The sequence below is a fragment of the Gossypium hirsutum genome, chromosome D07, assembly GCF_007990345.1.
Source record: "Gossypium hirsutum isolate 1008001.06 chromosome D07, Gossypium_hirsutum_v2.1, whole genome shotgun sequence".
NCBI lineage: Eukaryota > Viridiplantae > Streptophyta > Magnoliopsida > Malvales > Malvaceae > Gossypium > Gossypium hirsutum.
Genome location: NC_053443.1, coordinates 28554974 through 28627062, shown reverse-complemented (window position 1 = coordinate 28627062; position 72089 = coordinate 28554974). Strand labels below are relative to the sequence as shown.

At 32.8% G+C, this 72089-nt stretch overlaps 5 protein-coding genes across 7 annotated transcripts in view; 4 read left to right on the top strand and 1 right to left on the bottom strand.

The window, feature by feature from the left end:
* The first annotated feature begins 19776 nt into the window (after nucleotides 1-19776).
* Nucleotides 19777-29210, top strand: LOC107952739 (ABC transporter C family member 5). 2 transcript variants are annotated; one of them, XM_016887901.2, is made up of 12 exons: nucleotides 19777-20221; nucleotides 20542-22794; nucleotides 22886-23206; nucleotides 23289-23375; nucleotides 24433-25125; nucleotides 25257-25421; nucleotides 25612-25906; nucleotides 26451-26665; nucleotides 27132-27437; nucleotides 27933-27996; nucleotides 28141-28380; nucleotides 28486-29210. In XM_016887901.2, the coding sequence occupies exons 2-12, from the start codon at nucleotides 20671-20673 to the stop codon at nucleotides 28596-28598; spliced, it is 4623 nt and encodes a 1540-aa protein (XP_016743390.2). In that variant the 5' UTR covers nucleotides 19777-20221; nucleotides 20542-20670; the 3' UTR covers nucleotides 28599-29210. The 2 variants fall into 2 exon arrangements, 1 of the variants encoding a protein (XP_016743390.2); XR_001698898.2 differs by lacking the exons at nucleotides 27132-27437; nucleotides 27933-27996; nucleotides 28141-28380; nucleotides 28486-29210 and adding an exon at nucleotides 26147-26232 and having other exon boundaries at nucleotides 26451-26640.
* Nucleotides 29211-40026: 10816 nt separating this feature from the next.
* On the top strand, nucleotides 40027-42795 carry LOC121219038 (xyloglucan galactosyltransferase MUR3-like). Its single transcript, XM_041096468.1, has one exon. The coding sequence runs from the start codon at nucleotides 40686-40688 to the stop codon at nucleotides 42423-42425; it is 1740 nt and encodes a 579-aa protein (XP_040952402.1). The 5' UTR covers nucleotides 40027-40685; the 3' UTR covers nucleotides 42426-42795.
* A 2210-nt stretch (nucleotides 42796-45005) lies between these two features.
* LOC107952736 (subtilisin-like protease SBT1.2) lies at nucleotides 45006-48115 on the top strand. Its single transcript, XM_016887898.2, has one exon. The coding sequence runs from the start codon at nucleotides 45539-45541 to the stop codon at nucleotides 47915-47917; it is 2379 nt and encodes a 792-aa protein (XP_016743387.2). The 5' UTR covers nucleotides 45006-45538; the 3' UTR covers nucleotides 47918-48115.
* Nucleotides 48116-48207: 92 nt separating this feature from the next.
* Nucleotides 48208-49737, bottom strand: LOC107952737 (photosystem II reaction center PSB28 protein, chloroplastic). Its single transcript, XM_016887899.2, has 2 exons — nucleotides 49373-49737; nucleotides 48208-48904 (listed from the first exon to the last, which is right to left on the bottom strand). The coding sequence occupies exons 1-2, from the start codon at nucleotides 49446-49448 to the stop codon at nucleotides 48435-48437; spliced, it is 546 nt and encodes a 181-aa protein (XP_016743388.2). The 5' UTR covers nucleotides 49449-49737; the 3' UTR covers nucleotides 48208-48434.
* Nucleotides 49738-69073: 19336 nt separating this feature from the next.
* The window catches only part of LOC107952735 (bifunctional TH2 protein, mitochondrial), a 3872-nt gene continuing 856 nt past the window's right edge, over nucleotides 69074-72089 (top strand). The window contains exons 1-5 of one of the 2 annotated variants that reach the window (XM_016887897.2): nucleotides 69074-69684; nucleotides 69804-69912; nucleotides 70727-71017; nucleotides 71112-71529; nucleotides 71669-71935. In XM_016887897.2, coding sequence (XP_016743386.2) covers nucleotides 69503-69684; nucleotides 69804-69912; nucleotides 70727-71017; nucleotides 71112-71529; nucleotides 71669-71935 — 1267 coding nt within the window. In that variant the 5' untranslated portion in view covers nucleotides 69074-69502. The remainder of the gene's footprint in view (nucleotides 69685-69803; nucleotides 69913-70726; nucleotides 71018-71111; nucleotides 71530-71668; nucleotides 71936-72089) is intronic. The other variant, XM_016887896.2, reaches the window with a different exon arrangement.

Here is a 72089-nt window from a genome sequence, read left to right as displayed (position 1 = left end):
TGGAAAATCATAAAAAATTGTACAAAAATTATTATGAGTTATAATTTATATGGTTATAATTCTTAATGATCCTATTTTCAGAATAAACAAATGGAAACATAATTCGAATTCTGTACAATGAGATAATTAATTTTTAGTGAAGAGAGGTCGGAACTGTCGAATAGTGAAACAGGGGAAACTTTAAAGAATAAACTGTACTTATTGGCTAAACCAAAAATTCTGAAAATTTTATGGTAATAATATATATGAGCCTAGTTTTTGGGAAAATTAGCAGATCTTAATTTGGAGTTCTGTAGCTCAAGATATAAATAATTTAGTGATTATGACTTAGTGAGACAGCTTTGAATGCACTATAAATAATAATGGAATTATAGAGAATGTTACATATGAACATGAAATGTATTAGATTAATGATTAAATTTATTTATTTAGATTTAGAAAATTCAAATACGAAGCTAGATTGAGAAAAAGAAAAAGTTCGGGATTAGTAGATTTTTGTTTACGAACAAGTGTCGAGGTAAGTTCGTGTAACTTGAATTATATTTCTTAGATGCTTGAAATATATTTTTCTTGATGTGAATATGATTTAGATGTTTATTGTATGATAATTGATGAAGTATTGATATTTTTGATGAAAAGAGAAAATAAATCTCAGTTGAATGAAAGGAAAATTCGATGGATCTCTGAAAAGGAATTGACGGTAAAAAGGATCTAACCCGGACGGGTGATCCTATCCTGATATAGCCCTCCCGAAGAATATGTGGAAAATGGATTTAGCCCGGACGGGTAATCCGAATTAGGGTCTGAATTTAGCCTGGACTGGTAATTCAGATCCAAGCTCATTAGAGTAATTGTCGTTGGAGGGGATTTAGCCTGGACTGGTAATCCCGACAATACTCTATGAGTTTATATTACAGGGGATTTAGCCTGGACTGGTAATCCCGCTGTAAGGATGAGGTTCGCGGGAGTGTACTCTCTGAAATGGAAATGTGCACACATGAATATGAATTGACAGACCCGGATTTGTACACTAAAGTGTACCTCTGAAAATCCATCGAAATTCCGAGAAATTCAACGGGATAAATATGGAAAAATAACAAGGAAATGGAAATCATGTAATTGATGAGCTCATCAATCATTGTATAAATTATTGATACATGGAAATTATTGTACTAATTTGAATGTTGAGTTTGTGCATGATAGGGGAATAATGTATTGAATGGATGTATGAATGTTTATTGTATTGTATTGTATTGAAAATATTAGGTAAGTATAATTCTTGTTACATGAGCTTACTAAGCACAAAGTGCTTACCCTGTTTCCTTTTCCCTTATTTTGTAGTGTTAAGAGCTCAGAGGTCGGATTTGGTCGGAGACGCATCACACTATCAACCTCAAGATCTCGGTATATAAAGAAACTTTATTTTCGAAATCAATGACATGTATAAGCTAGTAAAGTAGATGTTAATGTGAAATGAATGTATAGTTAGCCATTGGTATGGCTAACAAATTTTAGTTTTGGTATGTGATGAGATTATCTTATGAATATGATAAATCTATCTTGAAAATATATTGAAATGGATTGGTTGTGTTGGATTGGTCTCGGTTTAAAATTTGCAGGGAAGATTAGAGATTTATAAAGGGGTTATATTGAATTTAAAGTAAAAAAAATTATATATTTATTCGATAAAATCTGGTAATGCCTCATACTCTATTTCGGCGACGAATACGGGTAAGGGGTATTACAGTAGGTAGTAGTGTTGGGATTGGAATTTAACTTTTGTAGGTGGATAAATGTCAAGAGGAGGAGTTAGTTAGTTAGAGATTTGTATTTGATTTGAATTTTTTTAGTTTTAGTTTACTTTTGACCCTAAAAATCTGCTACTCTTCTCCCATGTTCTTTCCTTTTTTCTTCTCCTCCCACTTCATGCCATTTTTGTTTCTATCTTGTTGCCTCTTGCTTTGGTTTTTCTTGGTTTTTTTCAAATCAAATCTTGTTTTTGCTAGGGCCATTGAGTCATTTTGGGAGTGTTGTTCATAGTGTCGTATTCAAGAGACTGTGGTAAGTTCAGTATTGTTTCATTACCGGTTATGTTAGGTTGGGGATATTAGTTTGGTGATTTGGGGTTTTCTTGAATATTGAGGCATTGGTATGCATTTTGTAGGTGGAGATTCTAATCCGTTTGGGCCCTTGACTAATTATATTGTTGTTGGTTGTTGTTTCCTTAAAGGTAAGTCGTTAATCGAGCAGTCGATGCCTTAATTTTGTTAATTTTGAGCGGAAACGTTCTTGAATTTTTATGAATCAAGTTTGGTAAATCGTGTTAATGGATGTGTATTTGACGTGGTTAGGTTCTGGAATACTTGTGAGTGATTTCGCATCGAAAACAGTCAAGCTGTGTATTAAAAACACGAAAAAAAATAGTAATCAGCGAAAGCCGAAAAAGTAGTCTGTCGACATTACACAGCCATGTGCTAGGTCGAGTGTGACACATGGTCGTGTGCCTGACTGTGTGTCACACATGGTCTCGGCCATTTTGGGCCGTGTGGGCCACACGAGCGTGTAGGCCCATAATTCATAAATTTTTCCTAGGATCGGGTACGTCGTTTCAATCAACCGTAAGCCTTCCGTGGGGTCGATATGTACTTAAGTAGACTGTAAGATATGAAATCTAGTCATTTGTTTGCATGAATTTCGATATATGTTTTGTATCTGAAACATTTTATGATGAGTAAATTATGCAATGGGCTATAGGAACAACCAAAAATACTATACATGCTCTGTATAAATTATGTTATGTGTATATTTGATGAGTATGTTTGATTACTGTTATGTTCTGTAACTGTTTCTGGGATGGGTTTTGCTATGTAGAGGAAGTATACACCAAGTTTCAAAAACTCATATTCTGTTTGATTGATATTTTCAGATAATCCTCAGGCTTAGGCGGGTCTATGCAACGAGAGTTCAGGTATAAAACTAGTTTGTTTAATTATTTTTATTTTCATTATTATTTTATACTGGGGTTAAAGTGATTTTATAATTTTAGACTTTTTGGGACTATTTTGGTTTTTGAACTTATTTTCGATTTACGCATGAAAGTTGTTTAAATGTATTTTCTAAAAATATCAATTTTTCTATAAATCAATTGATTTTGAAACAACAAATCGGGTTTTCCAAAAGAACGACAACCTAAGAATTTTCGCTACAAAGTAACTGATTTTAGAAAACATAATTGTACATTGTTTCAACTAAAAAGCTAAATTAAAAATAATTTCTATTAAACTGGAGTTTTTAAGTAACAGAAATTGCGTTGTTTTTCAACATTTTAGAAAAGCTAAATTTTCAACCTTTTTACGTAACCACTCCAGGTTTGGCTATAAAGTCTAGGCTGGGTTTGGGGTGTTACAGTAGGGAGTTGATAATGGCCTGGACTTGAAAAAATGTCACTTAAAATGGGGATATCGCAATACTGAAGCATGGAAGTTGTGATACCCTTGACAACCCTGAAGTGAAGAGATTTGAGGCCAACACTAGTGGTATCACAATACCAAGTATGGGTATCGTGATACTGAGACTCCCCAAGAAGCCCAAGTTTGAAACTGTTGTGGGTATTGTGATATCGCTACCTGACGAGTGAAAAACTGTAGAGGCAATTTTATGTCCAAACAAGCTTAATTTTATTTTTCATTTAAGGGCATAATGGTCAATGTTAGGTTAAATATTAGTAGGCTATAAATACTACTTTATATGCCTTTGAATTCAGATTTTGTTGGCAGAAAAACATTTTCCTTAGTTTCATAGCTCTTAGTTTAGGTTTTAGTTTAGGTTTTCTTTTCTTTTTGTTTTTGTTGTAGTATTTTTATTTCTTCATTTTTGTTAGAACATTGTGGATGCAGATGTATTAGACACTCGCGCTTTATTAGATGTTTATCTATTAATGATCATTTTCTCAACCCTTATCTTTTTTATTTTATGCTTACTATGTGTTTTCTTAAAATGCTTGTATGGAATTTAAGTTTAATCATGTGTTGAATTGTTTTATTAGTTAATTGATGAGTGGGTTACTTAGTTAAGTTATTATCTATGCTTTGATTGGTTGTTTGTTCAAGTGTATTAAATTGCATATTATAATTGTTAGAGTATGCCCAAAGATCAATTATGAGATGGTTGTAATAACATACTCGATTTATCATGTTTATTAATATAAGGCGTTACCATTATTATTTTAGTTTCTTTTCTGTGTGTATAAATAAACTGTTTTATAATAATGTCCTGAGAGTAATATGATTATTCTTAAAAAGTCCTTAGTCAAGTATTATTGTTGGATAGGACAACAATAATGCATTAAGACTAACATGTAGTTGATTGATGATAAAGAGTTGTCATTGATATGGAATGTCAAAATCGATGTATGAATATGTGTGTTAGAGAACAACATATTGGACTGACCCGTTATGAGTATGTTTCTTGGATTATTATGTAATTGTCACAACATTACTCATAGTGATTAATATGTATATGATCCTCAGACTTGAGATCATCATAATCCCAACATCGTGAGTTGTATATTTTGATACAGTCAAACGTACACTGTAACTGGTTGTTCTATAAAGGCTGATGTTGGATATACCACAATCTATGTAGAGGGATATGGTTGATCGATATAGGATAAGTCCCTCCTACATAATGGGAGTAATATCTTAGGCCACTTGATTGAGTGAGACTAGAAATGCATGGCCATGCTCAAATAAGCTGATATGAGATGTCATACTTATTTGTATATCATAGTCTACTTAAGATATCAAGGAACATGGAATGAACCATGTAAGTGTGACTATTCCATGACTTGTGTCCAATTCAAAGATAAAGGACTTAAGGATTATTGCGTAAAAGGTTAATCATAAAAAGGTTATGTCGAATCATGATTTCTTGTGACTTAGGTAGCAATGATGCATTGCTAGGTGCCACTCATTGTTTGTAACATTAGAATCGTTCTAGTATTACTGCTAACGTTACAAGAACCTATAGGGTCACACCCTATAGTTGAAATGAACGGAATAAAACATAGTTGGTATTGTGTTTGGTTGTCGCTTGAATTAAATTAATTATAGAATTAATTTAATTGGATAATCAAATATCGAACACATTATGTACAAGGTTGTTGTACGCATAATGAGAACATGAATTTGGTTAGTATATAAATTCAAATAAATATATAGTTTACTGAAATCATTATTATAATTAATGTAATTATAATTTTCAGTTTAAAAACACTGTTATATTTATTTAATTTCTAGAAACCCTAAAAATAGAAATAAAAATCTCATTTTTCTTTGCTTGGGGTCTAGTAGCCATCATAGCAAAGTCTTTTCAAAAACAGTTTTGGGGATTCCTTCCATTCATTGTCAACTGGGTGGATTACGTAGAGGATGGAGTCACGATAGATTGTGGCTTGGTTCGATAGTAGATCAGATTACTCATTGTTGAGGCATTGCTGTCTATTCAGAATAAAGATTCAGTAATTTCGAAACTTTTATTTCACCCCGATTCGTTTCTCACACATGGATCCATGGTTAAGATCGTCGAATGTTTTAATTTTCTGCTACGCCGTAGAGGTGCCGACGTTCCAACAATAATAGAATTGACGCCTCTAGTGGAAGATTTAGATAGATGAGACTGAGAGGAGACTATATCGTGTAGGACTTTCATACACTTGTGTCGAATAGTGAGATCAAGAGGAGATCTATATGTCCAGGTGAGATCGAGAGAGAACCTAGTAAGCATCTTTTAGTCTAGGATGAGATCGAAAGGAGATTATTAGCTAAAAGTGACAACCATTATAATCATTCAAGTGTATTAAATTGCATATTATACTAGAATTGACGCTTTTAATGGAAGATTTAGATAGATGAGACTAAGAGGAGACTCTATCGTATAGGAATTTGATACACTTGTGTCGAATAGTGAAACCAAGAGAAGATCTATATGCCTAGGTGAGACCGAGAGGAGAACCTAGGTGGCATCTTTTAGTCTAGGATGAGACTGAAAGGAGATTCTTAGCTAAAAGTGACAAACATTATAATCATTCAAGTGTATTAAATTGCATATTATACTAGAATTGACGCCTCTAATGGAAGATTTAGATAGATGAGACTAAGAGGAGACTCTATCGTATAGGAATTTGATACACTTGTGTCGAATAGTGAAACCAAGAGAAGATTTATATGCCTAGGTGAGACCGAGAGGAGAACCTAGGTGGCATCTTTTAGTCTAGGATGAGACTGAAAGGAGATTCTTAGCTAGGAGTGGCAAATATTATAATCATCATAGGTTTATTAGCTTAGTTACTAATCCATGATTCATTCAACCATCATTTCAATCCATTTGCATAGTTTCTAGTGAAAAGAAAGAAAGTTAGTTTGGTGCTTTTATTTGTTAATTTAAATTTATTTTATAAATAATTTGTATTTGAATTTGCACTAATAATTTTTGGCTCAATTAGATTAGTAATTGTTTAACTTGTAATTAACTTGATAACACATTTACCAATTTGATAATCCTTTGGGTTCAATCCTTGGAATGCTTTAGTGTTCCATTGACATAGGCTCTAGCGGACACCCCTGAGTTAGGCTTTGTGTAATTTTTCTTTGGAGTCCCTTGAACTGACCCTGATTTCACAGCTAATCCGAACCTGTCTCCTGATGTGAATTTGTGCCTACGCACAGACTGTTCTGAGACGAAATCAATTTTGAGGGGCAATATCTAAGCTAATGATTCAAATATCCACATGCATAATAAGATCTCGTCTGCCTCTAGAATTTTTCTCGGTGATTCCTCCTATAATGCTGCCACCTGTACTCGCTATTGAGATAGCTTGTCGTCCACCTCCTTCTCGTTGAAATCTCATAGGCTGAAAGTCTTTCATTGGTGCAAAAAAGCTTCTATCCTTCAGTTTCTTAAAATTTTTTGAAAGTGGTAGACTAGAGAATCTGCGCTTCAATCTTTCATTATCCTTCCCTCTCTTTTTATCTTGAACAATCGTTTCCATATTCTGAGCCTTAGTTGTCATGGCTGCTAGACTCTAAACTTCTAATGCTGACACCAGGGAACGAATTTCATCCCTTAAGCCCCACTCAAACTTCTCACACAAGGCTTTTTCTGTTTGGAACATATCTCGCACATAACGATTGAGTCTGACGAATTCTCATTCGTACTCCATTACTGACATTCGTTCGTGTATGAGATATAGAAACTATTTCTTCATCTGTTCGACATAAATCAGATTAACATACTTTTCTCTAAATTTCATTAAAAAGGACTCGCAATGAATCTGCTATTCAGGGGTCACACTTATCAGCATCTCCCACCATTGATATGCCTCTCCCTCCAACAAGGATACAACTCATAAGAGGTTATATGTTGGCGTGCATTTCAATTCTGTAGTCACTCTACATGCACGAGATAACCACTATGTTACTACTGCGGGGTCATCGCCCTTATCCCCCAGAAATACTTTAGCACCACCCTTACGAATCTCTCTCACGGGATCTCCTTTAAACAAATTTGCAGTCAGTACCAGAGATGTAGGAGGTACTAGTGCAGAAGGTACCGGCTGTGTTGGAAAAAAAAGGGTATAGAAAACGTAGCGAAAAATAAATTTAGGGAAAACATAATTCTTGCAGAAATTCTCTAAGGCACCAAAGCAAAAGCAGAAGAAAACTCAAAACAAAATAGCAACGAGAGAATAGAAAAACCATAGATAAATAGCGCACACCAAGTGTTTGAGTAAATACTCTTAAAAGTATTCTATTACTTTGAAGGTTTACAACTGAATGGTTACAAATGAAGGGAATACCTCTATTTATAGTTGAGCTCTCCCAGATCCAACGATACAAATCGAATTACATCGACAACTGAGATAAATGTCTATCTACAAAATGAGAGTACTAAGGGATCTAAAATCTATACATCTTTATTCCTTAGGATTTACATAAATTACTTTGGTAACTCTAGTTTTACTAGAGTGTTTTACTAGGCCACCTAGGCTTCAAATAAATGGGCTTCTCCATATGTTCCATGATTTTGGGTAATTCAAATGGATTAAAAGAGCCCCATTTGATCAGTTAACCTCCATGGAACGTGTTGGATCTGGTGTGCTAAGTGTAGTATATTCATTTGTACACTTGTAATTTTTTCGAACAAATTGGTTAATAATTTTTTTTGAATTACATTAATACCTTTTTTATATTGTCCTCACGTGGTTTTTGCATGTAAAAGAATAGAAGAAAATATTAGCTCACTAGTTGTCTAATGTTTAACTTATACTAAGTGATATTACATGGTCGGATTGTAATATGGAAAGACAACTTATATTAGTAGATGAACCTAAACATGTCCTTAGTCTAATTAGAAATGAGCAAACTGATTGAAAGATTAATATGTCGGGTATCAATTCCAACTGGGGAGATGTTTTGTCTTGGGCATCGGAGTGGTTGACTTCCAAAAGATAGAGATAGGATGTGACTGACTGGACTAACAGTACATCGGACAAGATTTAAGCAGAATAGATCCGAATCTGTAAATGGGTTTATTCACTTGTGAAGTTCATAGTGTGGCATACCTTAATCCTAAGCATACATTAATCCTAAGTGGATGATTGATTATGTATGTGTGACTCGTATATTTTGGTGTAAGTAAAAGCCTGAGTTTAAATAGATAAGGAACTGCAAGCTGGTGCGTTGAGTATACTACTTTTGCAGTATGTAGCATCATTTACAATAGTGAAATTCATAACCCAAGGCATGGGTAAATGATATCCTCTCATTGGCATTATATGATAAATGAAAAATAAACGTGGTCACGGTCGTTCGTCTTTGTGATGAATGACTTAATTACTATTTGAAAGTAATTGACTTTTCATGAAGGAAAATGTAATGGTTACAATGAGATAGAATAGGATAATATTGGGAGAATGAATTTATCCTAAAGAGATTAAGGATATCCTATGAGGATAACACACTTATGACAAAGTCATTGGACGAGCATTGATCGAGTAACTTTCATAATGGTATATAATTGGGGAAAGCTCAGTCACAATACCATAGTGGAATGACTTCGTGACTAAATGAGTTTATAATTAATAGACGAAAAGTTGGAACTTAATTATAAATCATTTGATCCCTAATCACATATGCTCAATTGGTTCCTCTGCTAGCTCGTTGAAACCAGAAATGAATTGCATGTTAAATCAATTTAACATAAATGGATAGAAATGATAAAGTTAGAGAAATAGGAAAGATTCATAAATGAATGTGGTTTTCTCACTAAGTACGGAAATGACCTGAGAATTAATTTATGATTTTTCAATTTTTTTAATTAATTAAATAATTGAAGTTCAAAAATGGAATTAAATTAATTGGTTATTATGAATTCGTTGAATGTAAAAAAGTTAAATATATTTTTCATAGATTCTTTTACGCTAACAAAATTAGAATTGAGTTGAGAAAATTATTTAATTAAAAAATTAATTAATTAAATTTAATTTAATAAATAATGTCTATTTTGAGAAATATAAAAAAAGCATGTATTGGATTGAATTAAATTATAAAGTGTTAGGTTAAAAGTTTAGGAAGCACATATAGTTGAAACTAATATAGGAGAGGCCTGAATCTCTATGATAATACATATGAGGGGAAGCACACCCTATTAGCCCCTCTCTTTCCTAGTTCAACTAGAAGATTGTTTTTATATTAAATAGGCATTAAATGCATTCTATTAATTTAACCAGGGTTTCACTTCCTCTCCCTGGGGCTAAAAAGATAATAAGTAATAGACAATTTTGAGATATTGTTATTCTGCCCAAAAATAATAAGAATTTATTTCTAAGTATAAATTCTATTTTTCGGGAATAACAATTCTGTCGGTTTCTATTAGAGAGAGTTTTACTTTCCCACTGAATGTAAAGTAAATAATTTTTGGTTTTGTATTTGATTCGAATTCGTTTGACCTGTCAATCGAAGTAGTTCATGGTACGGGAATAGCGAAGAAGGTCGTTCGATTGAAAGCTGGAAACAACAATGATCTGTCTAGCCTAAAGGCAAAGCACAGGTGTGATTTCGAGAAAAAGTTTATTGCTATAAATATCATAAACCGAATCAGTTGTCAAAATTTTATTTTTTTCGTTGTACAAGAAAATCCTTTCAAACCAGATTTTTTCTAACAGGACGTTCTGTGCGCAATGATCACAAGCTTTAATCTGCGGCCCGTGATACATGCTTATACCAAATAAGTAATTGAAAATTAAACAAGCAATCTACCATTGAAGCTTTAGTACAATTGGGAAATGTGAAGTTTCTCAATTTTGAATATTTAAATTCATGATTTATGTGTAGGTTTTCTAATTTTACCTAATTAATGAATCAAAATTTGAATTGTTCTAGTAACTTTGTTTGTGTTGTAATTATTTAATTATATAATTTATTTTTTATTTGCGTACATATTATATTTATTTGTACTAACTGTAGAAAAAATAAAACAAAAATAAACAACCTGTCTTGATGAAAAAGAAACTAAACAACCAGCAAGTTGATTGAAATGGTCAATAACTACCAATACCACATGCCTTAGACCGTTGAATTAATGAGCAGAAAGTCAAACTTAATCTAAAAATGTCCAATTCCACATCACCCCACTTGACTGAATTTCAACTTTATTTCAAAACAAATTTGGTATTATTTTTGTTAGGTTAAAATCAGATTCGGGCCTCTACTTTTTAATTTTAAAAATGTGAGTACAATTGTTAACACTGTTAAAATCAACATTATTTTTTTTGTTACACGATTACTAAAGTGAGTATTTGTTTATTTCAAACTATCAAACCAGTAAATTTAACAATATCAACTATTGGTTAAGGTAACTTGTTGATGGTCTAATAGATTTTTAAAAAAAACTTCCATTCAAATTTAAGTACCAAAAACTTATCATCTTCCACTAAGTTGTGAACCACATAAAATAGTTAATTAAGTTATTTAAAACTTCAACACCGATGCTTAGGCAGATTGCGATTGATCGATATTGTAATGCAACCTAACGAGATTGCCTAACCTCATGTTTTCAACCCCACGAGTACAAAGATTGTTAGGCAGGCGTTTAACATTTTGTAAACGGTGGGTACAAAGTTGAATCTTTTTGTTTGACTTGTACAATATTTAGTAACTTTTATAACTTCCAATTTCATATCTAATGTTATATAAGAATATCCATATATGATATAATAATCGTAAATATTTTTAAGCTTTTGTTAATAAATAAATATATTAAAGTTTTTATATATAAATTATTAATATGTTGATTTTTGAAGTTTGCACATATAAATATAATTACAAATAATATATATAACTTTTTTTAGTAATCTCATTCTATGTTCTGGTCATATCTGTTTTTTTTTTTACACAATGTCTAAAATTATTCATAGTCTCTACCCAACCCATAAATAGGAGGATAATGCGCTTCAACACACTCGAACTCACATCTTGCATTGACAACAATGCCCATATTAATCAAGCTAAGAACAGAATCAACTCAGAATATATTCGAATATAAATTAAAACACCTAGCCAAACTAAATTATAAAATAAATCATATATATTTAAAAGGATATGTTATTAATTTGATTTTTTTTACTTAAATAAAATGATTTATATTATTGAGAGGATTTTACTTGAATACCATCATCGACCAGAACAAAATTATACTTAAACCGTAAAACGGATAAAGACACCTATGGTTATACCAAGAAAAGTACACAAACCATTTATCTAAAAAACATACCACGCGTACACTTTTCAAATTTTGTATAGAGAAGTGGTTAAAGCTCCTCATTGGTGTCCATATAATACGTGTTCAAATTTTATTATCTTTTTTGCCCAACATTGTAATGACTAAAAATACCATTTATATAAAAATACTTTTATCCATATAAATAAATAACTATTTATTTAAAAGAATAGTCCTTGTCAATTTTAATTATTTTTAAAATAATAAAATTTATTATTTAAAAAATATTAATTTTAAAATCCATATTAATATTAAATCTTTGACACGAGTGAGTTAAAAACACTAAAAGATCTCATTCATAGTAATATGAAGTATTTTAATAAAGGGTAAACTACTAAAATAATCATTTTTGTTTATCTCAGGTTACATTTTAGTCACTTACGTTATCGTGTTGTAACATTTTAGTCATTGAGTTGTTAATTTCTATTAACAGTATAACGGTAAGATGATGTGGCATGTTAAATCGTCATTTTAAATGAAAATTTTAGGTTAAATTATACAACTGGTCCCTATATTTTAAATTAACTTTTTTTCTTTATTTTCCATTCTCTTTTGTTTCTCCCTCTATTTTCCTCTCTTCTTCATTTCTTTTAACATAGTTTTTTTATGTTTTCCATTTGTTAAAACTAATCCCTATACTTTTATTTTTGTATTAAATATTTCTTGTACATTTTGTTTTATCTTACTTTTGATTAGTTTTTAATATGTTTTTAGTTTAGGGTAACAATTTTGTATTGATCTTCAATGAAAATCTAGAATAAAGATTTTTTTATTCTTTTTTTTTTTTGCTTATTATAGACAATTGTGAATTGGGGTTTTTGATATTTTATAGTTATTGCTGAAGCTATATAAAGGATCCAAAATGGATTATTGTGTTGATTTTATAGAATTGCTTGAACCTGATATTTCAATGAAGATTCGCATGATACTGGTTAACCTTTCTGATCCCATTAGGGTTAGCTTGGTTTCTAGTTCTTGGCACAAATCTAGTAAGCAAATCGATGTCTTTGGTAGAATTTAACTTGGTGTTTTATTATATATCGAAGAAGAATCAGTATTGATTAATTTAATAGGATTGATTTATTCATCTTGCAGTGATCAAAAACAGTCTTTGAGTTTATACACAGAGTATGTAATCAAGGATATTTGGCTTTAACAAATAAAGAAATAAAAAGAAAAAAATTAAATTGTTCAAAAAAAAGCATAGGGAATATTTTTAACAAATGAAAAACATAAAAAAAAACTACCTTAAAAGAAATGGAGAAGGGAGGAAAACATAGGGAGAAGCAGAAGAGAATGAAAAAAAAAGTTAAAAGAACATAAAAGAAAATAATTAAATTGCTCAAAACGAAAAAAAAATACAGGGATCAATTGTATAATTTAACCTAAAATTTTCGTTTGCAATGATGATTTAACGTGCCATGTCAGCTTATCGTCACATTGTTAACGGCTCAGTAACTAAAATGTTACAACAAGATAATTTAAGTGACTAAAACGTAACATTTCAAACATAAGTAACTAAAATGTAACTTGAGGCAAACAAAAGTGACTATTTTGATAATTTACTCTTTAATAAATGCAAGGTAGGGTTGAACTACCACTTATGAAGTCAATCACATGTCATAAACCTGACTCTTACATGGATAAAGAATAAAAGCCCTTTTTAAGCAAAAATGTGTGGAAGATTAGATAATATTTAACCCTTTGCAAGCAATCTCCTTATTCAACAAACCATACATTTTAGTACCTTACTTTAATGGTTGAAATTCATTAAGTTTTCTCTAAACTTAGACAAAACATTTAAGAAGAAGAAAAAAAAGGGACGAATTTGAGTGTTTTTGAAAAATTCGTGGCCCAAAAATAAAAGAATCTATATTTTTTGAAAACTAATTTTCACTTGAAGTGCTCTTCCAAGTGACCCAACTTTTGTTCATTTATTCTAATGTATTTCTATTCAATATATAATGAATTCCAAACAAATTGATGCATAATGCGTTTGATTCACGAAATATAATATTATTTTTATAATAAAATTATTAGAATGTAAAATTATTTAGGGTATATTTGATTTATAAAATCTTACATTTTCGATGGTAATGTAAAATTTTGAAATTATATTCACTTGTTTGGATTCCGAAAATTACCTTGTACAATTATCTTATTTGATAATATAAAGATAATCTCAATACCATTTTTTCTTTAGGTAATATAAGATTTCCCTAGTTATTGGGGGGAGGGATTACATCAACAAGGTGCCAACAATAGACCTTAACCATTACTCCCTTATGTTATTGGCAACTAGTTTGGCTAGATTGTTTTTTATCACAATGAATCGACTTCTATTATTATAATAATATTTATATCTTTAGATTGCATCGACTTCAACTATACAAAACTTTACTCAAGATTTCACCTTTTAAAAGATCTAGGTTGAGAGCTATGTGCTACTATATTACTAATTTTATTGTAAATTCTAATATTTTACTAGAGAGAGAACAATTTAGTAATTTGTGCTTTTAGGTAACCTTATATTCTATCAACCATGCAATAAAATCTTATATCCCAACTAAATAAACTAAAGATAATAATGTAACATACCCGATAATATGCTAACTAATTTTTACATTTTGATAATCTTATTACTAGAGGTAATCTTACATTTCGTAACCAAATGCCCCTTTAAAAAATCAAAATTTTCTTCGGAGTCTAAGATTACTTAAAAAAGGCATTAAAATTACTCTTTATATTTCAAAATCTTGACACTATTGGAAATATAATGCTATCTGCTTAAGGTAATCTTAAGAATCTAAACATAGAAATGTTATTCTAAAATCTCACATTCCCTCAAAAATCTCTCATTACTTCAATCAAACACCTTGAAGTGTGTGCATCTATAAATCATGTAGATATATAAACACAAGCCTTGAGAATATGTATAAAAAGAAAATTAAACACACACTACACCAAAACAGGCTTTTAGCGGTACTTTTAGCGGCGTTTGAACAAAAAACACCGCTAAAAATCGAGCATTAGCGGCGTATTACGTAAAACGCCGCTAAAGATCGAGTAGCGGTGCTTTAAAAACATTTATATTATAAATATAATATAATAAAACATTTAATTGAGTTAGTGTTATTAGCTTAAAAGCTACATAATTAAAAAAAAAATTATCTACCCTCCTAATTACAGAGGGGTGTTTATGGGCTTGATTGGGGTCTGGCCTAATTCAAAATATGAATATTAAATTTTGTCCAAATCATTTATATTTATAAATGAATAACCCTAAGCTCGTTTAAACCGGTTTATATTATTTTTTAAAAATATAATCAATTTAATTTAACAATTTTTAATTATATTCTTTTACCACCATTATATATTCTTTTTCATTGAATTTCTAAACATAAACAATAATTTTTTATTGAAAATATAAACAACTTAATATATATTTTTAATATTTACATTATATAAATTATATAATATATAAGCTAAACAAAAAGATATTTATTATAAACTTGAAAATAAGTCAAATTGGATTAGGCTTAGGCTTTTGAATAGTGAAGCCCAAACACGTTTGTCATATGTGTTATCCTCATAGAATATTTGTGATCCTTTAAAGTTAAATCCATTCATCTAGTTTGATTACTTTTATCTCATTATTCTTCATTGTATCTTCCTCAATGGAAATGGTTATGACTTATACCAATAATGATAAAATGATTTATCCCCGGACAAACGACCCATGCTATGTTCCGATTTCACAATCCACATAATGCTAATGAGGGAATGCCTTTTTATCAAACTATGATTTTACTATTGTGAGTGAAACCATGTCATGCATAAGTTATGTAATTAACATACCAACTTCAGCCCAATACCTTGAGAGCATAAGTTTTCAATATATCAAAGTAAATGTGTTGTGCATATATGGCCATTCACTTAAGATTTAGGTAAGTCATACTATAAAAGGCACAAGTGAATGAATTCATAAATGAATCTAAAACTAATTCAACTTGGGTCTAGTTCAATAAAATGTCAATCCAAACAATCACATTTATGTCTTTTTTTTAGAGTCAATCATGCTCCAATAGCCAAGGTAAATTATCTCCCCAATTGGACTTATAGATGATATGATAGTCTTAACACGAGTCTTTTGCACTAGTTAACTCAAGGAATACAGACCATTTAGATTACCTGCTAAATACAAGTTGTCTTCTCACATTACAATCCAACCATGTAATTCAACTTACTATTAATTAAAGATTAGGTAATCAATGAACTAATATTTACTTATTCGTTCTGTTTTGCATGTAAAAGTCGTTGAAAACATCCATATAAAGAATATTAATTTAATCATGAGAAAATATTATTTATTCAATCATTTCAAAAATTACAAGTAATGATGAAATAATTACACTAATGATATAAATTCTAACAAAAAGTGATGATTTTTACTCATGGGGTCTTCACTAAATGAACTATAACTTGTGTTTTGGTATTCAAATTGACGTGTTTCAAAATGTGTTAGAAAGCAAAGAGATAGCTTTCGAACCATAAAAAAAGACAATTCAACCTAGAAGATGTCTAAATCCCATAAAAAATGGGTTGCAAGTTAGCTAATACTCCATACTTGAATAACAACAATTTTGGCTAATTTAATTTAGGGTATGTTTGGATAGCATAGAGTAATTGAATGAAATCATTCTATTATAATTACAAAGAATTATAATTCTCTAGACGTGTTTGGATGATAGAGTGTAATTACATTATAATTCCTTGTGTCATGTTTGGTAGTACAGATTGTAATTACACATTTATATAATTTACATTTTTAAAAGATATTAATTACTATAAAAATAACTAGTGTAATAAAAAATAATTTCTAAACAAGTAACAAAAAAATAAAATCAAATAACCATATGTATTGTGTCAGTCCGAAAAAGTAGTTGATATAATACGATTACTAACAAAAATAACAGTCATATACAAATTTATCTAATTATTCTAGTGCATATTCGTTGGATTATTCCCTCTTTAATATTTAACATATGCTCCTTATCGTCACTTGTTGGTCGTTGACCAATTTCATCATCATCATCTGAATTTGAATATGCATTATTAAGATTATCAAGATCTTCTTCTTCCATGCATTCTTTGAAGTATAAATCATCTCAATTTCACCTATGATTCAAGCATGATCCAACCTTATTTATTATGTTATACTAAGTAATGTTGTTAATATGTGAAATATTAAATAATAATAAAAAACAAATGTCTTCTCAACCACATTTCGAAGCCTTGAATGTCTCAAATTAAAGAGTTCGTGAGCTGTCTATGGTGTTTGTGTGTGGCACCATTCTCTCAAATGGTATCACACCCCATGATATCGTGAAAGAAAATCTTTTCTATCTGCATAATTAACATCGACCTTACAATATTTGGGTTCATAATCCAGGTAGTCTATAGTTTTAATTATAAAAACTTATATAAACTTAATTAAGGGAAAGACTTAAAAGTTATATCCATTTTTATAATACGTAAATTATGTAAAAAATAATATAAAATTTATAATATATATAAGAAAAAGTTTTATAATTTGTTTACATTCATAATACTTCTTATAAATAATATATTTTTTGCCATAACTTAAAAAAGTTTACATTTTATAAATAAGTTATGGTTAAAAACTATAACATTCCTTTTTTTTTATGAATAAGTATATTATTTTTATAATATATAACATGGACAAATAAATAAATTGCCTTAATTTTTTTTATAAATAAATATATTATTTTAGACCCTAACTTTAGAATTTTTTAAGCTACAGAAATTATTTTTATAATATAATTTTTTAGGATTTATAATATAAGAAATTTTTTTATCATAACCATCCCAAACATCTATAAATGTTCATATTTATAATATAATTTTTTTATAACTTGTATAAAAATAAATTTTTTAAATTAAATTTGTTACGTAATTACTCCAATTCTCACCCACTCTTAAGAATTAAAAAGTGTAATTGGAGTATTCCAATTACACTCAATTTGGTGGGACTCGTTAATTACAATGGTTATCCAAACATACTATCATTGTGTAATGACAATGGTACATTGCCATTGAACTTTTTAGACTCCTCAAATAAGACCAAGGGTTGACAAGTGCTCTATAAGAATATAGTTTAATATTAAAAAATATTTAAAAAAGAAGAAGATATATAATAATTCTTTAAGACTGCTTATAGAATAAAAAATACATTACCAGTATACTTGGAATTAATTGTGTTTAAAGTATTATATATATTAAATATTCATATTTTTGCTTTATATTTAAAATAATTAAAATTTAAAAATAAATTTCAAAACCAAAGCTTATTTATGCCAAAATCATTAAATTAAAGAGTAATGACATTTACTTTTTTTGGTTTAGAGTAAACTAAAACTATGTGCTAACTTTTAGCAAAATGAGAAAGAGAAAATAATTTATTTATTTATTTATTTTAAATTCTTAACCTACCCTTTAATTAGGTTTAAAAAGAAAATGTGATGAAATGAAGGGTGAAGACAAGCCCTTCCAGAATCCACCACATGTACTATTTTCCTGAGAAACAAACAAAAACTTTTGTTCATCATTTTCAAACTGCCAAAGGAAATGCGAAAAGTGGTGTGTGGCAGAAAAAAGGACGCTAAGGTTTACAGTTTGGTCCCATGTACCCGACTCGACTGCTTAAGTGGGGTAATTTGGAAGTTTAAAGCATCATTACCCCCAAAAGCCTCCTTTTCTTGCTCGTTAATCCTGGGAAAGCCCTTTGATTCTAAGCCAAAGCTGATGATCAATCCCATTCTAATCAAATAATTTAGTCCTAAACTCCTGATTTTAAGAATTATTTTATTAATAATAATTTAAGGCACGATAATTGTAGGGGATAGACCCGATTAAACACTGAACAAAGTGAATAAAATAAGAATCGAAAAGATCAAATATGTAAATTTTACGTGAGAATCAAAAACAACAAGCAAAAGGAGAGTACAAAAGATGGAGAGAATTAAAAGAAAAATCCGAATCACCACAAGAAAAAACCTTCGAAACAAATAACAAAGTACTCTCAATCTAAATCATTTTTGTGGTGTAAAATTTATAGTAACTAAGGCCTATTTATAGACGGCAGATATAACTATAACAACTCTTTTAAAAAAAAGATTAATAGCCAATTTTAATTTTTTTAAAAAAAGATTTGATGGCCAAATTTAACTCAAAAAAATAAAAAATAAAAATTGTTATAAAAATTAAAAAGATAAATCTCAAAATTATACATGAATTTTAATTTAATATGCAATTTGATACATGAATTTTAATTTGGAATAATTATACACATGAAACTTTGAATCTGGTTCAAGTATAGATAAAACTTTAATTTGATTCAGTCATACAGATTTAAAGAAATATATCACATTTTGGCAATAAATAAGTATAAGATGATGTTATACCAATAATTATATTTTGTAAGAATTGTATTAAATTAAAATTTTATATGTAAAATTATATATTAAACTAAAATGATATATAACTTTAAAATTTATCTCAAAACAAAATAAATAAAAATAAAAATGAGATTTAAAATAATGGGATCACACTCGTATTGTCATCCCCAAGACAAAAATGAAATCAGCCCCACCGCCATTGCCATCACATCACCACCTCAAACACAAATGAAAAAGTAGAAACAAACAAAAACCCCTTTATTTTTTATGTTAATTTCTCACAAACACTCAATAAGGGTGAAAAGAAAAAGATGATCTAATGCGTAATGTTTTCTTTATTAAGACATTATAGGAGAAGAAACTTTTCATGATCTCATCAACACATCAAAATGTGGGCATTTTTTTATAATTAATTAATTATTATATATTATATATTAATTTGTAAAAACAACAAAACTAGAAATTAGAAGCCTTAATAACTAAAACAGATCCTTCATTTTTGTAGAAAGAGACCTCCCATACTTCCACACACGGCAATTACAACTTTTTTGCAGAGCTTAAAGATAAAAAAACACAACATTTTCTCTTTAAAAAAGAGGGAGACACTGGAACCATTTCTCTCTCTCTCTTTCTCTTCATATATTATATATTAACACACACATTTCATATAGGTTTTATATTTCTTTTTCTTTGCTTGTTTACGTTCTACATGCTTATAGGCTTATTGGGTTTAGGCTGCTCAGCATCTAATTCAATTCAAGGACGATTCGTCTGGATTTTGGAATGCTGGTGTAGGAGTGGTACTCCTTTTGTATATCACAAAAAAAAGGGTTTGTTTCTTTTTTGGGAATAAAAAGAGAAGAGAGTCGGGACAGCTTGTTCAGGTTGATCAGAGGACAAAAACCCAGGTTCAGTTTTATTTAATATTTTTGTTTCAGATATGGGTTTTTTTCATTCATTTCATTTCTTTTTTTGCTTTTGATTTTTGGTCCCTTTGTTTGTCTCCTTCGGGTCTCTCCACCAGATATATCATATAGAGAGACACGAAAGAGAGAGAGTGCGTGTCTATGAGTTTGTGGAAATAAAAGGAATCATTTCTGTTTGTGTTTTCAGTCTTCGTTATCCGTGTTATAAAAAATCTATTTGTTTACATGTGTACGTCTGTAGATTCTATCTCTAAATAACCCTTTTGTTGTTGTTGTGGTTTTGCCTCTTTCATTGCTTTCAGATGGTGAGATGCCCTTCTTCACACGATTTGATCTCACTTCTTACTTGATTCATCGACATCCTCGAGAAAGCCGCCTACTCAGCTTGTTTTTCGGGTCTCTCTTTCACACGAAACTCACCGTTTTCAAAAATGGGATTCACTCATTTGCTCAATAGCATTGCAACTCATTCTTCTTCTTCACCAGCATCCGCCGGACAACAACCTCATTTTTCCCTTGTGGGGACGACGCAAGGTTTGCCCATTTTGGAACTATCCTCCATTTGCATCGATCTCACACTTCTCCTGGTGTTCCTTTTCACAATATCTGCAAGGAAAATACTTGTCTGTGTCGGTCGAACTCGATTTCTTAAGGATGATTCTGTTGGGAATTCAAGCCCAATTAGGAGAAGCATTAGTGGTGATGGTGAAGTTGGAGATGTTGTTGTCGGCACTGGGTTTAAAATTTCTGTATGTTGTTGTTTCTATGTGCTGCTTGTGCAAGTTGTGGTGCTGGGATTTGATGGATTTGGTTTGATAAGAGAGGCTGTTGATGGAAAGGTTGTGGTTTGGTCTGTTATTGCCTTGGCTGCTGCTCAAGGTTTAGCTTGGTTTGTATTGAGTTTTTTAGCTCTTCATTGTAAGTTTAAGGTGCTCGAGAAATTCCCATTGTTGTTGAGGGTATGGTGGTTTATTTCTTTTGTGATTTGCATCTGTACCTTGTATGTCGATGGGAAATCACTTTTAGTGTATGGTTCTAACCACTTGACTTCTCATGTTGTTGCCAATTTTGTTGTAACACCGGCTCTTGCATTTCTTTGCTTTGTTGCAATTAGAGGAGCAACCGGTATAGAATTGTATAGAAACTCCAACCTTCAGGAGCCATTGCTTGAAGAAGAGGCAGGATGTCTTAAGGTAACTCCTTATACTGATGCTGGGCTCTTTAGTTTGGCTATACTTTCTTGGCTAAATCCACTTCTTTCAATTGGCGCCAAGAGACCACTTGAGCTTAAAGACATTCCCCTTCTTGCACCGAAAGACCGTTCCAAGACAAATTACAAGGTTTTAAATTCAAATTGGGAAAAAATGAAGGCTGAAAACCTATCAAAGCAACCTTCTTTGGCTTGGGCGATTTTGAGGTCATTCTGGAAGGAAGCAGCTGGTAATGCTGTCTTTGCTTTGTTGAACACACTCGTTTCTTATGTGGGTCCGTACATGATAAGTTACTTTGTTGATTATCTGGGAGGGAAAGAGACCTTTCCTCATGAAGGTTATGTGCTTGCTGGAATATTTTTTGTATCAAAGCTCTTAGAGACATTAACAACCAGGCAGTGGTATCTTGGGGTTGACATTTTGGGTATGCATGTTAGATCAGCTCTAACAGCAATGGTGTATCGGAAGGGGCTGAAGCTCTCAAGCTTGGCTAAACAAAGTCATACTAGTGGAGAAATTGTTAATTACATGGCAGTTGATGTTCAAAGAGTGGGGGACTATTCTTGGTATCTCCATGACATTTGGATGCTTCCTTTGCAAATAATTCTTGCTCTTGCGATATTGTATAAAAATGTCGGTATTGCTTCTGTTGCCACATTGGTTGCTACCATTATATCCATCATTGTTACTGTTCCTTTGGCTAAGGTTCAAGAGGATTATCAAGACAAGTTAATGGCTGCCAAGGATGAAAGAATGAGGAAGACTTCTGAATGTCTAAGGAACATGAGGATTCTGAAATTACAAGCTTGGGAGGAGAGGTACCGAGTTAAATTGGAGGAGATGCGGGATGTAGAATTCAAGTGGCTACGAAAAGCCCTCTATTCACAGGCCTTTATTACTTTCATTTTCTGGAGTTCCCCAATATTTGTTGCGGCTGTTACATTTGCAACATCTATATTGTTGGGAGCTGAACTCACCGCTGGAAGTGTTCTTTCCGCACTGGCCACTTTCAGAATACTTCAAGAACCACTCAGGAATTTTCCTGACCTGGTGTCTATGATGGCACAAACAAAGGTCTCTCTTGATCGGCTTTCTGGATTCCTGCAGGAGGAAGAACTGCAGGAAGATGCCACCATTGTTCTGCCCCGGGGAATGTCAAAGGTGGCTATAGAGATTAAGGATGGTGTGTTTTGCTGGGATCCCTCTTCTTCAAGGCCCACCTTATCTGGAATACAAATGAAAGTAGAAAGTGGGATGCGTGTGGCAGTTTGTGGCATGGTTGGCTCTGGGAAGTCAAGCTTTCTCTCTTGCATCCTTGGGGAGATTCCTAAAATCTCTGGCGAGGTAAGTCTGACTCATAATACTTTTAAACTATTTCTACCTCTAATGGAAAGGGTTTTAGATTTGCCATGTGTTTACTGTGATGTTTGAACAGGTTCGAGTGTGTGGTACTGCTGCCTATGTCTCTCAGTCTGCTTGGATACAGTCTGGAAATATTGAAGAGAACATTCTTTTTGGTAGTCCAATGGATAAAGCTAAATACAAGAAAGTTGTCCATGCTTGTTCGTTGAAGAAAGATTTTGAACTTTTTTCACATGGAGATCAGACCATAATTGGAGATAGGGGTATAAACCTGAGTGGTGGACAGAAACAACGAGTGCAGCTTGCAAGGGCGCTTTATCAAGATGCTGATATTTATTTACTCGATGACCCCTTCAGTGCTGTTGATGCTCACACTGGCTCAGAACTATTCAAGGTCTGACCTCAGTTGATATACCACACATATAGGTGTTCATAACTATTGAATTTGGCTGACAATCATGTTCTTGGAACTGCAGGAATACATAATGACAGCACTGGCGAATAAGACTGTTGTTTTTGTGACCCATCAAGTTGAATTTCTACCTACTGCTGATTTGATACTGGTATGGAATAGTTTCAGAGTTATTTCTGCTAGCACTACAGCATGCAATGATGCATGCTTTTAGTGCACTCTTTATCATGGGATGAATGTCTGGTGCTTGCTAAAATTCATAGCCTAGCTATTGTGTGCATAAGTTTCCACTATGATCTGAAGAAGAATTTGTAGCAAAACATTTTAGATAGTGCAATTGGTAAGGTGTTAGTTTTTATTGTTAGGAACTGGCTTTTATGCCTAAATTTGAACAAGTCCAATAGGAAGTTAGCTGAGAGTTAAGCGCTTGTCTGAAATGATAAAACTTTTACATCAAGTAATCCAAAAAATTAGAAAGTGGACTCTTTATGAATGTTTTATATTTTAGTTTTCCTTATGTCATTTTGTTGGATTTATTTCTTGAAGGTTCTTCTTAAATGACATTGGTGGCTGTCTAATTTTCTATTGTTATAGTTTTTGCCATGCAGACATTTTTTTTGGTTGACTTCATGGCTTTGCTTGTGCATTGCCTTTCCTTTTATTGAGAAAAGATATAGTGTTTTACTGGACTAATCCTTGTTTAAGGCGATGTCCCCCTTTCACCTCTGAAGCCAATGCCCCTCTTTATCCAATTCATATCCTGTATTAAGAAGTTATAGAGTATTATTGATTAATGCAAAAGCAGATGGGTTGAACCAATATCTAAGTAATAAATTAGATAGTAATGTCATGCTACAAGAGACATCATGGGAGATAACAGCACACTGAAAGTACTAGGGCAAAGTCAGTAATGATAGAATGCCTAGATCAATGATGCAACTTACTGGATGTATAGTGGAAAACACAATGGACTGAAATTAGTTGTACCTTTACAGGGAGGCCAAATATAAAGCTTGTGGAGATGAAGTGTTGTCTGACTGAACAATCAACTAATTTTCACATAATAATGAGTTTTCTTTGGAGTAATTATGCCGTATAAAGCCCAATGTATTTTCTGCTTCCCGCCCCCCCTTTTTTTTTTCTGAGACTGGTTTTTTGTATGGTGTTCTGAATATTATATTCTCAAATGTCATCATTCATATTTTCAGGTTCTTAAGGAAGGTCACATCATACAAGCTGGAAAATATGATGAGCTTTTACAAGCAGGCACTGATTTCAACGCTCTGGTCTCAGCTCACCATGAAGCAATTGAAGCAATGGATATTCCGAGTTTCTCATCAGAAGAATCTGATGAAAATTTGCTTCTTGACGGGCCAGCCATACTGAATAAAAAATGTGATTCAGCTGGAAATAATATTGACAGTTTGGCTAAGGAAGTGGAAGATGGTGCATCAGCTTCAGACCAGAAAGCAATTAAAGAGAAAAAGAAAGCAAAGCGGAGGAAAAAACAGCTTGTTCAAGAAGAGGAAAGGGTAAAAGGAAGAGTCAGCATGAAGGTGTACTTGTCATATATGGCAGCTGCATATAAAGGCTTACTGATACCCCTCATTGTTCTTGCACAAACATTATTTCAATTCCTTCAAATAGCTAGTAATTGGTGGATGGCATGGGCTAACCCCCAGACTGAAGGAGACGAAGCAAAAGTCAGTCCTATGGTCCTACTTGTTGTTTATATGGCCCTTGCTTTTGGGAGCTCTTGGTTTATATTTGTCAGGGCTGTTCTAGTAGCCACATTTGGTCTAGCAGCTGCACAAAAATTGTTTCTCAATATGCTTAGAAGTGTTTTTCGAGCTCCGATGTCTTTTTTTGATTCAACTCCAGCTGGGCGTATCCTGAATCGAGTAATTTTTTAATTATATATTTCCAGCTGAAATTTACACACAAAAGTTGCTGCCTTACGGAATCTTGTTTTTTGTTTTTGTCAGATTTCTTTATTCAGATTATCTGATGTCAGTCATTTGTAAACACGCAGGTATCTATTGATCAAAGTGTTGTGGATCTTGATATACCGTTTAGACTTGGTGGTTTTGCTTCAACAACAATACAGCTTCTTGGGATTGTTGGGGTGATGACGGAAGTTACTTGGCAAGTTCTGCTTCTTGTTATCCCGATGGCTGCTGCTTGCTTGTGGATGCAGGTAGTTATTTCTATTTTGCCTCAAATGTCTGTTGTTGGGTTCCATTGGCTTTCATAGATTGAGAGAAAGGGAAGCACCTTATTACTAGTTTCTTCCTTTAAGCCTATTCTTTTTTTTCTCATTATTTAATTCTATTCTGCTTTTATCGTTCTTTAAGTCTGGTGAATTCCTCACTTATTGCTTGTTGCAGAAATACTACATGGCTTCTTCAAGGGAACTAGTCCGCATTGTTAGCATCCAGAAATCTCCAGTTATTCATCTTTTTGGTGAATCAATTGCTGGAGCAGCCACAATAAGGGGTTTTGGACAAGAGAAAAGGTTCATGAAGAGAAACCTTTATCTTCTTGATTGTTTTGCTCGCCCGTTCTTTTGCAGTATTGCAGCCATTGAATGGCTTTGCCTGCGGATGGAGTTACTTTCAACCTTTGTATTTGCTTTTTGCATGATTTTGCTCGTGAGTTTTCCACATGGAAGTATTGATCCAAGTAAGCAAATCTTTTGCATTATTACGCTCTATTTATCTGCTTGTTTTTGTAAGAAATTTCGAGTCATCTGGAGTGATTTGTGCTACAACTTTAAAGTAAAATTGATATCTCACTTGCCAAGACAAGTAAATCATTGGTGTGTTTTGAAGATTCTTCATTTCACCTTGTTAAAATCTTGTTCTGCAGAGTGCAGAGCCAATCCTAAAATCCTGGCCTTATCCTTTTTTTCATTTTCACTAGGGTCGAGGGATATGGTATTCTGAAGTGATCCTTCAGAAGAGATTGCTTTGCACTGTGTCTTTTATGAGGACCCTTGGAAATCTCGGGTACTTTTAGTTACATTGTTATGCATTCCTTTTTCTACTACGCTTTAGGATATGTAAGAGAATTTTTCACTTTGATCCTTCAAGAGGCGCAGCGGCTAGACAAACTTCTGACACAGTTTCATTAGTATAAGACTATCAGTTGTATGACAAAAATGAAAAATTGGTGTTGTTTAGGATTATAAATATTGATGTCAATGGTTCCTGATTGTTCTAAACAGGCATGGCAGGCCTTGCTGTGACATATGGTCTTAACTTAAATGCACGGCTATCACGGTGGATACTTAGCTTTTGCAAGCTTGAGAATAAAATTATTTCCATTGAGAGGATCTATCAGTACAGCCAAATTCCAAGTGAAGCTCCTTCCATTATTGAAAACTTGCGCCCTCCATCCTCATGGCCTGAAAATGGAACAATTGAACTGGTCGATTTAAAGGTATCCAGTTGTTTTTCATGATATTGTGAAGTACTTCTTTTTTCCTTGCAACAGACAAGACTCATTGCATCATTCTTTTTCTACATTTAATGTTTCCCACTAATAGTTCATGAGGAGGGTTTGCAGGGTATGAGTGTTTTGTGGCACGAAAATGAACATTCTAATAGCATTGTAGAATTCCTCTTTGCTAGAACCCAAATATCATTTTTATAATCTTTCTACTCTTTTCTTCTGTGCTTGATGAAGTCCTACTTGATTGGGAAATTTGGACTATGTTTTATGATTTTTTTCCTCATGCCAAATAAAAAGAAGAGTCAAAAATTATATGGGGCTGTGTGATCAATAGATGATGCTTGGTTTTATTTCTTAATGATCTTGGAGAATTAAAAGGATAAAACATTCTCTGTTTAAATTACAGGCACCACATGCTGACTTTTCATTTTGTTTTTATATTTCCCGTTTGAAGGTTCGATATGGGGAAAATCTTCCAGTGGTGCTTCATGGGGTATCATGTGCATTTCCTGGTGGCATGAAGATTGGAATTGTTGGGCGTACTGGCAGCGGTAAATCTACATTGATCCAAGCATTGTTCCGATTGATTGAGCCAGCTGGTGGCAGAATCATTATAGACAATATTGACATTTCAACAATTGGGCTCCATGACCTTCGTAGCCGTCTTAGTATCATACCCCAGGATCCTACTTTATTTGAAGGAACTATTAGAGGCAATCTTGATCCTCTTGAAGAGCATTCAGATCATGATATCTGGGAGGTACAAGTTTCACTTGCGTACTAACATATCACCTCTCTCCCCCTCAATGAGTTTTCTATACTTAAGCTTAGAATTTTGTTGAGTTTATGAGTTTCTTCATACAAGTTCGTGCATTTATTTCCTTATAAACATTCTCATTGTTCTTCACTTCTGAAGTAATTAGTAATTCTATAGATTTTAAATAATTCCTAAGTTTGCATTTCTCTTATTGAAGAATTCAGAGTTTTTTCACCGAGATTATTAGTTCCTTGGAACATTGTCACCACTTAATTATACTATTGGTTTAGCTGTTACTTGTTTGAGCACTTTCTGAACATTATGGTAAAAAATTAAACAAGTTCCACTTAATCACTTGATTCACATTCTTTTTTTATCTTTCTTTATCATCTTTTCCCAAGTAAATTTTGCCTTGCCAAAATATGATGTGTTGAATCTTGTAATATGATCATGTCGAATGCCATGCACCGAGTCAGTACTGATATTTTTCTGTCTCAGGCACTTGAGAAATCTCAACTTGGAGACATTGTTCGTGATAAAGACCTAAAGCTTGATACACCAGGTCTGTACCATCCCTCCTGGACACCATTAATGTTGTCTGGCCGAAAAAGAAAAAGAAAAAGAAATCATAATGTCAGGAGAGGATAAAGCCCTTTGAAGTTGCATGTTGATAGATGGTTTTTTTCTTCAATGTAAAATTGTGCAGTTTTAGAAAATGGAGATAACTGGAGTGTGGGGCAGCGGCAACTTGTTTCCTTGGGCCGGGCTTTGCTCAAACAAGCGAGAATACTTGTGCTGGATGAGGCAACAGCATCAGTTGATACTGCCACTGACAATCTCATACAGAAGATCATCCGAACGGAGTTCAAGAACTGCACAGTTTGCACTATTGCACATCGTATTCCAACTGTGATCGACAGTGATCTTGTTTTGGTGCTAAGTGACGGTATGTATATCTTTTAATGTGCCATCTTAAGTTCAATATGTTTCAATGATGTGAAGTTATTGAAAGTCTTGACTTTTTCCCAATGATTTGGAAACTTATTTGCAGGGCGAGTTGCCGATTTTGATACTCCACAACGTCTCCTAGAGGATAAATCATCTATGTTTCTAAAGTTGGTAACCGAGTACTCATCAAGATCAAGTGGCATTCCAGAATTTTGAAACAGATTGCCTGCCCAAAAGTTCTTCTACTCGGGCATTGGAAGCTGAAGCACTATTCAAGAGTGAACAGGCTACTGCTGCTTCTTTTTCACAGCACTCGGCAAACTCGACTACAGATAGCAACGACAGATGTGCATGTCAAGCCATTAAACCAAAACCTCAAAGTAGAGGAAAGTAGTTTCTACGTCAAGGTAATTTCAAGTTAACTCATCCCCTTGAGTGAATTTGGGGTATTCATGCACGGTTAGCGCTTAGCTACTCGGCATACCTTGTAACGGAAAATAAGTCAGATGGGTAGAGTTCGTTAATAATACACTGAAGGGAGTAAAAGGGTGGAGAATCATATTTGTTCAAAAATGTGCAATAAAGAAGTGCTTAGAACAAATGTTCCACTGTAGTTAGGACAATTTGTAGAGTTGAACTTAGTTCAGGTCCACTCTTTCTTCTACTGGCAAAAGTTTTCAGTTGTAGTCTGAAGAATATAAATTTTGTTTAATTTTGGTTTATCTCCGTAGTTGCAATTTAAGTTATAGGCTTTGATGGCCTTTGAATTTTGCTTCAAACTGTCTGTTTGCTCTCTCATTCTATAATAATATCCAATATACTGCTGCATGTCTGTTTGCTCTCTCATTCTATAATAATATCCAATATACTGCCGCAGCTAACCCATGGCTTAAATCAGTTGATGCATGAAGCTACCCTGAAGAGGTGGCATGAAGCAGGCAGTATTTTTCCCTATTGCCACCACTTATATACATATATATACATGTATGTATGTATGTATGTATGTAAGTATGTATGTATGTATGTAGGTAGGTAGGTATACTGCTGCAGCTGTCTGACTGATATTGTGGACTTTTTTACCATGTTGTTTTGATTCTTTGTTTCTATTGAACTATTTATGTTTGACATCCATATATGAGGCATATCTGTACTTGGGTATGAGGATGTGATCTTTCAAGAATGCTTTCAAGTATATGGAAATCTTGTTTTTGCTCTCAAGTTTTGAGTAATATGGTTAGTTGATGTCAGCAACTTAGATTCCATAACATACAATTTGAATAAAGTGGCACAACATTACATTGAAGGAGTAGTGTTATATGTAATGGTCAGGTGGTTACCCTCTGGTTTCTATTTGAAAGACGTGAGTAAAGCAAATGTGGGCCTCAGTCTGGAATCTGACAAGCAAGCAACTCTGGTTTTGGTTGATAAATGATGATGAGCGGCTTTTCTAATTGGTCATTTTATGACTTAAACTAGGTTTACTCGAATTTAGTTTGTAGGGTTCGAATGTACCAGAAGCAACCACATATCATCAAAGGAGTCATCCCAGTTTTAGTGGGGGGTTTGGAGGGCATTTTCCTTGTTTGGTTCTTCTAGCCGCCCAATCCATAGCTTGGAACACTGTTAAGACGACACTTAGTAGTACATGAGAGATTGCATCTATATTCCATGGAAACCTCTTGTTCCCTGAAGCTATTGGATAAGACATGGCACAAGCTGTTTCAAGAATAATTCTGCTCCAGGCTGTTTTACAAGTAAGCCTCAAAGCATAGGTTTGAGCTGCCAATGTGGATGTCGGAGGTCACTAGTGCTTTTGATATGACGCCTCCAAAGAACCATTGCAATTAATCTTCCTCCTCTATGGCAAAGTTGCAGAAGAGATGCTTTTTGTTGTTTCCTGTGAATCATTAAGCCCCTCTGAAGATTTCATACACGTTTTGATTGGATCGTTCAAACGAGGTCTTTGGTGTAAAGGTGTCTTCCTTTTCTCCTTTGATGACAACATAGGAGTGAGTGGTGGTGAAGCTCATTTTGCTCATCAGTATCTGCAAGAAGCTCATTATGGACTGAAATGAGATAGCGGAGCTGCTTAGGCACCAACACTAGATCGTCTCCACAAACCAACCATGCCACAGATATTAAAACAGGATTGATTCCTGAGAAACCATCGCCAGCAGGAGTTGTTTCTTTGATTACTTCATTCGTGACCTCCTTAACCTAGTTCCTCATTGTTCTTATCAGTCACGTCCAGTACCTTTCCAAGTTGATTTGGGTTCATAAGACTTTAATGAAGTATCATCTTACTGACTTGTCTATAATCAAAAACCTGGTTGTCACATCCTTCAACCTATTGCATCTTCGATTTTGTATGGTTTTGGCATGCAAAAATCCAAGTTTCTCAAACCAAGGATTCACAATGTAACAACACCGCATACTCATTCAACAAGTTTATTGTCACTTTTATGGTTCAACTTACTCAACTCATATCTAACCTCTTTTACCATTTTCATGACAGTCAAACATGCAAAGTCCATGGTAGGGAGGAATTCAAGAGAGCACTTATTTTCTTCTCTTTAATCTAATACTTTCTCTTTCCCTTTACTACCCCCACCTTTTTCAACGGATTTCTCTGCAACATAAAAAGGTAAATAATAAATAATACAAATCAACCACATTTCTCAAAGTAAACATCAAGCAATATAACATCAAATCCTTTAACTTAGATATCAACGCGTTCGACGCCTCATTTCTCACTCTTCACGATTAGAACCCTTCCAACTTGGAACTTGGCCTTAGCTTCACCATCTCTGCAATCCTATTCTCCTTTTAAGGGAAAAGAACACTAGATGAGGCAAGTGGTAAATTTTTGACTAAGGATTTGGTGAATTTCAAAGGAATAGGTGAGGATGAAGGACAGCAAAATGATAACTCTAGGATAGAGAGTTATTTTATTACTTTTTAAGTTTATATTTCATTAAAGTTAAGAGTGTTTGAAAGTGTTTTAGTAGTTATTTTATTTATATTTTATTAAATTGTTAATTTTTGAAACTTTTATTTTAAAATGTATTACTATCAATTTAGATACTGAAAATGTAAATTTTTATCCTTGAAAGTGGTAGAACATTAGAAATGTGGAGAAAAACATATGCTGAATTTCATCATCTGAGCCTTAATGCTGCAGCAACGAATTTAATGGGAACAAATTAGAAACTCCATACTTAAAAGTGCCACATCGCTTGACGCAATCAAGTGTTGCTAATAATCAAGCACTAGAAAGAATAAGTTAGGCAAAAATGTAAAAGCCCAAAACACTTCCAAAAGAATAAAAATAGAATAGGAATGGGGGTTGACCTAGTCTATCTTCTTTGGGGATATAAATATCATATTTTGAGAAAAGAGGGGCAATCGTCTGGTTTGAACAAATAGAATAGGAACTTTCAGAGCAAGAGCGCGGGAAAAGAAGTAGAGAAGAGGAGAAAGAACCAGACGTGAACGACTTGCGGTATCGACATTCGGCTCACATCTCTTTGCCTTTCTCTTTCCCTGTTATTTCGTTTTTTTTTTTGTTGTTGTTTGAAACCATGGCTGAAATTTGTTTGAGTGTTTTTACTTTAATGATTATAGGCTAAAAGTTTATTAACTAGAATGATTATGAAACCCTAATATAGGATTATTGGTACTTTGCTAAGGATGCTGGATTCAATTTGATGTTTATCCATTCAAGTGATTTTCATGTTTAATGCTTGTTATTGCTTGATCAACATTAGTGAGTAGTTGAGTTAATTGCTTAATTTGAAAGGTTTGTGATTAATGGACATAAAATTTGAATGATGCATGTTTAATTTTTTTATGTTAAATTTGTAACGGTATAGACATATATTTTGTAGGAATGATGCTTGCAAGTGTAATCTTATATTAACTTGGCATAGACATATGTTAAATCGATTAAAAGATTGAGTGTAATGACTTCAAGAGAAGCCTATAACTTGTTGATTCCTAATTAATAAACTGTCGTATTGCCGAAACTTTGCTATAGTATCGCTACAAATACATCTTTGATATTAATTTATGTTACTGTTTTTAAATTGCCTCGTATAATTCCTTGCATTCACTCAAAATTCCATTTATTTTTCAAGTTATCGTTGTTAATTTTGCAATCTATGTTTTAAAACCAGTCCCTGTGGAAACAATAAATAAATAAATTCCTTGCACGTTATTATATTACTATAATGTAACAAATTATAAATAAATTCGAGATAATATTAATATCATTATTATATTACTTGCGAACGACTGTGTACACTTGCACATTATAAATAAATCCGGGACAATTTTTCTCTTAGTTTAGAAATTCCTCCGCCTTTCCTTTAACTAGTATTTGGAACATAAATTTTGATTTGAAAATCATGAATTACAAATTCTTGGTTTGGAGATTACAATATTTGAAATCCAACAATTTCTTCAAATTTGGTGTTTGGATAACTCAAATTTAAATTTCGATTTCAATTAATTTTAATCTTCAAAAACATTTTCTTTACAAATATTATAAATTCTGTATCAATATTTTATTATTGTGGAGTGGATGTCGAATAAGATAAGAAATTTGATCTAGTTTAGGTGTACAATTGTATATCATTTATAATTCTTATGTTTATAACTATAGATTTTGAAGAAACATTGTAAATATTCTATTTGACGAAAAAAATACATCTTTCTATTTTTATTCTCCTATTTCTTATTCCTTTGGTTTAATTTTGCTATTAGTTCCTATACTTTGCAAAAGTTTTGATTTAGTCCTTATACTTTAATTTGAACAATTATAGTTTTTCTTCTTTTCGAATTGGTCAATTTTAGTCTATATATGTACTTTTAAATTTTGGTTTTAGTCCTATCCCAAACAATAGCAACTAAATTTGTTCAGTTAAATTTAATTACTACTCTTGTAGTATGTGTACAATTATAGATTTACTTCATATTCTTCAATTGGACCATTCTAGTTCCCTATACTTTTCGAATTTTGGAATTTTAATCTTGACGTAAGTGGCAATCATTAATCCATTAACTGAATTTTTATTGAGTAGTATATCGAAATAACAAGCTGATATGGTATTACACATATGATAATTTGTCACATCATTTTGAGAATAGCGGAATTTAACTAAATGAATTTAATTGTTATCATTCGATAAGGATTTGAAATTTATTTTTTTTAAAATACAAGGACTAAAAATGATCAAATTAAAATAGATGGACTAAATCCATAATTTTCACAAAGTATGGAGACTAATAGTAGAATTTAACCTATTCCTTTTACTTTCTTTGTTAACTATTTTATAACATTTCTTTTTATATCGAAGATCTTATTCATTTATCTCAGAATGGAAGAACAGGTTTATCCATTCGAAGCCTTAAACGATAAAATACAAATAATTATTGAAAGTTTTTATTTATTTATTTAATAATTTATATCTAATTAATTTGTGATTAATAATGATGATTTTGATTATCTTAATTTATTTAATGTTTGGTATGTAGATAAATTAAAGTTGTTGAATATGAATTCCAAAGCATGTATGTGAAGGGATTTTATGCACTTGGTATCCTGTTATTGGCTCATGAAGGAGTATTTTCGTCATTTCACAATATATTATTTATTCTACTAACATATATAATGGAGGGAGAGGTAAGCGGGTGGCGGGTATCGAATTCACTAAAAATAAATTCATAGTATAGGTTGCAGAATTGATCCCACATGGATTGATCTATCTAAATTTTTAGTTCGTTATAACCAAGACATATCATACACGATTTTCGCACCCACGACTTGTGCTAACTTATATGAAACACAAAAAGGATTTAATTTGAAAATATAAAAAGTTTGTTTACTGTTCATATAAAGTTTAAGGTTACTCTATTAAGAGGATTATTTCTTATAGCTTAAATTTTTACTAATAAATTCCCTTGTTTCTCTCATCAGGTGTTAGAACTGATTGAGTTGATAAGGGTAAAGTCATGTTTCTCGATGTAAATCCTACGTGACATGATCAATGTTTCTTTTTTGAACTCGTACAATGAGACGACACATAGGAACAACCAACATCCCTTTGATTTGGAGAAGCCCAACAGTTTGACAGATTTAGATATTGGTTTTAAGTTTGTTTGTTTCAACATTAGTATTTTGATTTTCACTTCTTATATGATCCATTTTATGTATTTCTACTCATTTCGTTCCTTTATTTACATACGACTGTTAGGATGTGTTTGGAACACAACAGAGTAATTACATAAATATCTAATTATACATGTTTCACTAATAGAGTATAATTACATTGTAATTTTTTATGTCATGTTTGGTAGTATAAATTATAATTCCACAATTACATTATTTTAAATTCTAAAAAAATATTAATTATTATAAAATTATCAATAATACTTGAGAAAAAAATTTCTCCAAACAAGTAACAAAATCTAAAATCAAATCATCTTATATAATATGTTAGTCCAAAAATTATTACGCAATACTATTGCCAATAAAATTATATGAAATTATCTCTTGTCAATAAAATTTCCAGATTATTTGAATGATTTCAGTAAAATAATATGTAATTATATTTTAAAACTAATATATATATATTCTAAAATTAAAATATTATTATTACATAAAAATAATTTTAAAACTTAAATAATGTTTGAACATGTTTAAAAAACCATAAAGTGATTAGATTTGAGTTAAATTACTTGCATAATTACTTTAATTCCCACCCTCCTCCCTAGAATTGACTTCCTTGATCTCTTAATGATGGTATTAGCATGATTTTGGACCAATTCTTGTGTATAGGCTTTTATATATATATATATGTATATATATAACTTTGATTTAAACCTAGGCTATTCTTGAAAAAGTTGAATATCCCACTAATAGGCCACAACTTAAAGAGTTCTATGTGTTGGCTCAATGATACATTTAGACTTTTATTGGATAATGGTGTGAAGGTGTGGGAAGTTCCAAGTAGAAGGAAATGTCTTACATTATATAGTACCTTTGCTGCCCTATAAGGAAAGGAGTATCGTATTAGTTGGTTCATCTTTGGATTTGAATGAACATTTCAAAAAGTTGTGGAGGGCCAAGACCCCTTAGCTCCCATGGCAGTCTATGTCGTCGGCATGTAGTTGTGAATGAGTTTTATAAGATTATTTAAGTGTCTGCTATAGTTGCTTATATCATTTCACATAAATTGCAGCTGAAATGCTCCTACTTTAACATGTGACCTCCATGGAACGATGCATAAGACATATGTAGTGCAATCATAAGAATATATAACTTTAAGTACGTAACACCATCACACAAGCACCTATTGTTCCTGATGAGCTTGAACGTAAGGTAAGTGAGAATAACAGTAATAAACTGGCTAAACTCATCAGTTGAAGAGTGACTAGCTCATCAGCAATGCTTCTTGGTGTAATTAAACCCAAAGTTCCCTGCAGGCTGTGCTTATATGTATGACATGATCCCTGAATGGCCTTAATGTGTTATAGATTAATGTGTATGACATTGTCCATGAAAAAGTCAAATCCAGAATCTTAGTCTTAATTGTATTTGACCTTCATTCGGTTTCCTTAAGGACAAGAAAGACCAAGAGTTTGCACAATTCTAATTTCGACAAAAAAAAGTGATTTTGGAGTTGCAAGATTTAATGAACTTTAGATGGTTGATTGATCAAAATTGATGACAAGTCTTGACTTTTTAGGTGGCTGCCATATAAGGAATAAGTGGCATCATAGGTTTGCAGGGAGGCCAGAAACAAGAAAAGAATAATAATATGCAGAAGCAATGAGTTAATACGTAGTTTGCCCTTTCAATTTGTCGAAGTATTTAGTTAGTATTTAAATTTTTTTTATTTAGTTGATATGTGAATTTGTATTTTGTTATTCAGGTTAGCACCTCCATACTAACACCGTTAATTTGTGCTAACATGGCAGTGATGACCAATCCTAGAATGACATGTAGCAGCCTCTCAATACAAGTTCAAATATCAACTAAGTACTTTTGGACAAATTCAAAGGAAAGACTACATATTAACTTGTTTGAGTATTATTGGAGGAATATATGATTGTGACAAATATTCATTGATTTTCCCTTTAAAAGATGATCCTTGGTGTTAAAGGAAATCATCTTTTAATTGTTTGAGTGGCAAGTCTTGTCTTGTTAAAAAGAATCCATCTTGGGGTTGATTTCCTCTAAAATGATCCAATCCATGAAATTGTGGCGCCCAAATGGTTCTTAGATCCCTTTCTTTTAAATTTTTGTGTCGACATTCGTTGGTTTTTCTCATCCCGATGCAAGCATGGAACATTATCTTTATCTTGTAGTTGCCAAAAAGTGAAAAAACACAATTCATAGCGCAAGCAAAGCAAAAGCATTGAAAACCAACTCTGAATCTCTTATTATTATCAATCCACAAACAAAGCTATCAGCCAAAACACAATCAAACAATGTCAACAACAAGAAGCGGGACTAGTCCAGGAATCAGCTTAGGGTCAATGAATCGCATTAACTTGGATGGAAGCAATGTGGGGGCAACATGTTTCATCCGTCGCGGCATCTTGAGTGACCCACCGGAACGTTGTTGCTGCATCAACATGTATAGCAACAGCAACGTTCAAGGGAGCAACAGTAGTGTACTGCTGGGGAGTAACGTAAGGATCAAGAATTCAGGGGTTCATCTGTATTTCGGGGACTTGAAGTTAGGGGAAGAACCACGATCAACGAGCAGGAGAGCAGCCGAGTTTGGTACCATTGTGTTGCTTCCACTCCTCTTATTTTTGTGCCTATTATCTTCATTGCTAATGCGGTGGTAGCAATCCGCAATTTGGGACTGTCTCCTTACTGCTATGTTTTTCAAATTGTATCATAACATATATGATATTTGAAATCTTCATATCTAAATATGTAATAATTGAAATAAATAAATGTTAAAATAACCTTATTTAACTTTCCCAAATTTTCTGCAATCAAGGTAAATTTTTTTTAAGGGGCAGACTTAAATTTTATACGATAATAAAAATATAATTTTATTATTCTAATAGCTTATATATTTATAATTTTTAAAACGTTAAATTAATTTTTTACCATTTTAAGCGCTAAAATATAATTTTGCCGTTATTAATTTAAACTTTTATAAATTATAAAAAAAAAACTAAATGAAAAAATTTCGATCTTAAAAGAAAGTCGACCCAATACCATGTAACTTCCATAGTTATGTTTCAAAGCAAACCAGAAACCTTGGCTTCCCCACTTTCCCTGCCTCTACCTCTCTTCCATCAATGTTGTATTGTAACTAGACACCACCAGGATTGCATTTATGTATACATACATATATTCTACCTATATTATTATTTAAGTCCCTAATTGAATACGTGCCCGATCAATGAAATTACGAAAATATTTTTTAATAATTAAAATAAATTATATTATCCGTCAATAAAATATTAACTTTAAGGCTAAACCAAAACATTATTTTAATATAATATTTACATTTTAATTGTATTATGTATACTTTATTATCTCCATTAATTGTTAATTGAGTTGGTGTCACAAGTCAACTCGACACTAACTTACAGTTTATTACTACACCATGATAAACAAATTGTAATACATTTAATATTTTTATTCGATGTATTTATGCGTTTAAATTTTATTTTACTTACAATTTAATCTATTTTTTATTTTAGTATCGTATATATTTAACGTAATAATATTAATAATTAGTTTCAAACCATACATTTCATAATTTATTGTATTTATTTTTAAACATACATCTATTTTCTAAATACATAATTTCCATATACATACATGTGTGGTCGGATTTGTAGTAATATATAGTGAAAGAATCGTTCTCATGTGTATTTGTTCAACTTTTGTTCCCAACCAGATTATATTATATAATTTGAATGTCATCGGAAAACATTCAAAAAGAGAGAGTATAAATATGTATAAAAAATATATTATAATATTGATTTATTTTGTTATATTTAGAGTTTATATGCATGAAGATGTCAAAGTACTTGAAATTTGTTTAAGAAGTAAACTTATGATTTATTATTTAATGCTACCCACCACCTAACAATAAATCTAAAACTAACCCAAATTCATGAATGCCAATATACCTTTGATGGAACACAACACACACTAATAGAATGCAATATATTTGCTTCCATGTTTGCACTTTAACATGTTATTTGTTTCTCTTACCTTAACCAGTGTTCGAGGATTCGATTTCTGCTTTGGGTATGAGGTAGCTTTAAAACTCGTGGTCAACATTTACCCCTTAATGGACCTATGAAATGCGGAGGATTAGTTGCTAAGTTTACTCCGGGAGATACTTTGAGAAATTAAAAAAAAAAGAAAAAAGAAAAAAAGATGAATGTTTTAATTAAAAGAAGGCTTAATACCATTTTTGACCCTATACTATAATGAAATTTTTACTTTGGTCATTTTATTATTATTTCAATCACTTTGCTCTTTCTACTTTCATTCCGTCACTCAAGTTAGCTCTTTTAATAGTTTTCATTTAAAAAAAATTAAATAAACCAATGACATGCTACCATGTGTAAAAAATGAAAAATTTTACTTAAAAATTAAAAAAAAACATTAAAAATCCAAAAAAAAATCATGAAAAATTTCAAAAAATCATAATCTATTTTTGAAAATTATAAAAAAAATTATCCAACCTATGTACCCAACTTAGATCTATTTTTATTTAAATGAGGTTTGCTATGTTTTGTCAAACTCATGGCATGAGTGAAAGGACAAAAAAGTAATTTTATATTTATAAAAAAACTAGTGAATAGTTAAATCATAGGTAGAGTGATAAGATATTTATAAATAAGTATTCTCAATCTTTAAAGATCTTATGTTTAGTTGTTTTCTTTAAGTATTTTATATAAAAATAGTAAAATATAAAAATATTATTAAAAAATAATTTTTAAGTAAAGTTGGCATCGTGATATTAACTCAATCAAATACATTATATAAAAATAGATATACGAAAGGAGCAAAATCTCAATCATCTTTTAAGTAAAACACTGCTATATTAATATTCAAATTCTAAAAACCCTTGATACATGCTTTGTCTCATTCCACTTCGCCATGGATGTTAAAATTCAAATATTACTATCATCTTCATAGATGTCGGTTATATTCATAACCGTCTCACCGCATCTCACTCAATTTAATATTTATTAGTTATTTTTAATAATTTCAATATGCATTGTATGAGTTGTACCACAAAAAATTAGGCTAAAATATTTTAGTGTTTAAGGTATAATATAATATAATATTTTATTATATTATATTATATTAGACATAAATGAATTTTATCTAATTATTACTAAAATGGAAATTGATTAACCAAATTAAAAGCTTCAACATTAATTAGAAAAGTGGTGAATCATATGTGAGCTTAAGAAGTAAATTTCAGAAATTTCCAATTTTTTACATCAAATTTTGCAATTTCCAATTTCAATGCGAAGTTTTCTCTATGTGGTCCCACCTTCACTCCAATTACATGCTCCCACGTGGCCCAGCTAGTACGGTATTGAGTTGTCTTGTATTCGCATTTTCCTGGTAAAATGAAACCGCTCATTGCCTTTCCTCATTTTCCATGCAAACGAAATTTCAGGAATTTGACAGCGTTCCATATTTTGAACACGTCATCACATGGTCCCACGTGGCGAGATCCCATCGGCTACCGACAACAGACAAACAGTTCCACGGCGCACACTGCTAATTTGTGCCGCAACACCCCCTCTTCTATAACATTACATTAAATACGCGCTCTCCATTTTCACTTCTCTTTTCCAGCTCCATATTCCAGTCAAAATATTTTGCAGGAAAATTCCCAGTAAGTTTTTTTTTCCTCCGAATCCGAGTTTTTCACTTCAATTTAGTTGATAAATTTTAGCCAATAGATCCGTTAGCAGATCACTTTTCGCGATAATCTCTCATTTTTGGTATGTCCTGATTCTTGCTAATAAATCTATCTGTATTCTCAACTCGTTAATTTCAATCTCCATAGCATTTTCTTATTTGGTCAGTTATAAATTTCTAGCGTTTTTTTCCCCGTTTTGGATCTGTGGTCCAAGCTTAGGGCTTACTGTAACTTACATTTTAAACTGATAATTGAGATTTAGGGTCATAGGGTTTTCTAATTTTCTCCTTTTCATTTAGTAGTTTTGAATCGGGTGGGAAAGTTAGGTGTCTTTTATGCGGGGATTTGTTGATTAGTTTGCTATTGAACTCTGATGAGACGCCGCCCAGTGACGCTGGGTCCTTTAGAAGCGATGGAGAAGGGTTCCCCTAAGAATCAACAAACCCGGCTCTGTTTCTTAGCCTCTTTATCAGCTTTTTTCTGGATTTTGCTTTTGTATTTCCATTTTGTAGTTCTAGGAAGTAGCCCTACAGTTGAGGAGTCGATTACATTACAACCAGTCAAATTAGAATCTCCTTTGGTTAATGTTGAGTCCGTTCCTTCCCCGGTGACCGATGCCCGTGTAGAGAAGGAGAAGCCCGCTCCTGTGAAACCTGTTCAGGATACAGCTGGTGAAAAGGTGGTGCCTTACCCGTTTATGAGAGCTTTGAGGACGGTGGAAAATAAGAGCGATCCATGTGGTGGAAGGTATATTTATGTGCATAAACTTCCTCCAAGGTTTAACGAGGATATGCTTAAGGAGTGTAGGAGTTTGAGCCTTTGGACTAATATGTGTAAATTTACTAGTAATAAAGGGCTTGGTCCTCCACTTGAGAATGTTGAAGGGGTATTTGAGAATACCGGGTGGTATGCCACGAATCAGTTTGCAGTGGATGTGATATTCAGTAATCGTATGAAGCAGTATGAGTGCTTGACCAATGATTCCTCGATCGCAGCTGCAATATTTGTACCATTTTATGCTGGCTTTGATATTGCAAGGTATCTTTGGGGATATAATATCTCAACAAGGGATGCTGCTTCGCTAGATTTGGTTGATTGGCTGATGAAGAGGCCTGAGTGGGGTATAATGGGAGGGAAAGATCATTTTCTCGTGGCTGGTAGAATTACCTGGGATTTCAGGAGATTGAGTGATGAAGAATCTGATTGGGGTAATAAGCTTCTGTTTCTACCTGCTGCAAGGAATATGTCAATGCTTGTTGTTGAGTCAAGCCCCTGGAATGCAAATGATTTTGGGATTCCATATCCAACCTACTTCCATCCTGCGAAGGATGAGGAAGTGTTTATCTGGCAAGATCGGATGAGAAAATTGGAGAGGAAGTGGCTATTCTCTTTTGCAGGTGCACCTCGTCCTGGTAATCCAAAGTCAATAAGGGGGCAGATTATCGATCAGTGTAGGAATTCAAAGGTGTGCAAGTTGTTGGAATGTGATTTTGGGGAGAGCAAATGTCATTCACCAAGCAGCATAATGCAGATGTTTCAGAGCTCCCTCTTCTGCCTACAACCTCAAGGAGACTCATATACGAGGCGATCTGCTTTTGACTCAATGTTGGCTGGTTGTATTCCTGTCTTCTTCCATCCTGGCTCGGCATACACACAGTACATTTGGCATCTTCCCAAAAGTTTTACCACCTATTCAGTGTTCATCCCAGAAGATGATATCCGTAAAAGGAATATTAGCATAGAGGAGAGGCTCAGTCAAATTTCTCCTGAGCAAGTGAAGATCATGAGAGAGACAGTCATAAATCTCATTCCTAGGCTGATATATGCAGATCCTCGCTCTAAACTGGAGACTCTTCGAGATGCTTTCGATGTCGCCGTACAGGCAGTCATTGACAAAGTAACAAGGTTGAGGAGGAACATTATCCAAGGTCGTACTGAATATGATAACTTTGTGGAAGAAAATAGTTGGAAATATGACTTGTTAGATGAAGGACAGCGAGAGGTTGGAGCTCATGAATGGGATCCTTTCTTCTCAAAACCGAAGGATGAGCAGAGAGATCAATCTGCAGAAGCTGCAAAAAATTCTTGGAAGAATGAGCAGAGAGAGCAATGATAACTAGAAGTTGATGAAGCAGTATAGAAACTCAACCAAAGCTGTAATGCAATCTCCAGAGTCTCAAAACAAGAGTTCCTGTTTTGAGTTGGGTGGTTTACAGGTATAACCTTGTAAGGGCCTTCTTGTGCATCAACTATAGATATTACCCACTGAGCATCTTAGGCCCGAGGTTTAAAACATCTATACATATTCTCTGCACCAAACAACAGTTAATATAAAAATTTCTGCTTTTGAGCTATGTATTTTGGTTAGTGATTCTTTTTGATGTTTGTTATGATAGCTGAGATGTTGTCCGTTTGTCTGCTTAGATGTTACAGTATTATCAATGCATACAAGAAATAATAACTAATAACTAGTTTTTGCTTCATTGTGGGGATTCAGGACTTGGCTTTTTATGTACGTTGAACAATTTATATTGATTACTTTTTGAGCATTGGGTTTCTTCTTCCTTGTGGAACATCTTGCTTTGCCTCAGCATGCAAGCATTCATTAAATGGTTATTAGTTATAGTAGTGCACCTTGTGTTTTGTCTGTGTTTTCAAACTTTGAGCCTTTTCTTGTCATTCATTTATGTTCATGGTTTACTGTTTGTTTAAGAAGTTTGTCCAACAGTCATATGATAGACAGGCTTGTATTACATACATGTTGTGGTAATTGGATTTGATTAACCCCTAGGAAGGAAGTGTGTCAAAGCTGGTAACTGGATTTTGGAGCCAGCAAATGACCATATGGGCTTCGGCCCCCAAAAATACTATGGAGGTTGTATTGAATTGTATTTTTTTATTGGGAAAATTAGTTTTTATATATTAAATTAAAGAGTAAATTTATCATATCTGTTAAAAGTTTTATTCATTTCTATGATTAAAAATCGGTATAGCTAATAGATCAATTAAACAGTAAAATTTTTAATAGAAAAATTGGTCTTATTTCCTATTAAAAACTGATTTTCTATTATCAAAAATCAGTTTTACTGTTTAATTAGAAATCGGAATAGCTAATAGATCAATTAAACATAAAGTGCACACTAAAATTTTACTATTAATTTACTATTAAAAATTGGTCATGTGTACTTTATGTTGTAGGGACCAATTTTTAATGGTAAAATTTATTTAACAAAAGAATTAATTTACTTTTTGATTCAACATACATGAATTAAATTACTATTTTTAGGATAAAACGAGTAAAATGTAATTCAATTTTTAATATAAAATTTTCATGATGTTTTGATCTAAAAAAGTAGATGCTAAGTTATAAAAAATCAGACATTGAAAGGACCCCAGAGAAAACTCTTATGGAGGGTGGTTCTCAAATTGTCGAGGAGCGTATGGTTGTTGAGGATGCTAGGAGTGATGAGTAGCTTAGTGGAATTAAGGCTATTATATCAATTGCTACGGTGAAGATGGGAGGTTCGTGTTCGACATATTTCGAGGGATCAAAATAGGGTTGCAGATTACATGGTTAAATGTACTGATATAGGGGACTCTTTGTTCCGTTTATTTGCAATTCTGTCAGTTTCGATTAGAGATTTGTTGGTTGAAAATCATAATAAATCTAAATTTTTTTAATTTATAAATTAGTTATTGTAATCGTCTAGTGTTATCTCTTTTTAAAAAAAAATATTAGATATTTAAAAATCGTGGGATAATAAATTGGTAGTAGACTTTGTTTACTATGTTTATTTTTATTTTATGCTTTAATTGGTATTTATATGTGGCTTTTGTTACACAAAAGGGTATCTAAGAAAACATTGTTAATTTTTTATGTTGTTGACTAAATTTAACACATGGTGAAATCAGTGACATCACAATCCAAAAATTATAAAAAAAATTTTTAAGTAAAAAAATTTAACGTATTAAAAAGACTATAAAAATTTTAAAAAAATTAATAATGTTTCATAAAAATATATAAAAGGTATCCATTTTTACAATTTTTATAATATTTTATAAAATTATAAAATTCAATTTTTATAAAAAAATCATTTTTACACAAAATATTTTTTTTATAATTTTTATAAATTTCTAGATTTTCTAATATTTAAATTGTCAAATATTATTTGATGTAGCCAGATACAAATTTGAAAAAGAAGAAGCATAAGTTGTTCTCGTATGATGGGCTTGAGCGTTTTCAACCGCGGTTATCTTCTTAGTTAAGCGTAGGTACCAAAAAATGAATTTAACTTTAAAAAGTTATATTTAATTATTTTGGGGTTAAAATATATCATAAGTTTTTGTATTCTTCACAAATTTCAAATTTAGATTCAACTATTAAAGTTTATTTTGTTAAATTTAAATTCATTACAAAGTCATCTTTTTAGTTATATTACTATTAATTGATTTTTTTGTTAAATATATTATTATTTTAAAATGTCGAACTAATAAATTTAACAATATTAATAATTGAACCTACATTTTGAGATTTGAAGAGTAGGGAAATCGTAAATAATAATATAAGGATTAAATTTCAAATTTGCGAAGAATATAAGAAGGTATGAGATAGGTATTTCTTGGAAAAGTGTGTTCAACCACCATGTAACCTATATAACTTGGAGTTGCTTCAGTGAATTTCCCAAATTAAGAGTTTGGTAGGTTTCGGCCACTGACTGCTTCCCATGGAAAGGAAACTGTGTATGGGTTAAAGCTATAATGATTGGGATTTGGTTGTTTCTTTGCATCATTGCACATAGATTTTCCATAATATTTTACTGGATTTCAGTACCTTAGAACGATGGCAAAGCAAAATCCCAAATAAAATAAAATTAAATACGTGGGGGAAAAGGGAAGGAGCCATTGAAGGCGTCTGCATTAATGCCACTTGAGCTAGCATTTAATGACGATTTCCTACGTTTACATGTACTTGCACACTTTTTCCTTTTATAAATTTGCCGTTCAATCTTTGATGGAATGACGTTTGAAGAGAATGATGATGGTTTTAGAATGTATTAAAATCAAGCATAACATCTCGTGAGGCCAAGAGCCTGCCTGCCTGAGGATTTCAGCTCAGCTCCTTGAAGAAAAAACCCAGAGCCACAACAAAGGATCCTCGTGAGGAAGAGCTCTTATGTTTCACGAGTTTCATATTCTTTCCTACATCTCAAACATGTTCCCAAAGCCATGTTTGAACTCTCTTCTTCCCCTTCAAATACCCCCCCACTTCCTTCCTCACCTTCCAACTATCTTTGTCTCTACTTCTCTATGGAACCCAAATTGCACCTTTTCTTTTCAGCTCTTTGCTTCTACTTGGTTTCTGCATATGGAAACACTCTTCGCACTTACATTGTTCAGTTGCACCCACATGGTGTAACCAGTTCTTCGTTTCCTACTAAGTTTCTTTGGCATCTCTCATTTCTTGATCAAACTCTTTCCTCCGAGGAAGACTCTTCGTCTCGTCTTCTTTACTCTTATGGTTCTGCCATGGAAGGGTTTGCAGCTCTGTTGACTGAAACCGAGATAGAGTTATTGCGAGGTTTGCCTGATGTTGTTGCAGTCAGACCTGACCAGCTGCTTCAGCTTCAAACTACTTACTCTTACAAGTTCTTGGGACTTAGTTCCACTACAGATGGTGCTTGGGTTAAATCCGGATTCGGTCGTGGAACGATTATTGGGGTGCTTGACACAGGTGTTTGGCCCGAGAGTCCTAGTTTCGCTGACCAGGGAATGCCACCGGTTCCCAAAAGATGGAGAGGGATGTGCCAAGAAGGGCAAAACTTCAAGGCCACAAGTTGCAACCGTAAACTCATCGGTGCTAGGTTCTTTATAAAAGGTCATCATGTTTCCTCAGTGCCACCATCAGAAAACATGGTTGATGAGTACATATCACCCAGGGATTCCTCTGGGCATGGAACTCATACATCATCCACAGCTGGAGGAGTTTCTGTTCCAATGGCAAGTGTGCTTGGTAATGGTGCCGGTGTGGCCCGTGGAATGGCACCTGGAGCCCACATTGCAGTGTACAAAGTCTGCTGGTTCAATGGCTGTTACAGCTCCGATATTCTAGCTGCAATTGATGTTGCAATTGTGGACGGAGTTGATGTGCTTTCACTTTCTCTAGGTGGCTTCCCATTGCCACTTTTTGATGATAGCATAGCCATTGGCAGTTTCCGAGCAGTCGAGCATGGCATATCAGTGATTTGTGCTGCAGGAAACAATGGGCCAATTCAAAGTTCAGTTGCCAATATAGCTCCTTGGATTGCTACCATTGGTGCTAGCACACTCGATCGGAAGTTTCCAGCTATAGTTCGGATGGGCAATGGAGAATATGTTTATGGCGAGTCTTTGTTCCCTGGGAAGAGTTTACCGATTGCCGAAAAGGAACTTGAACTGGTCTATGTCACTGGTGGGAACAGTGGAAGTGAATTTTGCTTTAGAGGGTCTCTTCCAAAAGAAAAAGTTAAAGGCAAAATGGTTGTTTGTGATAGAGGTGTGAATGGAAGAGCAGAAAAAGGTGTAGCTGTCAAAGAAGCTGGTGGTGCTGCCATGATATTAGCCAATACAGAGATAAACCTCGAGGAAGACTCGGTTGATGCTCATGTCTTACCGGCAACTGAGATTGGTTATGCAGAGGCAGTACGTCTAAAAACTTACATGGACACCACCAGTCATCCTAGAGCTCGAATCGTATTCGGTGGAACTGTCATAGGAACGTCGCGAGCACCGGAAGTAGCACAATTTTCAGCCAGAGGACCCAACCTATATGATTCTACAATCCTCAAACCAGATGTGATTGCTCCAGGGGTTAATATCATTGCTGCTTGGCCTCAAAACTTAGGTCCCACTGGCCTTCCAGAAGATACTAGAAGAGTTAATTTCACTGTCATGTCGGGTACTTCCATGGCATGCCCTCATGTTAGTGGAATTGCAGCTTTGATTCACTCAGCTCACCCAGGGTGGACCCCAGCAGCCATTAAATCTGCAATAATGACATCTGCTGATGCAAGTGACCATAGGGGAAAACCAATAATGGATGGAAGCAAACCAGCAGCTGTTTTTGCCATTGGAGCAGGACATGTAAACCCTAATAGAGCCATTGACCCTGGATTGATCTATGATATCAAGCCAGATGAGTATGTCATTCATCTTTGCACCCTCGGATACACAAGATCAGAAATCTTTACAATCACACATAGGAATGTCAGTTGCAGTGAGAAGTTAAAGATGAACAGGGGTTTCAGCCTCAACTACCCCTCCATTTCTGTAGCTTTCAAGCATGGGGTGAAGAGTAAGATGATCACAAGGAGACTAACAAATGTGGGGAATCCTAATTCTGTGTATTCAGTGCAAGTGAAGCCTCCTGAGGGAGTCAAAGTGAGGGTCAAACCTAGAAGGCTAATATTCAAGCATATCAATCAAAGTTTGAGTTACAGAATATGGGTAATATCAAGGAAGAAAACTCAAACAAAGAAGATAAGCTATGCAGAAGGGCAGTTGACATGGATGAATGCTCACAATAGCTTCCACAGGGTTCGAAGCCCGATTTCAGTCACTTGGAAGTAGTAGCAGCTTAGCCAACTACCTTTTTTCTTTCTAGTTCTTATTTTAATGTCTCATTGGAAAAGCTTTAAAAAAGCATGGTTTATCTATATTTGAGGTGAGCATATACCATGTTTTAAGTGAGATTCAAACAGTATTGCCAAAAGCTCTTCATCGTCAAAATGAAGAGTGAAGCAATAATAACAACTGCTGTTTAAAATACATAAACTGGGCTTTCAAGCTCTGCATTATTTGCTAAAGATCTTCCATATCAAAGGAACTAGTACTAGCAGTCATCTAAACACACAAGAAAATGAAGTAAACAATTTTATGATAAATAAAAGGGAAAACAGAAAAGCTTGTTGGGCAAAAGGAAGCAGTGAGGTATTTGCATGAAACCTACATTGGAATCTAACCCAATATAAGCCATCTGCATAAAAGCTACATGAGATTTCAAGTTATACTTCAAACAAAAATAAATAACACTAAGGAGGGATACAGATCAAAGTGAAGAGTATTGCGAAAGAAGAATAGAATTGCCTCATTTTTTGATGAACTGCAAGCCGTTTTCATTAGAATATCGCTCCATGAATCTCATGAACCTATCCCACTCTCGTGGTGTTCGCATTATGTACTTTGCTTCAATACCTGCAGGCTTCCCATTCACAAATTTGGCATTCACATCGACCGACTGAAGAACTCCTTCCTCATCAATCATGTAGAATCCAGTGATGTCACCAACTTCACTAGATGAATCAAACACGGACGGTTGGTCGAATCTGAATATAGCCATACCATTTGTACCATCTCTGGACTTGGTTAACCTTACATCTGGTATTGTCTGTTCATCAGTTCCTTGAATGAATTGAATTTTTGGTTTAACCATCATTACTATGGGGCTGCATCTCTTAGAGTTCCATCCTGTAGGTGATATTCGCGATTGAGCCACTTGTAAAGATTGCCCATTGAATTGTGAATTGGCGCTCCGGTGAGCAACCCAAGATGGTATTCCTATAAAAAGACATTGGACAAGTTAAACTTGATGGTCATAAACAGCTTCCACTACATGTTTAAGAATCTCAGTATACCCTTACAAGGAACAAAAAGCTCATTAATAAACCCTCAATCAACACAAAAAGCTACTTTGTTGTTGAACATGAGAAATCACTGAGTGAATTCTTGCCATTTTCACAACGAATTGCCTCTCCAAGCTTTAACTCTTGAAAAATGGTACCAATTGTAAAAGCTTACTCATAAACATAAAAGAAACGTAAATCAGTAGTAGAAAATTGAGTGGCAAAAGCAGTTGAAGTGGAAGAATGGAAGTGTAAAGTAATGATAAGCACCCAACGGTGATTTAAAGCTTAAATACTCATGCAACCAAATTATCAAAAATTCCTATATATGTATGACAAGTTACCATTCTTTGCATTTGGGGTGTTTTTTAGTAGAAAATTGAACAAGTATAAGAAGAAATACCAGAGAGAGAGCGTGGTTGGTTGAGGAAAGAGTGAGAGACAGGAGAGGCCAAAGCCAGAGACTGAAGAGTTGCCATAGTTGGGAGTATGAGAAGGGAGAGGGAGAGAGAGGGGCTTTAGTTGTAGAAGATAGTGAGTGAATAGGGAGGGATGGGTGTGTAACAAAGATAGCCATTCATTTTTGAGAATTTGGATTAGTTGAACAACTGAAACTAGTGATGATAGGCTTTTGCCTGTTGAATACTGTTTGTGCCATGTAATAATATCAATGCTCTATGCATTGAAGACCCAGCTGAGCTGACCCATATCACCCACCGGTAATCAATCAACGGTAAGCCCATTTCGACTTTTGAGTGAATCGATTACAACCAGTTGAATGGATTTTGTCTTTCTTTTCTTTTTTTATAATTTTTAATAATCTGTTAATTAAAATAAAAAATATTAGTCGAACCGAAAATTAGTGATTTAATAGGTTCTATAATATTACATTCTGGAATGAGATTACGGTATTTAGATTCTCAATATTTTGTTATCTCATAATCTCACATTATAGAATAGGTGTAATCTTATTACGGTATTATCTTAAATTATGCGTGTATCCTTAAATTTTGGATCAATTTACCCTTTGTTACTAATTAAAAACAAAATATTTTTTTTAATAATTATTCAAAAATTTTCACTTAAATTAATTTAAATTATTAAACTATTCAAAAATTTTAATTTAACTCAAGAGTTAATTTTCTTTTAATAAAATTAAGTAACGAAAATTTATTAATATAACATTAAAGTAATAAAAAGAGATGATATTCCTATTTCATACCATCCTTTGTCGGTTGTTATGGATGCGAAAGACATCTGACTTCATCTTTTAGCAGTACAAAGAGGACTTTAGTGGGGCGTTAGAGGACTAGGGATAGGAATAGGATGGGGGTGAAGTTAAGCTGCTCCCTAACCTAACCTACCTCTATTTATCAAGTCCAAGTGGGGCTTATTAATAATAATCACCCATTCGTGTACCATTCTAGCACACGATTAAACAATAAAAAACATTTTATGTATTGAAATCAGGAATTTTCTGGAACATTATTATTTAATTTCAATTATTAATTTTGAGAGGCTGCCAATTTATTTAAAATATTAATTTTAAATCAATTATTATTCAAGCTTCTGAATCAATTTGGTTCAACTTCATTTGGTTTCTCAATTTATTTTTTATTTTTAAATTAGTTTCTATTTTTTTAAAATTAAAAAACATATTTGGTAAATAAATTTAAAATTTTTCTGCCTTTATATAGGTTTGAATGAAAATCTATTTATTTAAAATTAAAAAGAAACGTTTGCTTTTCATTTTTTGTAATTTTTTTATTTTCTAATTTTCACATACTTTTACTTTCATTTATTAAAAATTATTTTTAAAAATTTTAACTAATTTTCATGAATGTTTTTTTTCCAAAAAAATGAAAACGAACCCATATATTTATAAAATAATAAATATTGCTATGGAAATGCTTTTTATATTTCCATATAAATCTATAAAAATTAATTCAAATCCAGAATAAATATAAAAATATATATCTATCAATACATATTTTAAGTGTTTTTGAGTTGGTGTCACGAGTTAATCGATATCACCAACATCAACTCAATTATGAAATTAGTAAAATATCCTCTTATATACAAATTAACTTATATTTTAATGAGGGTGTTTTTGTCTTTCTATATAATAAATCAATAAATAATTGATAATAATGAGATTTTAACTCAGAACACCATGCATGATAAACAAATAAATTTGCTATTGCAACCAAAATATTGGCTTTTTATAAAAAATGACCTATTACAAAAATGACCTGGAAAAAAAATTATATACAAAAATGACTCGTTTGCTATAGTGGAAGCCAGTGTCGCCTGATCGATCGACGACACCACTCTCTTTCCCCCTTATCATTACCCAATCATCAATTTGTAAAAAAACAAAGATTTTTTTTTGTCGCCACTATGCCAAGTGGCACTTATATGTATTTGTTCAAAATACCCTTAAAAATACAAGTATTCACTATGGAGAAAAAAAGGAAAAAAAATATTTTTAATGGGTGCCCGAGTCTACCAAGCAGCACCGATCAAATTTACTTAAATTTATATATATATATATTTTGTCAATGATAAAAGAAAAAGAAAAAAAAATTAGTGTCGTTGCTGTGTCAAGCAGCACCAGTGGCTATCAGGGAAAAAAATTTAATGGGTGTCGTCGATGTGTCAAGCAGCACCGTTGATTTTTAAAAAAATATTTTTTTAATTTGTGTCGTCACGCTGTCAAGAAAATATATTTTTCTTAAACCACGTCTCTTAGTGTTTTTCTCAAATTGGTTTCTTTCCACCATGAATATCCGGTAAAATATTTTTCACCTATTAAAACAATTTTAACTTAATAGTAGTGATAGTGAAAAATATTTTAACTTGATAGTAGTGATAGTGATAGTGATAGTGATAGTGAAAAAAAATTCAACGGACGGTCATGGCCGTTATTCCATATATTTTGATAGTGCAAATAAATTTTTTGAGCTTAACAACGATCATCCTTTTTGATTGAATTGGACAGTGTTTTTTTTTTATAATTATCGTAATTCTAGTTACATGAATAATTCATCTAAATATGATGATCCCCACTATCAATTTAACTTCTATGATAATAATACTAACTATAATTGGAATAATCACATGACAAGGTGGTGGTCACGCGCTCCCCATATTTTCTTCTTCTTCATTTTTCTAAGTGTTTTTTTTTAATTTCTCACTCTACCCTTTTCTTTCATGCACCACTTTAATGATTACAACTGTTGCCATCTTGAGTCGCATTTCAGCTTTTCTCTACCATCACAATCACTCCTCCTTGAAAGTCCTCTTGCCCTCATCTCTGACATGTATGAGGTTTATAAAATATCATCTTCCGGTGGCATTAAACTTGACCACATAATCACCGTCAATTGATAAGGTTTTTCATGCGCAGGTTTAAACACTATACTTGAACCCATTATCGTATAATTACCGTCAATTGGGAGTCCGAGTTGCAATGCGACTCTTCTAAGTCGATGGTATACTCCTCACACGATAAATGAAATGTGTGGGTCTCCGGCCACTACTGCATCATCGTGAACTCAAACATACCTTAAAACTATCACAAATTCTCCATAAAATACCAGCATAAATAAATCTTTCTAACCCAATTTCGAACACTAAACACAAAATTTTTTTTCTATTTTCTTCCCTGAACACTGATTTTTTTTTGTTTCCAATATTACTAACCACAAATCTTTCTTATTTTTTTTCTTCTCTTCAGCAGAAAAAAAATTTCAACAATAAACCAACACTTCAACATACAAAATTTACACTGGAGATGGGATATATATAGTGGATGGTGTCATCTGATAGCGTAGCAGCACCAATTAAAAAAAATATTTAAACAAAAAATCAACAGTGCTACCTGACAAATCGACGACACCCATTAAATTTTTTTCCCTCGATAGCCACTAGGGTTGCCTGACACGATGGTGGCACCAAATTTTTTTTTCCTTTTTTAATCACTGATAGAATATTTTTTAAAAAAATTTGATCGGTGTCGCCTGACATACCGGTGACACCCATTAAAAAAATAATTTTTTCCTTTTTTTCTCCACTGTGAATACTCGTATTTTTCAAGGGTATTTTGAAAAATACATACAGGTGTCGTTTGACACAGTAGTGGCACAATTTTTTTTTACAAAGTGATAATTGGTTACCGATTAGGGGGAAAAGAGAATGGTGCCACCGGTTGGTCAGGCGGCATCGACTTCCACAATAACAAATGAGTCATTTTCGTATTTAATTTTTTCTCTAGATTATTTTCTTAATTAATTAATATTTTAATGTTATTTTTGTAAAAAAGCCCAAAATATCGATTGATTTTTATGAAAATTTTTAAAACATATATTTATTACATATTTTTTTACACCCACATTGTGGGTATTAGACCTGTCCATGGGCCGGGTCGGGCCGGGCCCACAAAAAAATTTAGCCCGTTTACTAGGCTCGGGCCCGGCCCAGCCCGAAATATGGGCCTGAGATTTTGCCCAGGCCCGGCCCGAAGAAAAAATATGGGGCCCGAGCTCGGCCCGGCCCGTTTTTAATTAAAATTAAAATTAAAATTAGTTTTTTTAATAAAATTAAAACTAATTGTTAGTAAAATTATCAAATTATTAATTGTTAATTGTATTAATTGTTGTAATAAAATCTAACATTTGATTAGTAAATTTATCAAATTATTAATTGTATTAATTGTTGTAATAAAATCTAACATTTGATTAGTAAATTTATCAAATTATTAATTGTATTAATTGTATTAACAAAATCTAACATTTGATTAGTAAAACAAACTTGATATTTTATTATTATTATTTTGTAACACTAGTCAAGGAAATGAAAGTAAATAAACTTAAAATAAAAAACTATTATATTTTAAAAATAAAAAAAATATATTTAATATTTTTCGGGCCGGGCCGAGCCCGGGCCAAAAAAATCTTACCCGAGGCCCGGCCCATTTTTTAAACGGGCCTAAATTTTTGCCCAAGCCCATATTTCGGGCCTATATTTTTACCCAAACCCTCCTATATTTCGGGCGGGCCGTCGGGCCAGGCCGGACCGCCCGGCCCATGGACAGGTCTAGTGGGTATATCATAAATATAATGTAACCTAAACTACCCTAATCTCTAAAACTTCAATTATACTGTTGATCAAAATCTCATTTATTTTTTAGCTAAACTTTTTATAAATAAAAAAGTTAAAAGGGGATAAATATAAAAGTATACATGAAATTTGATCAAATGTGTAATATCATACATAAAATTTGATTTTGTGCGAATTTATACAAAAAATTTTAATTTAATTTGATTTTTACAATTCACTGACAACATTATTGAATTAGTAGGTAAAAGTACCACAAAACCACATGTACTATTCCTTGGATTTTATTTTAGCCCTACTCTAATGGTTCTAAGATTTTTTTTTTAAATTACCCCTCCTCTTTTATTGGGTCGATATTGTTAATTTTTAATAAGAAAATTATAGTTTTAAAATATTTTAAAACTTTTTTTTATAAATTTTGTTTACAATTTTTATGGCTTTTTAAAATAATTTTTAAATTTTAAAAGGGATTAATTGATTTTTTTTTAAATTGTTATCAAGGCCTTCTTGTCCCGTTAGCCTTATTAATTAAAAAATTTCTAATTACTTCCAATGAAAGAAGATGGGTCAAATTGAATAAATGCGTAAGCATTAAATGCTAAATTTGTTATTATATATTATATATAAACACTAATTTTTAGGGGGGTTGTTTTGCTCACTCATCTGATGTACAAGAGTTAATTTACCCATTTTGCCAGTAGAGGGGCTAAAATGAAATCCAGGATATAATATGGGGGTTTTATGGCACTTTCACCTGAATTAACATCATTTTATGTTGATATATTACATACACAATATGAAAATAAGCGTATATATTTATTTCTTTAAATGTGTATAATTGAATTGAAATTAAAATTTCATATGTATAATTACATCAAATCAAAATTCATGTATCAAATTACACGGTAGACCAAAGTTTATAGATGAATTTAATATTGATCCAAAGTGAAGTGTAGATCCTCGTTGAAACTTAGAAATAAAAGTGAAAGGCTGAAAGTAACAAGTTATTATTAAATATTATTAGTTGCAAGTTGCTCTCAATTGTCGGTATGTTTGGACTTTGACCCATCCTAATCTTTCCTTTCAATTTTCCATTTTAATGCATCCTAATAGTATAAAATACTTCAATTGTTTATTTACGGTATAGCCTTCAACATTTACATTTTTATCAAATTGGTTCTTACTTTTTAAAACTTAAATTTGACAATCAACTTTTCATGAAGAGTTAAAATTGATTAAAACGTTAAATTTTAAAACATGACAGCATATTTTCTTTTCTGAATGTTTTCCCCAAATGCATAAAATGGTTTAACTGCATTATAAGTCCAATACTTATTAGTGATTTTCATGCATTTCTACTCACTCTTTTGTCCAATTTCAGTTGATATTTCATTTGGAATAATATTCAATTTATTAATATTTTTTCATACACATTTATATTCAATTAGTAATGCTTTTGATTGATTAATCAATAATTGTTGATGTATTTTTTAATTTGAGAAAATGCATATTGTGAATACCATATTATATTCTTTAAGAAATTTCTATAAAAATTGTAAACTTTGGATGCACAAACAATATTATTCTTGTTTATATAATTTATATATATATATTTAAAAAAATATTACCTTTATTTCACCCTTTTAATTTTTTAATAGTAAATTTTATCATTTATAACACATTTTAAAATGATATTACAAATATTAATGGAAAATATTGGAAAATAAACAAAATAATTATTTTTAAAAAAGAGTTAAATTGGTAAAATACGGAGAATTTTTATAATATTACTTTAACGAAGAATTACACTTATTAGTTTTATTGAAATATTGATTGAAATAATGATACTTTTTTTAAAAAAAATAAAAAAAATAATATTATAAAGAGAAATACTTTAATATTATTATAAATTTGTATAAACATTTCGTCGAAAATTTAATTTAAATTATATGTTTTTTATTTATGCTTAAAATTTAAAAATAAAACTTAATATAAAATTATCATCAAGATAAATATTATTTATATTATTTAATTTTAATTTAACATAACTAAATGAATGTAACATCCCATTTTTGGTAAAATTGAAACAGTAATTTTGGGACCACAAATCTGATTCCGGAAGGAAAATTTATTTTAATATTATTTTATGATCTACAGTACGATAATAATGTCATATGAAAATTTCGTAAAGAAATTTTACCAATTACATGTTTAATTTGATAAAGAACCAAATTGCACAAAGTGCAAAAGTTGAGTTCTAATAGCTAAAGGAATTAAATAACTATATAAATTTAAAGTGGATGTCCTTATATGGTAAATAGACCATTTAAAAATGCTTCGTGGTTAAGGATGATGATTCATCCATGGAAAATAGAATAAAGAAAAGGATGAAATTGGAAAGTGAAAAAATAAAAGATGATAATTAATTAAATAATGAAAATATCATATTTTTCATCATCTTTCCCAAATTATTTCCATGGAAACCCTAGCTAAGAGAAAGTAGCTCGAGCAAGCTTACTTTGGTCAATTAGGTATGTTTTCTTGTCTCGTTTTTAATGATTTTTATATTTCTGATATCGTAATAGCTTAATCTAGCTATCTCGGGAACTAATTTGTAAGATTATCAAAGAACTAAGGTTTTTCCATGGATGAACATAGTTGAATTATGATGTTTTATGGTAGAAAATGAAAAGTTGTTGATAGATAAACAACTTTTGTAAGGGGAAATTTGATGAAAAAATGATTTAGGGACTAAATTGTAAAGATGAAATTCATGGAAAAATTCTAAATTTTACGAAATACATGGGCTGTAATTTTTACATGTAAAAATCAACTAGGCTTGGAATAAGGATTAAATTGCATGAATTTCATTTTCCAAGCCTAGGGACGAAATCATCATTAATTAAAAGTTTAGGGGCAAAACGGTAACATGAATTGATGTTAAGTTCATTCATATAGATCCGGATAGACCAAATTCGGAGTTAGAACGAGGAAAAGATAAAATATTGGATTAGTTGATATTATGTACACGAACATTTGTCGAGGTAAGTTTGTGTAACTAAATTGTGTATTTATATGTTTTAAATTGAATGATATGTATGTGAATTGTATCATTGTCATTTATATGAAATTAATCTTATATCCGATGAAGCCCGATGCATGATAAGTCTCGTTTGAATAATGGAATTCGATCGATACGGGATTTCTCGAATTGGTTGTAGTCCTGCAAATGTTGTGGACACACTACAGCTCCTATGAGCATCCCGTTATAAGCCCTCTCGAGCTTCCCGTTATATGGTTCCTACGAGCATCCTGATTGGTAGTGATCCTGTATGTGTTGCGGACTACCGCAGCTCTTTGTGAGCGTCCTGTTAAATGATCGGTTGTAATCTTGCATATATTGCGGACAGAAACGTAGCTCTTTGTGAGCGTCTTGTTTTATGATCGGCTGTGATCCTACATATGTTGCAGACTCAAACGCAGCTCTTTGTGAGCATCCTGATATGACTCGCTTGAAATTCCCCCATATATGGCTATCTGGAGCTCTTGATTAATGGCTCTTCGTGAGCTTCCCGTTTAAAGGCTCTTTGTGAGCTTCTTGATTAAAAGTTCTATGTGAACTTTCTGATTATGGCTCTGTGTGAGCTTCCCATTATATAGCCCGGATAAGCTTCCTGAAAGACTTTTTGTGAGCTTCCCGATTAATGGCTCTTTGTGAGCTTCCTGTTATATGGCTCGAGAGAGGATTTCTTGATTATGTGCTTTAATGAGCATTCCCGAATATGAATTGACGGATTGCTAATTTGTACACTTCGAATGTACTACCTGGGTATCCATCGATATTTCAAATAAAATTCAACGGGCAAAATTCTGACGTGAGAAGATATGAACACAAAATGAATTATTACACGTATCTGTCTAAAATACATGAAAATGCTAATACATGATATATGGAAATATGAGATAATGCTATATGAACATGGGTTTTGTTTGATGAATATGTTCATATATGATTATATATTTGTACACCTCGATTGTACTACCCGTGTAACCATCGACATTTCGATTGATTTAATGGGGAAAGTTCTGACATGAAATAGTCTGAACTTGAGATGAATTATTATGAAAATGTACTTGAAATACATGGATATGATTTGTATATGTTATATGAATACATGATGTGGAAAACATATTTATATGGCAATCTGATTACTGTTGAGCCCATACATATTTTTTGATATTTGAATGAAATATATGACTAACAAGGATGATGAAGATATGTGCTAGGGCTTGTGACCAAATTGGTTGAATGTGTCTTGCATGTTTATCTTGAACATGAATGAATGGTAAGTTAATTATCATGTTATACGAACTTACTAAGCATTACATGCTTACTCTGTTTTATTTTCCACTATTCTATAGTAATTTGGAAGCTCGTTGGATTGGAAGCTTGGCGGAGATCACTCACACTATCCATAGGCCTATTTCAGTATATATGGTAAATCAATTATGGTTATAATGACATGTATAGGTTATTTAGCCAATAATGACATGTAAATGCTTCAAATGAAACTAGCCATTGGAATGACTTGTGTTTGACATATTTTTGATATGTTTATAAGTGGAACTATCGTGTTTGAAGAATGAATGTGATCATGCATATATGCATTTAGTAAATAGGTAAGTATGAATGATAGATTAACATGATAATAAATTGTCATCTAAGGTACCTAAGGATACATTGGTTGTATGTGATATTATGTCATGTTTAAGACAGGATTTGGACTTGTTTTAAATGCTTTGATATGGTTTGTGAATGTGTTTAAGTGTTGGTATAGGTGGAAGACAAGTTGGGTGAGAAATGTGACTTGGAAAATAACCTATTTTCGTCCACACGGGTAGAGACACGGGCATGTGTCTCAACCGTGTGTGACACACGGCCTAGCACATAGGCGTGTGACCTGGCTGTGTGTCTCCTGCATCTTTAAAGTTTCAAAACGGAATGCCCAGGTATTTTCACATGGCCTAGCACATAGGTGTGTAACTTGGCTGAGTGACCCAAGTCAGAGAGCCACACGGGCGTGTGACCCTTGCACCTAGGAATAATTTTGAGATTTCGCGAAAAAATTCTCTGAGTATCCAATTCAGTCCTGACTCATTTCAAAGGCATGTTTTGGACCTCGAGGGTTCGCATAAAGGACTTTATGATTGATTTCTGATATGAATACTGTATGATGTGGAATATCTGTTATTTGATCTGTAAATTCTGGTAATGCTCTGTAACCCTATTTCGACAACAGATTCGGGTTAGGGGTGTTACAATGAATTTATTTATCTAAATTAAATTTTTTAAAAAAATTAATACATTTAAACATATACCATTAATATATGTGTATCTAATTTTAAAACAAAGTTATATTTCTAATCATTTAATTAAAATTAAAAATTATCATAAAATATATTATTTATCTTAGCATTTTATTGACTAATTTACCATTAAACATATACCATTGAATGAAAAATTATACGAATGAACCCATTTTTTAAAAGCGCTTCCCGCAATAAGCACTTTTTCCCTAATTTTTCTAGCGTTGTTTTTTAAAGGTTAGAGTTTATTGGTTTTTTGAGATTTTTAATTAATTATTTTTTAATAATATTTTTAGATGTTAAATAACAATTTAATTTAAAATTAAAAAAAATCCTATTTTTCCACCATTCGTATATTCGAAAATCGGAAAATTGAATTGGATTCATAATTGAAACTCTGTCTACTCTGCAGGGATGAAATATTAGTTATTAATTTTTTTCGCTTTCTTAATGATACGGAATCCCGGATCTAGACACAAGAGAAACACAAATTAGAAATAAAACGAGAATAAATAAAATTAGTTAAATAATAAATAAATAAATAAACAAATAAAAAGGATAGATTTGCCCTATGGAACCCTTGGTTAACTTGTAACCAAAAACGCCAATGATTGAGCGGCTCCCTACGAAACCCCTAGAAGAATAACCTCTAGAAACACCGATGAACGGGAAAGAAATTTGAATATTTGCAACTCCGAAATACCCTCGAAAAGTAACAAACTCCAAACTAAATAGCAAGAGAAGAATCACTCTACTCTAAAAAATTTGCCTCACACAAATTTGAAAGAAAACAAATACTCTTCTTTTTTATTCCCCTTTCAATGTGTAGAAAACAAGCCTACTTATAGGCAAATTACAAGAGTAATTGAATCCTAATAAAACTCTTTCAAGAGTAATTGAATCCTAATAAAAACTCTTTAAAGAGTAATTGAATCCTAATAAAACTCTTTAAAATTATCTAAGAAAATAAATAAATAATAACCTAACCAATAAAATTACTTAACTCATAAATGATGTGTCCCAACCAATGAGAATTAAGTAAATAATAATAATAATAAGATACATAAAAAATTAATCCACCAATTTATGGGCTTTTACTATTCCAAGATTGGTCCAGTGAATTGCATTCCCGTATTTATCAATGTCACGAACATGATGAATTAAATTTGTCGCAACAAAGTCTTGGACAAAAGCATTCATCTTTGATTTTAATTGTCGTGCCTTGCTTCGAGTGATTGGACCACTAGGAAAGACAACCCTTTGAGTGTCACCTCCTTGGCTCGTATCATTCTTCCCCTCTTCAAGAAGATTCGTCCTTGAATCTGAACCTACATCAAATTCAAAAGGAGAAAGATCAGAAACATTGAAAGTAGCACTAACACTATACTCACCAGGAAGATCAATGCGATAAGCATTGTCATTTATTTTCTCGAGTACTTGGAATGGTCCATCTCCTCGTGCTTCAAGTTTATTATTTCTCTTAGAAGGAAATCGTTCCTTCCTCATATGCACCCATACCCAATCTCCAGGTTCAAACAAGACTTGCTTTCGCCCTTTATTAACTCGATGTGCATTGGACTCATTGTTTTTCTCAATGGCTTTACGAGCCTTCTCATGGATCTCTTTCACTAAATCAGCTTTCCTTTCACCATCTAAATTAGCAATCTCATTCAAAGGTAAAGAAAGCAAATCTAAAACAGTAAGTGGATTAAAGCCATATACAATCTCAAAAGGAGTAAAACTTGTGGAAGAATGAACAGAACGATTATAAGCAAACTCAACATAGGGTATCCATTCTTCCCAAGATTTAACATTCTTACCTATTATAGCTCTAAGCAAAGATCCCAAAACTCGATTTACCACCTCGGTTTGACCATCAGTTTGAGGGTGGCATGTAGTAGAGTAAAGTAATTTAGTACCTAACTTACCCCATAACACCTTCCAAAAGTGACTAAGAAATTTTGCATCTCTATCGGAAACGATAGTCATTGGGATTCCATGTAATCTCACAACTTCACGGAAAAATAGATCGGCAACATGGGTTGCATCATCAGTCTTATGGCATGGAATGAAATGAGCCATTTTAGAAAATCGATCCACAACCACAAAGATGCTATCTCGTCCACGCTTTGTCCTTGGTAAACCTATTATAAAATCCATTGAAATGTCAGTCCAAGGTGAACTAGGAACAGGAAGAGGAGTATATAGACCATGAGGCATCACAGTGGATTTAGCTTGTTTACAAGCAATGCAAGTAGAGCAAATTTTCTCAACAAGTTTTCACATGTTAGGCTAATAAAAATGCTCATGTAAAACATCATAAGTCTTAGTGACTCCAAAATGATTTTAGCTTCAAAAATAACACCGAATGGCCTGAAACTGATACCAACTGATGCGGAATCCCGGATCTAGACACAAGAGAAACACAAATTAGAAATAAAACGAGAATAAATAAAATTAGTTAAATAATAAATAAATAAATAAACAAATAAAAAGGATAGATTTGCCCTATGGAACCCTTGGTTAACTTGTAACCAAAAACGCCAATGATTGAGCGGCTCCCTACGAAACCCCTAGAAGAATAACCTCTAGAAACACCGATGAACGGGAAAGAAATTTGAATATTTGCAACTCCGAAATACCCTCGAAAAGTAACAAACTCCAAACTAAATAGCAAGAGAAGAATCACTCTACTCTAAAAAATTTGCCTCACACAAATTTGAAAGAAAACAAATACTCTTCTTTTTTATTCCCCTTTCAATGTGTAGAAAACAAGCCTACTTATAGGCAAATTACAAGAGTAATTGAATCCTAATAAAACTCTTTCAAGAGTAATTGAATCCTAATAAAAACTCTTTAAAGAGTAATTGAATCCTAATAAAACTCTTTAAAATTATCTAAGAAAATAAATAAATAATAACCTAACCAATAAAATTACTTAACTCATAAATGATGTGTCCCAACCAATGAGAATTAAGTAAATAATAATAATAATAAGATACATAAAAAATTAATCCACCAATTTATGGGCTTTTACTATTCCAAGATTGGTCCAGTGAATTGCATTCCCGTATTTATCAATGTCACGAACATGATGAATTAAATTTGTCGCAACAAAGTCTTGGACAAAAGCATTCATCTTTGATTTTAATTGTCGTGCCTTGCTTCGAGTGATTGGACCACTAGGAAAGACAACCCTTTGAGTGTCACCTCCTTGGCTCGTATCATTCTTCCCCTCTTCAAGAAGATTCGTCCTTGAATCTGAACCTACATCAAATTCAAAAGGAGAAAGATCAGAAACATTGAAAGTAGCACTAACACTATACTCACCAGGAAGATCAATGCGATAAGCATTGTCATTTATTTTCTCGAGTACTTGGAATGGTCCATCTCCTCGTGCTTCAAGTTTATCATTTCTCTTAGAAGGAAATCGTTCCTTCCTCATATGCACCCATACCCAATCTCCAGGTTCAAACAAGACTTGTTTTCGCCCTTTATTAACTCGATGTGCATTGGACTCATTCTTTTTCTCAATGGCTTTACAAGCCTTCTCATGGATCTCTTTCACTAAATCAGCTTTCCTTTCACCATCTAAATTAGCAATCTCATTCAAAGGTAAAGAAAGCAAATCTAAAACAGTAAGTGGATTAAAGCCATATACAATCTCAAAAGGAGTAAAACTTGTGGAAGAATGAACAGAACGATTATAAGCAAACTCAACATAGGGTATCCATTCTTCCCAAGATTTAACATTCTTACCTATTATAGCTCTAAGCAAAGATCCCAAAACTCGATTTACCACCTCGATTTGACCATCAGTTTGAGGGTGGCATGTAGTAGAGTAAAGTAATTTAGTACCTAACTTACCCCATAACACCTTCCAAAAGTGACTAAGAAATTTTACATCTCTATCGGAAACGATAGTCATTGGGATTCCATGTAATCTCACAACTTCACGGAAAAATAGATCGGCAACATGGGTTGCATCATCAGTCTTATGCCATGGAATGAAATGAGCCATTTTAGAAAATCGTTCCACAACCACAAAGATGCTATCTCGTCCACACTTTGTCCTTGGTAAACCTATTATAAAATCCATTGAAATGTCAGTCCAAGGTGAACTAGGAACAGGAAGAGGAGTATATAGACCATGAGGCATCACAGTGGATTTAGCTTGTTTACAAGCAATGCAAGTAGAGCAAATTTTCTCAACAAGTTTTCACATGTTAGGCTAATGAAAATGCTCATGTAAAACATCATAAGTCTTAGTGACTCCAAAATGATTTTAGCTTCAAAAATAACACCGAATGGCCTGAAACTGATACCAACTGATGCGGAATCCCGGATCTAGACACAAGAGAAACACAAATTAGAAATAAAACGAGAACAAATAAAATTAGTTAAATAATAAATAAATAAATAAATAAAAAGGATAGATTTGCCCTATGGAACCCTTGGTTAACTTGTAACCAAAAACGCCAATGATTGAGCGGCTCCCTACGAAACCCCTAGAAGAATAACCTCTAGAAACACCGATGAACGGGAAAGAAATTTGAATATTTGCAACTCCGAAATACCCTCGAAAAGTAACAAACTCCAAACTAAATAGCAAGAGAAGAATCACTCTACTCTAAAAAATTTGCCTCACACAAATTTGAAAGAAAACAAATACTCTTCTTTTTTATTCCCCTTTCAATGTGTAGAAAACAAGCCTACTTATAGGCAAATTACAAGAATAATTGAATCCTAATAAAACTCTTTCAAGAGTAATTGAATCCTAATAAAAACTCTTTAAAGAGTAATTGAATCCTAATAAAACTCTTTAAAATTATCTAAGAAAATAAATAAATAATAACCTAACCAATAAAATTACTTAACTCATAAATGATGTGTCCCAACCAATGAGAATTAAGTAAATAATAATAATAAGATACATAAAAAATTAATCCACCAATTTATGGGCTTTTACTATTCCAAGATTGGTCCAGTGAATTCCATTCCCGTATTAATCAGTGTCACGAACATGATGAATTAAATTTGTCGCAACAAAGTCTTGGACAAAAGCATTCATCTTTGATTTTAATTGTCGTGCCTTGCTTCGAGTGATTGGACCACTAGGAAAGACAACCCTTTGAGTGTCACCTCCTTGGCTCGTATCATTCTTCCCCTCTTCAAGAAGATTCGTCCTCGAATCTGAACCTACATCAAATTCAAAAGGAGAAAGATCAGAAACATTGAAAGTAGCACTAACACTATACTCACCAGGAAGATCAATGCGATAAGCATTGTCATTTATTTTCTCGAGTACTTGGAATGGTCCATCTCCTCGTGCTTCAAGTTTATTATTTCTCTTAGAAGGAAATCGTTCCTTCCTCATATGCACCCATACCCAATCTCCAGGTTCAAACAAGACTTGCTTTCGCCCTTTATTAACTCGATGTGCATTGGACTCATTGTTTTTCTCAATGGCTTTACGAGCCTTCTCATGGATCTCTTTCACTAAATCAGCTTTCCTTTCACCATCTAAATTAGCAATCTCATTCAAAGGTAAAGAAAGCAAATCTAAAACAGTAAGTGGATTAAAGCCATATACAATCTCAAAAGGAGTAAAACTTGTGGAAGAATGAACAGAACGATTATAAGCAAACTCAACATAGGGTATCCATTCTTCCCAAGATTTAACAATCTTACCTATTATAGCTCTAAGCAAAGATCCCAAAACTCGATTTACCACCTCGATTTGACCATCAGTTTGAGGGTGGCATGTAGTAGAGTAAAGTAATTTAGTACCTAACTTACCCCATAACACCTTCCAAAAGTGACTAAGAAATTTTGCATCTCTATCGGAAACGATAGTCCTTGGGATTCCATGTAATCTCACAACTTCACGGAAAAATAGATCGGCAACATGGGTTGCATCATCAGTCTTATGGCATGGAATGAAATGAGCCATTTTAGAAAATCGATCCACAACCACAAAGATGCTATCTCGTCCACGCTTTGTCCTTGGTAAACCTATTATAAAATCCATTGAAATGTCAGTCCAAGGTGAACTAGGAACAGGAAGAGGAGTATATAGACCATGAGGCATCACAGTGGATTTAGCTTGTTTACAAGCAATGCAAGTAGAGCAAATTTTCTCAACAAGTTTTCACATGTTAGGCTAATAAAAATGCTCATGTAAAACATCATAAGTCTTAGTGACTCCAAAATGATTTTAGCTTCAAAAATAACACCGAATGGCCTGAAACTGATACCAACTGATGCGGAATCCCGGATCTAGACACAAGAGAAACACAAATTAGAAATAAAACGAGAATAAATAAAATTAGTTAAATAATAAATAAATAAATAAACAAATAAAAAGGATAGATTTGCCCTATGGAACCCTTGGTTAACTTGTAACCAAAAACGCCAATGATTGAGCGGCTCCCTACGAAACCCCTAGAAGAATAACCTCTAGAAACACCGATGAACGGGAAAGAAATTTGAATATTTGCAACTCCGAAATACCCTCGAAAAGTAACAAACTCCAAACTAAATAGCAAGAGAAGAATCACTCTACTCTAAAAAATTTGCCTCACACAAATTTGAAAGAAAACAAATACTCTTCTTTTTTATTCCCCTTTCAATGTGTAGAAAACAAGCCTACTTATAGGCAAATTACAAGAGTAATTGAATCCTAATAAAACTCTTTCAAGAGTAATTGAATCCTAATAAAAACTCTTTAAAGAGTAATTGAATCCTAATAAAACTCTTTAAAATTATCTAAGAAAATAAATAAATAATAACCTAACCAATAAAATTACTTAACTCATAAATGATGTGTCCCAACCAATGAGAATTAAGTAAATAATAATAATAATAAGATACATAAAAAATTAATCCACCAATTTATGGGCTTTTACTATTCCAAGATTGGTCCAGTGAATTGCATTCCCGTATTTATCAATGTCACGAACATGATGAATTAAATTTGTCGCAACAAAGTCTTGGACAAAAGCATTCATCTTTGATTTTAATTGTCGTGCCTTGCTTCGAGTGATTGGACCACTAGGAAAGACAACCCTTTGAGTGTCACCTCCTTGGCTCGTATCATTCTTCCCCTCTTCAAGAAGATTCGTCCTCGAATCTGAACCTACATCAAATTCAAAAGGAGAAAGATCAGAAACATTGAAAGTAGCACTAACACTATACTCACCAGGAAGATCAATGCGATAAGCATTGTCATTTATTTTCTCGAGTACTTGGAATGGTCCATCTCCTCGTGCTTCAAGTTTATTATTTCTCTTAGAAGGAAATCGTTCCTTCCTCATATGCACCCATACCCAATCTCCAGGTTCAAACAAGACTTGCTTTCGCCCTTTATTAACTCGATGTGCATTGGACTCATTCTTTTTCTCAATGGCTTTACGAGCCTTCTCATGGATCTCTTTCACTAAATCAGCTTTCCTTTGACTATCTAAATTAGCAATCTCATTCAAAGGTAAAGAAAGCAAATCTAAAACAGTAAGTGGATTAAAGCCATATACAATCTCAAAAGGAGTAAAACTTGTGGAAGAATGAACAGAACGATTATAAGCAAACTCAACATAGGGTATCCATTCTTCCCAAGATTTAACATTCTTACCTATTATAGCTCTAAGCAAAGATCCCAAAACTCGATTTACCACCTCGGTTTGACCATCAGTTTGAGGGTGGCATGTAGTAGAGTAAAGTAATTTAGTACCTAACTTACCCCATAACACCTTCCAAAAGTGACTAAGAAATTTTGCATCTCTATCGGAAACGATAGTCATTGGGATTCCATGTAATCTCACAACTTCACGGAAAAATAGATCGGCAACATGGGTTGCATCATCAGTCTTATGGCATGGAATGAAATGAGCCATTTTAGAAAATCGATCCACAACCACAAAGATGCTATCTCGTCCACGCTTTGTCTTTGGTAAACCTATTATAAAATCCATTGAAATGTCAGTCCAAGGTGAACTAGGAACAGGAAGAGGAGTATATAGACCATGAGGCATCACAGTGGATTTAGCTTGGTTACAAGCAATGCAAGTAGAGCAAATTTTCTCAACAAGTTTTCACATGTTAGGCTAATAAAAATGCTCATGTAAAACATCATAAGTCTTAATGACTCCAAAATGATTTTAGCTTCAAAAATAACACCGAATGGCCTGAAACTGATACCAACTGATGCGGAATCCCGGATCTAGACACAAGAGAAACACAAATTAGAAATAAAACGAGAATAAATAAAATTAGTTAAATAATAAATAAATAAATAAATAAATAAATAAATAAAAAGGATAGATTTGCCCTATGGAACCCTTGGTTAACTTGTAACCAAAAACGCCAATGATTGAGCGGCTCCCTACGAAACCCCTAGAAGAATAACCTCTAGAAACACCGATGAACGGGAAAGAAATTTGAATATTTGCAACTCCGAAATACCCTCGAAAAGTAACAAACTCCAAACTAAATAGCAAGAGAAGAATCACTCTACTCTAAAAAATTTGTCTCACACAAATTTGAAAGAAAACAAATACTCTTCTTTTTTATTCCCCTTTCAATGTGTAGAAAACAAGCCTATTTATAGGCAAATTACAAGAGTAATTGAATCCTAATAAAACTCTTTCAAGAGTAATTGAATCCTAATAAAAACTCTTTAAAGAGTAATTGAATCCTAATAAAACTCTTTAAAATTATCTAAGAAAATAAATAAATAATAACCTAACCAATAAAATTACTTAACTCATAAATGATGTGTCCCAACCAATGAGAATTAAGTAAATAATAATAATAATAAGATACATAAAAAATTAATCCACCAATTTATGGGCTTTTACTATTCCAAGATTGGTCCAGTGAATTGCATTCCCGTATTTATCAATGTCACGAACATGATAAATTAAATTTGTCGCAACAAAGTCTTGGACAAAAGCATTCATCTTTGATTTTAATTGTCGTGCCTTGCTTCGAGTGATTGGACTACTAGGAAAGACAACCCTTTGAGTGTCACCTCCTTGGCTCGTATCACTTAATATTAGAGTGGTGGCCGAATTTCCAGAAAATTATTTATTGACGGAAATGTTGTTCTTATCATGACAAATTACAGAACTTGCCATTGATAATTTTGAAAAAAAAATGAATACTTTATATTAGAAAAAAACATTTTAGGAAAATGTTAACATAAATATTTTTACTGTGTGGGGGGGGGGCAACAGCTAATTAAGTTGGGGGTGGGGGGACAATGGCTAATTAAATAGCCGTTGAAAGTAGATGACCGTTGGGGGAAAAAAGTTTCCTACTAGAAGCGTTTTTGCTGATTTGGCAAAAAGAGTTTCTTTTTGGGAGTACTTTTGTTGAAAAATAACAGAAAGAGCTTTCAATTGGAAACACTTTTCTACGTACCACCTAAAAAAGCTTCCACCTGAAAGCGTTTTTTTTAAATTGGCTCATTCCCGTCATTTTTCATTCAATCCGTCTAATCCCGTAAATATTTTATTTATTTTTTGGGTAAATTAGTCTTTATTATTTAATTTAAAAAAGGATTGTTTTACTGTAATTATTCAATACCTATTTGAAAAAATAGATGGTAGAGGAAAGAGATAGTTATAGACAGATGAGAAATTAGCAAATACAAACGCGTATAAAGAGCATAAAACGTGCCGTAGTTTGTTCGATGGAAAAGAGGGGAAGAAAGTTAAGAAACAGATCAGACTCGGTCTCTCACTCACGAGAACTCGATGTCTCCCTTCCCGTTGACCGCCGGCCGCTAATCTACATTCTTCACTTTCCGCCCTTTCACAATATATCCTCTTTTCTTTTTCTTAAAATTTTTAAAAAGAAAAGAGAGAAAATTCAAGCGTATAAATTAATCAATTCACCAACTCTCTTTTTCCTGTGTTTATTTGTTACTCGGTCCAAATCTCCAAAATCAAATCTCCTTTTCTTTCTTTACTCTTAAACCATCTCTTCCGATCCCATCATCGGTATATTCTTCTCCCCCATCGAAACGACGGCGTGGCGCTGTACGGAAATGGGAGGTATGGATGTCGGAGGAGGGATCGCCGGGAAGTTGTGGAACAAATTCAGGAGCGAATCGGTTTTTGTTAACTATACTCCTTTCTTCGTTTGCTTAGCCGCTGGCAATTTAAGCGCCGATTCCTTCCACCACTATATCTCTCAACATGTTCATTTACTCAATGCCTTTGCTCACGCGTGAGACTTCCTTCCATTTCCAATCACTTGCTAAAACCTTAATCATTACACTAATTAATATTTTCGGACTCTTTATTTTTTTCATAAATTATATTTATATTTGTTTGTGAATTTTTCAGGTATGAATTAGCGGAGGAATGCGCTGATGATGACGAAGACAAGAAGGCAATACGAAACTTAAGGAAATATGTTCAAGCCAAGCTTAAATCACACGACTCTCTTGTCCGTGTAAGCTCTATTTTTCTCTTCTTTATTACTGTTTCTATAATATCTTTTTTTCTTTTAAAGAAAAAAACGAACGGTAATTAGTATTATTGTTGAAATTATGATACTTAGAACTCAGGCTCATTATTGCTATTTTCATTGGATTTAAACTAGCAAAAAGAAATAAAAAAAAAAGAAACAGAAAATGAATAACATATTAACTAGTTTTTATGATGAACACACCACTTTATTTGTGATTACTGATTTGTTTTCTCTTTTAAACTTCACATCTCATGCCAATGAAGGTTTTTCAGGTTTATTAGTTGTATTCTGCTAACTTGCCATATTAGTCGTGTTTGCAAAATTCTAACATACTTTTATATTTATAGCCTTACCTTACGCATCAATGGAGAAGTAAATGGCTTAGATTAATTGATGCATTTCTTTAATTAGATACGTAATGTAACTGATTCAGTTCCTTATTTATAGTTCAATGGACATGTTGCAAGGATAGAAATTGCTTATAGATTTTCTTTTATGTTGGTATGGGTACTTGTGGAGTTTTTAAGCTCTAGAGCCAGTGTATAGTAAACATTTGAGAATAGATTCCATAATTTGAGATCCTCCAATGTAAGATTCCGTAATTTGAGAATAGATTTTGGAATGTTAAGATTCCGTAGTTTGAGAACACATTTTGGACTGCCTCATTCCTGTTCGGTATAGTAACCATTTGGACCAAGACAGATATTTGACTCCAATGTATGTCTCTTCTTTCTCCATTTCATGTATGTAGTGGGGTACTTTTAAGTTTCTATTTTGACAAGGACCTACACTGCAGGAATGGGGCTTTGAACTCCCAGAAGAGAGAAGCTTGACAAATGCAACAGTGAAGTATACGGATTTTCTGTCGGCGACAGCTTCTGGTAGAATTGAAGGCGAAAGAGTCCCGGGTAAACTTGCAACCCCTTTTGAGAAGACAAAAGTTGCCGCTTATACACTTGGCGCTATCGCACCTTGCATGAGGCTCTTTGCCTTCATAAATAAAGAGATCCAAGCTCTTCTAGATCCTAATGATAGCACTCACATTTACAAGAAGTGGATTGATCATTATTGCTCTGAAAATTTTGAGGTTCATCAGATTATTATTACTTTTGCTGACTGAACTAGAAAACTTGCTTGGGTTGTTAGGAAAAGAATTTCACCTTGCTCAATTCTGATTTCAGGCTTATGCTTTCCGAATCGAAGAGTTGCTGGATACTCTAAGCATATCTTTAACTGGTGAAGAGCTAGATGTCATAGAAAAGCTCTACCATCAATCCATGAGACTGGAAGTAGATTTTTTCTCGTCTCAACCAATTATACAGGAAGCAGTGGTCCCTTTGTCTCGTACTCTAGACCCCGCTGTGGGTGGTGAACTCTCCATATTTTGTGACTTTGACTTGACTTGCACTGCTTTTGATTCCTCTGCTATATTAGCAGAGATTGCAATCATAACAAGGCCAAAGGCTGACCCTGATGGATCTGAAACCCAACTTGCTCGGATGTCATCAGCTGATTTGAGGAGCACATGGGATGCTCTTTCTGCCCAGTATACTGAAGAGTTTGAACAATGTGTAGAAAGCATCACAACAACTGAGACAGGTTTGATAAATGCTTGGCAGTCCTCTTGATTTTTAGACCCTGTTAGCCTAGAATGGTTTTGGGAATAATTGCTAATGACTTTATACTATTTAGAGGATACATTACTAAAGTTAGCTTTTTGTGTTAAATACTTGTACAGCGGAAACTTTCAGTTATGAAGGTCTTTGTGAAGCCCTTGAGCAATTTGCACATTTTGAGAAGGCTGCAAATTCAAGAGTGGTTCAGTCAGGAGTACTTAAGGGTTTAAATCAAGAGGATATAAAAAGGGCTGGCCAGCGTTTGATCCTTCAGGATGGTTGTAAAGGGTTTATTCAGAAAATCATGAAAAATGAAAATCTCACCGCTGCGATACATGTACTTTCTTATTGTTGGTGTGGGGATCTCATCCGTTCAGCACTTTCATCAGGTAATAGAACACTAACAAGCTGGGTTATAATACATCTGCATATAAACTTACAAGCCAAATTTGGAGTTTGGATGTTGTAGTGTGCAATGCAATATGATTGATCAGGAATTCATGCTTATTGTTTATCATGCTTCCATGCTATCTATGATAGTTT

Bases quoted from the DNA above. Each gene is read 5' to 3' on its own strand.
- LOC107952737 (XM_016887899.2), bottom strand. From the start codon at position 49,448: ATGGCAACTCTTCAGTCTCTGGCTTTGGCCTCTCCTGTCTCTCACTCT. The intron at 48,905-49,372 runs GTATTTCTTCTT...GTCTTTTTATAG, and splicing joins CCAACCACGCTCTCTCTCTG to GAATACCATCTTGGGTTGCT.
- LOC107952739 (XM_016887901.2), top strand. From the start codon at position 20,671: ATGGGATTCACTCATTTGCTCAATAGCATTGCAACTCATTCTTCTTCT. The intron at 23,207-23,288 runs GTCTGACCTCAG...TTGGAACTGCAG, and splicing joins CTGGCTCAGAACTATTCAAG to GAATACATAATGACAGCACT. The intron at 25,907-26,450 runs GTAAGCAAATCT...TGTTCTAAACAG, and splicing joins ACATGGAAGTATTGATCCAA to GCATGGCAGGCCTTGCTGTG.
- LOC121219038 (XM_041096468.1), top strand. From the start codon at position 40,686: ATGAGACGCCGCCCAGTGACGCTGGGTCCTTTAGAAGCGATGGAGAAG.
- LOC107952736 (XM_016887898.2), top strand. From the start codon at position 45,539: ATGTTTGAACTCTCTTCTTCCCCTTCAAATACCCCCCCACTTCCTTCC.